The sequence below is a fragment of the Hermetia illucens genome, chromosome 1 (assembly GCF_905115235.1).
Source record: "Hermetia illucens chromosome 1, iHerIll2.2.curated.20191125, whole genome shotgun sequence".
Taxonomy (NCBI): domain Eukaryota; kingdom Metazoa; phylum Arthropoda; class Insecta; order Diptera; family Stratiomyidae; genus Hermetia; species Hermetia illucens.
The window spans coordinates 37,847,126-37,919,214 of NC_051849.1; the positions used below are offsets into that span (position 1 = coordinate 37,847,126).

At 43.3% G+C, this 72,089-nt stretch overlaps 4 protein-coding genes across 4 annotated transcripts in view; 3 read left to right on the forward strand and 1 right to left on the reverse strand.

Moving 5' to 3' along the window:
* The first annotated feature begins 18,684 nt into the window (after positions 1–18,684).
* LOC119647120 (flocculation protein FLO11-like) lies at positions 18,685–28,125 on the forward strand. Its single transcript, XM_038047906.1, has 6 exons — positions 18,685–18,741; positions 19,198–19,287; positions 19,362–19,475; positions 19,930–20,078; positions 25,061–27,845; positions 27,892–28,125. The coding sequence occupies exons 1-6, from the start codon at positions 18,685–18,687 to the stop codon at positions 28,123–28,125; spliced, it is 3,429 nt and encodes a 1,142-aa protein (XP_037903834.1).
* Positions 28,126–39,201: 11,076 nt separating this feature from the next.
* On the reverse strand, positions 39,202–51,416 carry LOC119661587 (farnesyl pyrophosphate synthase 2-like). The gene is made up of 8 exons (XM_038070989.1): positions 51,163–51,416; positions 47,011–47,087; positions 45,824–45,894; positions 45,627–45,767; positions 42,848–43,051; positions 42,624–42,781; positions 39,484–39,710; positions 39,202–39,418 (listed from the first exon to the last, which is right to left on the reverse strand). The coding sequence occupies exons 1-8, from the start codon at positions 51,246–51,248 to the stop codon at positions 39,234–39,236; spliced, it is 1,149 nt and encodes a 382-aa protein (XP_037926917.1). The 5' UTR covers positions 51,249–51,416; the 3' UTR covers positions 39,202–39,233.
* A 393-nt stretch (positions 51,417–51,809) lies between these two features.
* LOC119646174 (farnesyl pyrophosphate synthase-like) lies at positions 51,810–59,063 on the forward strand. The gene is made up of 8 exons (XM_038046554.1): positions 51,810–52,028; positions 52,137–52,213; positions 52,271–52,341; positions 57,438–57,578; positions 57,699–57,902; positions 58,344–58,501; positions 58,560–58,786; positions 58,855–59,063. The coding sequence occupies exons 1-8, from the start codon at positions 51,886–51,888 to the stop codon at positions 59,043–59,045; spliced, it is 1,212 nt and encodes a 403-aa protein (XP_037902482.1). The 5' UTR covers positions 51,810–51,885; the 3' UTR covers positions 59,046–59,063.
* Positions 59,064–66,842: 7,779 nt separating this feature from the next.
* LOC119655999 (CWF19-like protein 1 homolog) overlaps positions 66,843–72,089 on the forward strand; it is a 7,647-nt gene continuing 2,400 nt past the window's right edge. The window contains exons 1-5 of the mRNA XM_038062241.1: positions 66,843–66,924; positions 66,987–67,150; positions 67,311–67,409; positions 67,463–67,680; positions 67,737–67,837. Of these exons, the coding sequence (XP_037918169.1) occupies positions 66,905–66,924; positions 66,987–67,150; positions 67,311–67,409; positions 67,463–67,680; positions 67,737–67,837 (602 nt within the window). The 5' untranslated portion in view covers positions 66,843–66,904. The remainder of the gene's footprint in view (positions 66,925–66,986; positions 67,151–67,310; positions 67,410–67,462; positions 67,681–67,736; positions 67,838–72,089) is intronic.

Here is a 72,089-nt window from a genome sequence, read left to right on the forward strand (position 1 = left end):
CACGGCAGACTCGCCTTCATCCTTCCCTGTCTGCAGCTTTTCGTTAAGAAAGAGCTCCCAGCGGTCACCCCGTGGAGGTGGAGATAGGGTTTGATAGTAGAGCTGTTGGTGTTGGTTCAGCAGGCGATTCCCAGGTTTTATGCTCCATCGTGTGTACCGATCCACGTCACTACCCGTTGACAACCACGATAAGGATGCATAAGCAAACATCGACCTAATGATAGCAAAGTATATCCGCATTACCTGCCCGAATCCCCATGTGGAGGCAAAACTCCGGTTGCACAGCCCACAGACTGTGAGAACTCGTTTCATCTTCATCTCTACAAGAAGTTCCAAAAAAGCTTAATATCTAAAATGACTATCAGATATTTGACTTCTGCGGAGAATTGAAGAGTTGTATCCTTCATCTCTGAGACATGTTTGTTCCAAAGGAACTTCTTGTCTAAAATAACTCCCAGATATTTCACTTCATCGGAGAGTTGAAGGGTTGTACCCCTCATCTCTGGATGGCAAAGACCATCTAGTTTTCTCCCATTTGTAAATAATACCATCGTGGTTTTATTCGGATTAACTGGAAGTCCATGCCGAGGCACCAACTATCAATCAAATCAGCAGCACGTTGTATATTTCTACACACCGTTCCGAGATCCGGGTCAACATCAAGCACAGTCATGTGATCAGCATGAGCTTAAGCGTGCATTATGAGTGAGTGAGTTGATCAGCATAAGTGGAGATAGCACACCTCTTTAGGGACAGTCTTTCATTGCTTCGGTTGTTAAGTAGCGATCAACATCCACTTCAGCATACAGCAATCTCTCCGTTAGCATAGCATTCATCCAATTAATTAAAGTATCATCAACACCATGCACTCTGGCGGCATCATAAAGGTTTTGGAAAAGCGCACAGTCAAATGCCCATTCAATGTCCACCCCATCGCGTACTCACCCTTCAGAGTTGCGCTCTCTATCTTTGAAACCAAAGAATGAAAAACATACTTTCCACGCTGGTAAGCATGTGGTTCTCTTTTTTGGTGGGTGCAACCCAAGTACCTTCCCACGAATGTAAAGCTCAACCAGTCTCTCCAAACTTTTCAGCAAGAATGCTGTCAAGCTGATCTGTCTGAAGTTTTTTGGGTTAGAATAGTCAGTCATCTTTCCCAGGCTTCGGTATGAAGACTACCATCACCTTCTCTTCACCAAGAGGAACGCACGTTGCCCAAAGCACAGATGCCATGCATGCCAGGTACTTTCAAGTGTTCAAAGGACAGTACAGCAGTTGTTTCGGTTCACAATGCAACACTTACGTGTTAAAGAGGTTGAAGGAACCGCCAACCCCCCCTCCCTTCCAATTCTCTCACCGCTTCTCCCGGATGGTGTGCTTCCAAGATGGTCTGCACTGATTCCAGTTTGGAGTTCATGGGAGTACCATCGGGTTCTCTAAGAAAGTCCAACTTGGCCAACTCGTCTCTTTCAAAGACTCTACACAGCCTTGAAGTGTCTCCTCCGCCTTCTAGTTCCTCACAGTATTTACGCTGTTAGTTCCCGAAATTTAATCAGTCTTATTGCTTTTACAAAGACGGTCGAGAAGGCGCCTGTTTGATTTCCTGAGTTGTTGCAGTTCCACCAAAGAACGACCTCTTCATAGCACTCTAAAGTGTACAATTCAGAGTTTTCGATTCATCTTCAAGCACCAATGGAGCCCTTAGTCGCCTAAGAAGCTGCACTTTATTGCCAAAAAGTTCACTGAACTTTATCTAATCCGTTTTCCCTCTGAATATTACAGACTGAAATGTCTGTCCCCCAATTAGATGGAAGGTATCAGTGGCCATTCCGGGAAGCCCAATTAGTGCTGTGGTGCGTCGTTTTGATGCCACAAACTCCTAAGACCGTGACTCCGGTTTTGAACGCAGAGAGGCAGAGTCCAGCCTGCTCAGATTTTCAAAGCCAGCCCAGCACTCCTACCCCGCAGCTAGAAATCTCTCTGAAGTCACGAAAGGATGGTTTAACCAGTGTCCGTAGCCTGACTCTAGCTAGAGCTGGGCAATCGCAAAGAAAGTGTCGAGGCTTTTCACCTCTTTTCTGCAGCTTCGGCAATGCGAATTTTAGGGTATGCCGAGCCTGGTGGCATGATGGAGAGCATCTGCACACGCGCTTCTTTGAATCGTATTGTGCTTCGTTCTATTGTACTTTTTATTCAAAGCCTGCCACCATACATCTCAACAAAGCACGGCACAACCCTTTCCGGCTGCTTTTGTAGCGTGACTGGTATTATGCCATCTGCACCGAGAGATTTAGATGCGGAGAAGCTATTCATAGCCCAGTCGTTCTTATCCTCGGTAATCATCGATTTGATAGTCTCGCACGGCTAGGATGGCTGCAAAACCTCCAAGCAAGACTCTGACTCTAAGTGCTCCTCGCTGACGGGCGAACCAGCAGCTCCAAGGTTTCACTAGAAGATTCTGTCCAGTAGCGTTCCGACTTTCTAAGAAACGATGGGCTCCTGCGTTCCTTCGACAGAATCTTACTGAGCCTCGCGGATTCGCTGGTGATTTCGATGTTCTGACAATAGGCCTACCAAGGCTGCTTCTTGATTACATCACCTATAGTGGATCCTCCTGGGGTCTAAGCTGAAAAGTATCCGACTATGGTCTGAGAAAGATCCATGGTCCGACAATCTCCAGTTCTCCACTTTAAGAATTCCATTTCCATTTTCGGTTAGTAGGGCATCCCTTGTACTGTATAATAAACTATAATATTTGCTTTTGAGCCCTTTGATGATTCGGTAGCCTCCGACCCAAGGCAGGGGAAATCAAGCAGATTAGTCGAAGCGCACTACGAGTGCTGCAGATCTACTTGCATGGGGAGTTCGTCAGTCCCCGTCGGACCATCAATCCTCATGGTCTAGTCGACGGCATCGATTAGATCCAGGTCGTCGACCGGTTTTGCAGAACGGAGCACTTTCACCTTTGCCTTCCGGACTTCGAACCGCATTTTATAGTCTACCTTTTCCTATGCCCCCAAGCAGTCCTGTTTTATACGGAGCAGAAGAGGTTTGCTGTTCGTCTGGGGTTCCTCTTCCTTGATAACCACCCAGTTGCCCATGGGAATCCTACGGTTTTGAATGCGCAAGAATTACATGAGTTTGTCGTTATCCATGCGGGTCTCCTGGACTCTCGTCGTATGGGATAACTTTGAGATTTACGCCCTCCCCAGGCGTTTCTGATCTTAGCGACGCACTAACCGAGAAAGTCCCTAGAGAATCGGTCTTCCCAATTTTTAACATGGAACTTACGCTGTGTTTTTGCTCGACCTTGTCTTCAGATCGATTAGATTTGAGAGCTGTGGGCTTCGCTTTCTGCTTCTCTGCAAGTCATTTGCTGTTATACTTCTCAACAAGCGCCTGGTATTTAACAATGTCATTTTCATCCCCCTCGTCACAATCTTGCGCAGAATATGGATAGCCTTCTGGTACTGACTCCTGAACAAGACTCCAGTGGACCTTCGCTTCTTAGCTTCCAGTGACCGTCGTTCTTGTCGGTCTTTGATTTTCAGGATGCCCCTGATGTCGACAGTTTCGGGTTAGGAGTTCTATGGCTTCCAAGCTGGAAACTGCTAGTCCACCGCGACGACTTTTTCGTGTTCTCAGACCTCAACACTAATCGCTGGAAGAAAATTTAGCCCCGAGGAAGAGGCAATCGCCGAACCTGAGGCGGTGGAAGTTCACTACTCCACTGCTCCCACCAAAGAGTCCCAACGCCAGACTTTATCCTACTATGACGATCCTCACCGCTGGTCATCACAAAATTTGAGCTACTTTTCGCATATGTACGTAACTGTTTCTGCGTCCTTGAATGGTTAATGCTCAAAGCCTATTTCACCCCAATGAAGAAGGATATGAAAATAACATGGAATGAAAATTTAAAAACACTCAAATGTGCACCTTCTTTAATTTCGCATGAGAATTTATAGATAAAATGTTAAAACAATAAAATAGATATTCTTGGCAAAGACCATGTTAATTGAATGCTTGATAATTACTCAATTTAGAGAGGTTTGCATCCATCATCTCATCCAATCGTTAATTTTATATTGTAGTTAAAATTTGCACCTGGTGTTGGAAGCAGTTACCTGAATAATGAACTCGTAAAAAGTATCTGAACGCAGTTCACGATAAAATCACCTAGGCCGAGAGTAAAACATTAACCACACATGCCACGGAGGTAAAACACGCTTAATGGCTATAATAAAGAGATACACGTAATCATATTATGTGCAAAGGTAATATATAGAGCCATAGGAATTCGCGTGTATATACAAACGTATATGACCGGGAAATTACTCATCTGTGAATATTAATAACGCTGATCAGCGTTTAACGAAAACCGTTCAGAGTTGATGTTATGGATAAGTTGCTGAATGACGGCCGTTGCTTCTTCTCTTTGTTATTATGAGACCAATCTTGTGTTTTAGATGCATGTGCGTTTTAACCCATTCGTGAGGATGTATCCAGCACTCCATTCATCACCCTCGCGTTTAGTCCTTGGAGAACACAAGACTATCTTCCAAAGTTCAAGTCAGATTTATCGAAATACCTACATGGCGGTTGTCCCTCACTTTAATAATCAGATATAATTCCTGTGTCTTAGTTCTGTGATTAATAACAGCTAATCTGAGGGTTAGTAGTCATCTGACTTACAAACGATCTTTCCTTCCTAGTCATAATTCGAGAATGATGTGCAACTCGCACATTCATCATTTTTCGCGGCTCTTGGCGAAATGTTACTTTGCTCGCGAAACTGTTATTTAATTTCTGTTATGACGCGAACGTCAGCGCGTGCTAAGGAAAATTGATAGCCAGGGAAACGGTTACAAATAAATCTTAGCAGGTTACACATGATACCCACTGTTTTCCGTCTAAAACATGTTTTCTTCACACCTTTGGGAAAATCCTGGAAAGCTCGGATAGTGTTCTGAAGTTAAGTCACTACTTACTTGAAATGCCCTATCCAGATCTCAAAGAGTCCTGAAAACCCCTATACAAGGAATCAAGAAATCTTGGAATAAAATCTTAAATCTTTCCACCCCGAAGTTTCTGCACTATTTTTACTTCCCGCATTGTTTTTCCGTCTGCTGTCCTGATGTTATAGCACTTACCACCCTAAGCAATTAAGACCCATTTTTGCGCCTGATGAATCGAATTCGATGTAACCTTTATCAGATTTCCCAGAACCTTACTTCGGCTCTCCATTTTCTTCAAGATCGCCAGAGTAGAAATGTCTAAACGACCCCTATCAGGAAAGCCTCGATCAAATCGCTCATGTTAATATTTTAGACATTGAGTCGTTCTTCTATCTGGAAAATGGGAGCACTAGGCTCTGTGTACACCATGGGGATTATCAGCCCTCCCCAAGATTTTCCGAGAAGCTATCACTTTCCCCCTAACTTGAATGATTCCGACAACTACACACTCTTTTATCAAAATATAAGGGGTCTAAGGACGAAGCTGTCGGATTTCAAACTGTCTACATTAGCATTCCAACATCATGTCATCTGCATTTCTGAAACCTGGCTGGATGACATGATTTTAGATTCTCAGCTCCTCGAAGGATACTCTGTCTTTCGTTGTGACAGAAACTGCGCTGTGCTTGGTAATACAACTGGCGGAGGAACTCTAATAGCTTTTAAGTCCCTTCTCCGTACCGAAATAATTTTTTCATCCTCCTCCTCCTTCTCCTACGATTCTGTCACCATACGTGTCTTTCCGCCAAACGTATGCCCCTTCATCATATCGTGTGTATATTTTCCCTGCCTAAGCCCACCTTCTCTGTACGAGGATTTCTTGGACAGATTATCAGAGGTCCTAATAGTTTTGCTTCCTTTCATCCTCTGTGGCGACTTTAATCTTCCTATGCTCTCCTGGCCCATTACTCCTGGCCTTCCCTCCCTCCCTAATAACTCCATCCACCCTTCGCTTCCTCTATCCACTTTCATGTACACTTGCAGTTTAACCTTTTTAGAAGCCACTTAGATCGCACTCTTCACCTTGTCCTCTCTAACCTTTCTGTGCGTTGCCTTTCCCAATCCCTTCATGCTCTGTCTTACGTTGCCCCCGACGCCCATCATTCTGCTCTCGAGTTCGATGTTCAAATATTCCGACCCCACTCTCCTGTCGCTCGCAAGCCTATCAAGTTCAACTTTCGTAAGGCGAACTTCGAAGGTCTTAACTCAACCCAGCCGTCAATCAACTGGGTCCCACTCCTCTCTCCATTTGCGTGTGACCAAGCACTCAAAACTTTCTATACCATTTTATCTGATCTTCTTCCCTGTTACGTTCCCTCCTTTCCTAAGTGATTACGCTCTTACCCCGTCTGGTTCACCATTGAAGTTCACAGAAAACTACATCAAAAACACACTGCGAGGAAGAAGTTCCTGTCTTCTAGAAATGATGCTGACTTAGTTTTTTTCAAATCTCTACGTTCCTCGGTCAAATCCTCAATACGTAAGTCCAGAAACAAATATTTGACCAGTGTCGGAGACTCACTAAAGCGCGGAAACCTGAAACCTTTCTGGTCCCACATTCGCAACTCCCGCTGCCTGCCCAGTAATCCCCTCCGTCCATTAAATTCTCTGGTTTCTCAGCTAACTCCCCCCAACTATCTTGTGATTTGCTCCGCCGCTACTTTTCGTCAGTCTATGTTCCCCTCCTTCCTCCGAATCCCTCCCGATAGTGGTTGTAACCTGACCCACAGTAGATCTACTATAGGCAGTACCCTTACAAAAATGACCCCACTTGCAAATGTGCTTGCAGAAGCTTATCTGTGCACATCAGAGACGCTAAACAAGGAAAAGGCATAATCTTCATCAAATCGTATTGGTAAGAGAGAGATCGGTAAGCTTCTGCTATTCTGATACTACGGTGTGGTCACCCATATAGCAAAAAGTTGTTTCACGTATTCACTTATACATTAGCAAAAACTTGCCAATCTCACCAATACATTGGCAAGTCCGGGCGGTATGTCAAACACTGCTGATCGGGTTTTTGGTACATCTCGCTCATGGTCAAGGGCAAAACAATTTGAAATCGTGTGTACTCGCACTGATTTCCCCCCTTGAGGGGCAAGGGGAAGTGAGGTAGCTGTCTAGTATCTAACTGTGACCTGACCCATATCGCCTACCATTCCCCTTCTTACTCCTCCCCTTGTCGAGTACCTCATTGACAAATTTGATGCCAATGTCGGACTTGGCTACGATGGTCTTCCAAACCTCTTTTTGCTCAAAACTGATAAGTCCATCTCTCTTCCCCTATCTCTAATTTTCAACAAAAAACCCCAAAGAGAATCATTTTCCCGGCTGTCGAAAAAGGCTCTCATCGTTCCCATACACAAAAGTGGCGATCGTAAGCTTGCCGAGAATTACCGTCCCATTTCCCTCCTCTCCTTCTGTTCCAAAATCCTGAAAAGATATGTCAGCGACTGATTGTCCGCCCACTTTGGCCCACACATAGTGAAAAAGCAACACGGTTTCGTTAAACATACGTTCACTGCCTCCAACCTGCTTGACTTTACCAACTGTTCTATCCAAACTCTCGTCTCTAAAAGTTCCCATACCACTTGTTTTATGGCTTGCCTCTTACCTTTCCAACCGATCCTGCTGCGTCTCTTTTGACGGCTGTACTTCCCGCTCCTTCTCCCCTCCTCTGGCGTCTCATCGGGATTTATTCTGGGTCCTTGGTTATTTTTATTTTTTATTAACGACCTTCTTCCCTCCTTACTTGTACCTGTTTGCTCTATGCAGACGACCTTAAGCTGTTTTCTGCTATATCGTCGGCTATGGACTGTGTTTCCTTCCAATCTAACCTGGACACTCTGGCTCGCTCTTCTTTCTTCAACTCTCTTAACGGGCGTTCCTTACCCTGTTTAAATTTCACTCAAGACCTCGGACCCACTTTCGACAATAAGCTCCGCTTTGACACCCATTGCGTGGATGCCATCAACCGAGCAGCAAAATTGTCAGGCTTTATACTTCGCTCCTCCTCTGATTTTAACTCCATCCAACCCTCCTTAACTCTCTCCAATTCCCTAGTGAGGAATTCGCTCGAGTATTGCTCCGTGATCTGGACCCCTTCTCGTAACTGTGATTGAAAATGTGCATCGTAAATTCACCCGTTCTTTCTTCTTTTGGAAAAGCTTCCCTCGTGTGGACTACTGCTCTCGCCACTGCTTTCTGAACCTTCCCTTCCCTTAATGTGAGACCTATTAACTGTCACTTCTGTTTTCTGATCACGGGCATCTGGACGGTATGCCCACGAAGTTCTCCATTTGTTATTGCCTTAGGCCAGAATACCCCGATGACAAGACACAAACATGAATTGATGAAAGCTTGGAGATTTTAAATAGCAGTGGAAATCATTTTCCACGCACTACCTCCACGCAATAGTAAAGTCGAATCCCGGTAATTGGTATCCCAATTATTCCTATTTCTGGCTTATCCAAAGAGATTAGCCGATAATTGGTAATCACGATAATTCGTACCAAATCATCAGTCCCCTGACAATGCGAATTATCGGGATTCTACTGAATAGAAAGAATATTGGAAACTTGATGCTGACTCGTATTCCTAGAATTTGGACAAAAAATCGAAACCAAAATTAGTACACTCATGTGTACCTTCAGGGAAATGAGCAGCTAGTAATCTGTAGGCGTCAAGTCAGGGGAATGCGGAGGCGGTTCAAAACATCCCATCCCAACAAGTTCAGGAGTTTCCCCGTAACGTTGGGCGTGAAAGATCCGGAATTGTCATACCGCAGGCAGATTCCCTTTAGCAGCGTGCGCCTGCGTTTATTCTGAATCATCCCTTTCAATTTTTTTCAGGATCTCCCAGTTTCTTTCGTGATCCCAAAAAACAGTTGCCAATTTTTTTTTTGCTGAAATTAGGGTCTTAAATTTTTTGGTGATGGGCGAAATCCTTTGTTTTCAAACATTGGAAATCTCAACTCGAATTTTCCCTTCACAACAAGTTAGCGGATTAGATTAGATTAGATCAACAGTTTTCGAAACCGTGACCCTGGATCAATTTTCAACATACTAACCACAAATTAGTCTTAACGCGGGAGTGTTCCTAACATGTCAAAAAACCATTCTCTAGGGCCGCGAGGGCCTTGGCGTACTTACTTTCTGGACGTGCCACCGATAACAAGACGGAATAATATCAATGATTGAATGCAGCCTTATCCGGCTCCAATTTGTATTTCGAACTCCTCTGAAATTTTATTTCGATGCATCATGTGAGATTTGGCGCCATCATATGTCGCTCTAATAATAGCTGTTAGATTCTCTGGAATGTGCCTCCTGCGTAGAGCACTTCTAATACACTCCCTATTCACGCTATCGAAAGCTATCTCAAAATCGATGAGGAGCAGGTACAACGAAGATTTAAACTCCTTGCACTCGTACAAAATGAACCCTAGGGTTGATGTGGTCAATGCAGGAGGATCCTGCGCTCTCTGTTAATCAAACTTTCGAGGTGTCCTTTGAAGTGTTTCAGGATAACTTTGGCTATTATCTTTCCAATGACAGAGAGTTGCAAACCACCACCACTCCAATTATGACACTCAAAACAGGTCCCCTTCTTTGGAATCTTGATGATCATCCCCCTCTTCCACTCTTTGGGAAAGGTCCGGGATTCCAAAGATTTCCGTACGAGTGCAAGCAACAGATCTGCAATAACTGCAGGTGAAGCGATAAATAACTCTGTGGAGAGACCGTCTAGCCCAGCGACTTTACTCCGTTCAAGTGCATTGTTGGCCGAAATAATTTCTCTTTTGCTTGAAAGGACAGTCCGTATCCGCATATTACGGTGACTAGCAATTTCATCCACAAGAGCAGTAACTACACCGGATGGGATACGGTTAAGAACCGTAGTGAAGTGGTCCTTCCATTTCTTCTATTATTCTTCATCGCGGATGGAAAGTTGACCATTAACATCCCTCACCAGTACGGTTTGTTGTTATTAGTTGTTTGGTTTTTGGTGCTGACGTTGCCACCATATACTTTGTCTTACCTTCATTGATGTGCAGCCTAAGATCTCGTGCCGCCTGCTCGATCTGGATGAAGATAGAGTGTACATCTCGGGTTGATCTTCCCATGATGTCGATATCGTTAGCGTAGGCCAGTAGTTAGGTGGACTTGAAGAGGATGGTGGCTCTCGCATTTACGTCGGCATCGCGAATCACCTTCTCTAGGGCCAGGTTGAAGAGGACGCATAACCGGGCATCCCCTTGTCGTGGACCGTTGTTCAAATCGAGTGGTCTTGAGAGTGATCCTGGTGCTTTTATCTGGCCTCGCACGTTGGTCAGGGTCAGCCTAGTCAGTCTTATCAATTGCGTCAGGATACCGAATTTAAAGTGTAAAGTTGTACCCTGGCTATGCTATCATAGGTGGCTTTAAAGTCGATGAAAAGATGGTACAACTGATGTCCATATTCCAACGGTTTTTCCATTGCTTGCCGTAGAGACAAAATCTGATCTGTTGCTGATTTACCTGGAGGGAAACCTCTTTGGTATGGGCCAATGACATTCTGGGCGTGCGGGGGTTTCCGATCCAGCAAGTTAGCGGAAAATATCTTATAGGTGGTACTCAGCAATGTGATACCTCTATAATTGATGCATGGTGCGATTTGTCCCTTTTTATGTATGAGACAGATAATGCCCCTTTGCCAGTCGTCAGGCATTGATTCGCTGTCCCACACCTTGAGCACAAGTTGATGAACCACTTGGTGTAGTTGGTCACCTCCATATCTAACTAATTCGGCTGTAATTCCATCGGCTTCTGGTAACTTATGATTTTTAAGCCGATGCACTGCACGAACTGTTTCTTCTATACTTGGTGGTAGCAGTATTCGTCCGTCGTCTTCATTTGGTGGAACCTCCAACTCGCCGATGTTTTGGTTGTTCAGTAGTTCATCAAACTACTTAACCCATTGTTCCAATATACCCATTCTGTCGAAAATCAGATTCCCCTCTTTGTCTCGGCAGGATGAGCATCGAGGTGTGTAAGGCTTCATCCTGCTGACTTGTTGGTATAACTTGCACGACTGGTGCGATTGGTCCCTGTACTTTTCGAGTTCACTGACCTGTTAGTTCTCCCAGGCTTCCTTTTCCCGTCTGTGAAATCGCTTCTCCCCTCGACGGAGTTCGTGATAAGTCTCCGCGCGTGCCCGCATTCTTTGAGAATGCAACATTACTCGATATGCAGCAGTCTTCCGTTCCGTTCCAAGCTTAAATTCAGCGTCAAACCAGTCGTTCCGACTCTTTTTGTCGCTGGGGCCAAGTAAGTTTGTGGCCGTATTTATGACAACGTTCTTCAGGTTATTGTGAGGATCATTTGTTGATGATTCATCTCCAGGACCTCTGTTGATTGCGGTTATCTGGGTGGTATTGTTATTCGAGCCCCGAGCACCATCCCAACCAGATAGTGATCCGAGTCTATATTGGCCCCTTATATATTCTGACATTCATCAAGACTGAGAGGTGGCGGCATTCGATCAGCACGTGGTCAATTCGGTTGAAAGTGGTCCCGTCTGGAGAGGCACACATTTATTTGTGGACCACTTTCCGTGCAAACCAGGTACTTCCAACAACCATTTCGTATGACACTGCTAATTGTATAATCAGCAGTCCGTTATCATTCGTATTTTGATGTAATCTACGGGAGCCCACGTATCGCCTGAATACGGGCTCCGTCCCTACTTGGCTGTTAAAATCCCCAATTATGATTTTGATATCACACCTGCGACAGGCTTCGAGGGTTCGTTCTACTGCCTCGTAGAAGGTATCCTTCTCTGACTCTGCAATCCCCTCTGAAGGAGAGTGAACGTTAATGAGGCTTATATTTCTAAATTTGCCTCGCAAGCGCAGAGTGCATAATCGTTCGCTTATATTTTCAAAACCGATAGAAGCAGGTTTCATTTTTTGGTTTACTAAGAAACATACTCCGAGCACATGGTTTACTAGATGGCCACTATATTATATGGTGTAGCGACTCTTCTCCAGGAAACCCATCCCTGTCCTACGCATCTCTTGCAACGCTGTTACATCACCCCTATATTGGGACAGAGTATCGGCTAGCTGCTTGGCAGTTCCATCTCTGTGCAGGTATGATAAAATGCGCAAATCGTTATTCCGTTGTCGTTGCCGGGTTCGTCGTTATCAATCCAGTCAGAGGCTCCTGTTGTGGCTTCGTAACAAGTTGTTTTCCGTGTACAGCTCTCAGCCCTACCCAACTCCCAACCTGGAAGACCAGTTGGTACAATTTAATCCTTGTCCGCCTGTAGGTTCTCGTTAAGGAAGAGCTCGCAGCGGTCGCCAAGTGGAGGTGCAGATTGGGTTTGGTGGTGGTGTTGGTTCAGCAGGCGTTTCCCAGGTCTTATGCTCCATCGTGGGTACCAATCCACGTTTCACCCTGGAGCTGTACTATCCTTTGACCACCGTTTCTTGGAACATTGCGTTGCGTTATAATAGGTACATTCAATGGAGGTGGACGTACACTTTCCCCATTTAATATTGGCTTGCACTATTAGGATTTTTAAATAAAATTTGGAATCGTTCAAATGTAAATTAATTCTTGCGGTTAGGGGAAAGCGACCAGTTGTTAGATTTTTTGTAAAATAAATAAAATGATTCATTTTAAAAGATAGGAATTGGTAAATTGAGATGAATAAATTGGGAAAAATAAGGGATGTTAAGACGAGAGAAAACGAAGGAATATTAACCTCCACCAGAACCTTTTCATTCCCTATGGGGGGGGGGGGGGGGGGTTGACAATTCAACCTTTACGAATAATTGCTCATCTATAACAATTGTTAAATTTTAATGATCAGAATCCCATTTTCCTCAAAAACGATTATCACGCAAAAAAAAGTCTGTAGGGATCCTGAATTTAAGGTAACGGATCAATTGAACAGTAAGTATCTGAGCCGTTGAAGAAGCAACGCGGGGCTAAAAAACAGAACAAATGCTTAATCGCTACTAATTTTTTATCATGAATTGATCCCTTCAATGCCCAAAAAGTCATAACTCTAACGCCTCCGTATTTACCTCATCACCTAACAAATAGTTACGTATCTATCTGCATACGCTGCATTTTATTGATGGCACCAGCAGAGATATCTTAAAACGTGACTGCCTCGACAGACAAATGATTGAGTTGGTGTTTCCCCAGCAGCATCGGAAGGCTCACTAATAGGTCATCGGGTTCATTTTGAATTGGAATATCTAATTTTTTACCTTTATTCTTTGTTCTTTTTCCATCATTCGATGTAAACGTTTTACCGTGTGTGTTACACAACCGAATGGTCCTCTCTACAGTTAGAATTACTGAATCTTAATGTTTTTTCAGTAACCTTTGTGAAGATGTTACACGCTAAGCTCAGATCGGATATTGTTAACTTTTCCTTAAAATGATTAATTGTTGAAATACACACAAAATTGGGGTTTTCCGTTGGGCGTTGGGCGATGTTGAGTAATCAATTATTTTGTATGTCAATTTTGCTGAGGTAAGGAACAATGATACATGAACACCTATCAACGGAAATCACATATGAGTTAATGAGAATATAAATGAAACTCGTATAAGAATACACAGAACAATTCCGTGTTTCTACTTGGAGTACATACCCGAACATAGATGTACACTCATAAGTAGCTACTTATGTATCTTCACATGTGCACACATTATTTCTCATGTTGATCGATGGTTATTGAAATATGATATTTGTTGCTTTTGTTTAAAAATCAACAAACAATTAATTGTTACTAAAGACAGTGATGTACGGAAAACTGACTTCTATTTCAAAAGATCAAAGCAGCAGATCAAAGATAGATCAATAGATCAAAACATTAGTAAGATTCCACTTGATAGCAAATTGAAAGAATTTAAAGATAAATTGATTTTCGTATGAAATTAGAGGTCATATTATGCAATGAAAAGATATTTTACAAGAAAACGCGCATATGTATTATAACTCTTCCTAAAATTTGATCCCTAAATACCACAACCACATCTGCCAGACACTTCTATTTCTTTTTGACAATGTATCCCAGGTTTTTGCATGGAGTTCATAATTCTTTTGAATAATCTCAGCATGCCTTTATAGAGCGACCCTCATTTTGGTAAATAACGACGGCTCTTAGTCAGCATTTCATATTTGAAAAAATGGTGGTAGGAACGTAGAAGGATGCCTCTGGGATGGATTCGATATCACAGTAAAACTAAGGTTTCATAAATTACTGTTTGGTCAGCACTGGCCAAAGAGAGTAAACCGGAAGTCTCCTCTTCTCACCTAAAGGTCGTTATGGTCGTACCACCGCTTTCTTCAGTTCTAGAGAAGCTAGCAGCTCTAAACTGACCCTGTCAAACCCGTACCATCATTGGTTTCGTTGATTTCCATACCGTTATTCTATAAGCCTGCCTTCCGGAAGTCGTCTGCATTTTCTGTCCATGTATTCCACGTAGTCAGCCCATCGTAACTCCTGGAATAATATCAAAATGGAGACGGCCGAATCATTCTGTTTAATAAGGTGGCTCCCAAATCACCACCAAGAAATTCACGCGGCTGCATTGGCTTGTTTACTACAACCAGAATGAGTCCTGAAACTTTACCTTAATTGGCCTTGTACTATACTATATGGCGTCATGTTCGCTTTCAGTCACTTCAAAGTCGAACATTGGTGTTGAATTATAGTATTGAGAAGTACCTCAAAGTAATCAACCGAATTATTCCTCATTTTCTACATGTCATCTCAAGTTTCTGTCATCTCCTTAGACCGTTTAGTCCCTGGCTTTTTTCTTCTGCATATTTTATCAGTTGTTTTCCTATAGTCAACGTATTTCTCGACTGGCCCTTGGGCGTTTCTTACATTGTCCATGTACAGCTTTTTTGTGCCCATGACAACCTGACATTCGCTTCAATAGGCTTAACTGCGTTTCTTACTACATTCTACAAGTGCTTCCACCTCACATTCATGCACCGGTTCGTTGGTTCTAAGTTATCGAATATGTTTGAATATCAAATCTTGATCTTAGGCAATACCATTCCGACCCTTCATAAGACATCAATGGCGTATTAAGTACTGTATCTCACGGAGGACGTTGAGATAAAATCTGGACCCGAGGTGAAAATTATCCAAACCTGGGGTGAAAATTATCCAAACTTGGGGTGAAAATTAGGAGGAGCGTCCCAGGGCGAAACGTGGACTGGTATCCATGATGGAGCATAAAACCTGGCAAACGCCAGCTAAACAAGCATCAACAGTTCTACTACCAAACCCTATCTCCACCCCCACGTGGTGACCGCTGGGAACTCTTTCTTAACGAAAAGCTGCAGACGGAGAAGGATGAAGGCGAGTCTCCCGCGCCTAAAAACGGGACAAATTCCACCAACTGGTCCTCCACGTTGAGATTTTAGTAGGGCTGACAACCCTACACGGAAACAACTCTTTACGAAACCTTACGAAGATCAACTCGGCAATGGAATAAAGATTTGCGCGTTGTCTCATGGAACGTGCCCTCCCTGTTCAGAGCCGATACCCTGTCCCAATATAGGGCTGATTTAACAGCGCTGCAAGAGATGCGTTGAACAGGGGCCGGTTTCCCGGAGAAGAGTCGCTACACATATATTATAAAGGACATCCAGTAAACCATATGCTCGGAGTTGGTTTCTTGGTCAACCAGAAAATGAAACCTGTTGTTTTCGGCTTTGAAAATATAAGCGCATGACTATGCATTCCGCGCTTTCGAGGTAAATTTAGAAATATAAGCCTAACACAGGTTCACACTCCTAGTGATGAGACTGCAGGGTTGGAGAAGGATACCTTCTACGAGGCAATAGAACGAACCCTCGAAGCCTGTCCCAGATATGATATCAAAATTACACTTGAGGATTTTAACAGCCAACTAGGGATGGAGCCCGTATTCAAACGATACGATGGCTCCCATAGCTTACATCAAAATACAATTAATAACGGAGTGTGAATTACCTGGTTTGCGCGGAAAGCGGTCCACAAACAAATGTGTGCCTCTCCAGATAGGACCACTTTCAACCAAATTGACCACGTGTTATATAGGAGGGCCAATATAGACACGGTTCACTATCTCGCTGGCATGGCGCTCCGAGTTCGAATAACAACACCAAACAGAATCCCCTCTGACAATCAGGTGTGAGTTAACACTGAAGCCATCCACAACACAACCCTCCGCAACATCTATAAGAGGGAAATGGGTACCGCAATAGCTGCAGTCAACGGAGATCCTGGAGATCATCAAATGATCCTCACAATCACCTGAAGAACATTATCATAAATACGGTCACAAAGATATTTGACCCCAGCCGCAAAAAACGCCGGAACGGCTGGTTTGACGATGCATGTAAACTAGCAACGGAACGGAAGAATGCTGCATACCGAGTAATGTTGCATTCTCAAAAGACGCGGGCACGCACGGAGATTCATCGGGAACTCCGGCGAGCGGAGAAGCGACTTCCCAGACGGAAAAAGGAAGCCTGGGAGAACCAACAGACCTGTGAACTAGAAAAATAAAGGGAGCAACCGCACCAGGGCGGAAGTTTTACCAACAAGTCAGCAGCATGAAGCCTTACACACCTCGATGCTCGTCCTGCCGAGACTAAGAGGGAAATTTAATTTCCGAAAGAATGGGCACATTGGAGCGATGGGTTGATGACTTTGATGAACTACTGAACAACCAGAACGTCTGCGAGTTGGAGGTTTAAAAATCAAATTGTCGCCAGGAGCCAATGGAATTACAGCCGAATTGGTTAAATATGATGGCGAGTCATCAGCTGATGCTCCATATGTGGGACAGCGAATCAATGCATGACGACTGACATTGAGGCATCATCTGTTTCATACATAAAAAGGGAGATATCACACAGTGCAACAATTATAGACGCGTTGCTGAGTACCATATATAAGATATTCTCCTCTAGCTTGCTAGGCCGGATAGCCCCATACGCCCAGAACATCATTGGCTCATTCCAAAGAGGCTTCACTCCAGGCAAATCAGAAACAGATCAGATTTTCTCTCTGCAGCAAGCGATGGAAAAACTATTAGAATAAAAGCCGCCAATGATAGCATGGCCAGGGTAAAACTGTACACAACCATGAGAGAATTCGGTATGCCAACGAAATTGATAAAACTAACTAGGTTGACCCTGACTAATGTGCGAGGCAAATAAAAGCAGCAGGATCACTCTCAAGACCATTCGACATCAACAACGGTCTAAGGGGATGCCTCTTAACCGGGCTCTGGAGATAGTGATCCGTGATGCAGAGGTAAAGCTTTTACTGTACAAGACAATGATCTTGTCATTCCTTATGTATTCCTCGAAGACCTGGGTTGTTAACAAGAAAAATTGCGAACTCTTGGCAGCGTTCAGGAGCAGAATCCTCCGAAGAATGTTTGGCCCCCTACATGAGGATCGACAATTTCGTAGCCTACATAACAACGAAATCTATGCGCGATACCACGATTGTCAGGTTGTGGATAAAATCTGGCTTAATTGGTTACGGTGGGCGAATCACTTAATCCGATGAAGATGATCCAGGTGGGAAAGTTTATAATGGCAATACCTATGGTGGGAAAAGAAGACGAGGCAGACCCTGCCTGAGATGGAGCGATGGCGTAGGTCAGGACGCCAGACAATTTTTAGGAAGTTCGAATCGGTGGAATTCACCCCAAAACCAGGATGTCTGGAGTTCCTAATTAAGGCAGGCCTAGACAGGATACCGGTTGTTGCCCCGTTGATGATGATGATGATGAAGTTTTTGCAAATATATCCAAATCCATTTGTCGAGTAGCGCAGGAGATACTCTCCCAGCGGGTGTTGAAAATCAATGTCAATTTATGTAGCTATTGTGTACGAACAATACGAAAATCTACATAGCGGAGTATGAATAGCAGACAAAAGCAGCAGGCACCGATATGGAGCTGTGGAAGTCGATTCGAAAAAACATCCATCCAGAGGACTAATTTACACATACCAAGATAGGAGGTATAATTATCTACAACTATTACGCAATATAGACCCTTACATTAGAGGAATTTACGTGGAGAAACTATCCTTCGATGCAAGTCGCTACAATCCCAAACTAATAGCGAGTGACTTTAGCGCATGAGCAGAAGAATGGAGAAGCAAAGAAACCTATGTAAAAGAAAAAATACTGCTGGAGACATTCTCGCGCTTGAATGTGATACTTGCGAAAACTGGAATCCCAAATACCACCCTGAAAGTGGCAGCCAGAACAGCACCAGGTATGCTGCCCAAGTTTTCACGGCATACCTTAGAGAAGGAGAATTCCCTGAGCAGTTGATTCGGCAAAAGCTGATACTCCAAACCCAGATAAACAATTGGGTGGCCCCTCCTCATATAGACCGATGTGTTTGTTCAATACCAGTGGCAAACTATTATATTTGAACGAGTAATATACAACAAACTGCTCGCTATTGCGAATAAGGAACGAGACCTTTCTGACGAGCAATATGGATTTCGTAAAGCGATATTAACCGTCGAAGCAATCAGAGTGGTGACTCCCCTCGGACTAGGACTACAATACAAGATGGCTAATGCTGCGCGGTGGTGGCTCTCGATGTAAAAATGCGTTCAACATTGCAAAATGGACGAAAATCGTAGAGGACCTAACCAAAATATGTTACAGGCTCCAAAATACAATGTACGTACTGTTGCTGAATTTGTCCTTGGTAGAAGATTGTATTGCGGCTCGGACGATGGACTGAAATTATTTCCGAAAACCTGCGGGGTGCCACAGGGTTCTGACCTAAGTTCATTACTGTGGTTAATTTTATGCGATGTAGTGTTGGAGCTACACTTTCCTAACAGCGTAAGAACCGTTGGCTTTGCGAATGATATCGGAATTACAATGAATACCAAGATACCAAGATCTACGCAGTTTCCACTAAAAATAGATCACCACCACGTTAGCAGGCAAGACGCTTCTTCAAGCTTTGAATCTGTTTCTATTACGTCAAACTTATTTGTAAATAGTTGTATTTACGCCCTAGACGTATGGGTCAAATATTCATGTGGTCTTACTAAGGATAATAAAAAGTTTTTTATATATGCAATCCAAAATATTACAATATTATTAAATTTTTGAAATGATTCGCAGGGAGCCTGCCCTGATGGCATGTACTATGAGCAATCAACGAGTCGGTGCCGGAAAATACCCTGTGGTGGTTCGGTCGTTTTCACAGATTTAGTAAGTATCCTTTAATAATATCTAATTCCTCAGAAATATCACAGCTTTACCTTAATCCTGATACACCCTTTCAGACCAGAAGATGTACCAACAATTTCCGAGGAGTAAAAGCTCACCCGAAATACAAGCAATACTACTACATATGCAAACCACGTTCAGTTGTTTTCATCAAATGCCCGGAGGATCAAGTAATTGTTTTATATAAATTCAGAATATTTATCTGCTTAATCAAATAATATAAAGATTTTTAACTCTACGATTAGCCACTGTGCATACCCAGTGAATCGCAAGAAAACGGAAAAGAAACTTGAAGATAAGTTGCCTGATTGCAAAACCAATGGTAAGGGAATGTTTCAACCACTCCTGAATACATTTGGAAATGGTTACGCAAGTTTATTTCACTTCTCAAAGGTCGCTTCCCTGTAGCTTCCAACTGTTCAATTTTCTACCTCTGTGAGTCAAATGGAAAAAAGCTTGTGAGGAAGCTGCTGCAATGTCCAAAGAACACGGTGTACAGCCCAAACACACAACGATGCTCTTGCACCCACAAATGTATCCCCACAGAGGTATAGTTCCTATCATACAAAATTGCTTTTCTTAAAGGAGCCTATGATACTCCATTCACGTTTGATCCGGTTCTAGATCAATCCAGACGACTATTTTGATGATTACGATGAGGAAACGTTCCCACCCTGCAAGCGTCCAGGACGTTTCAGATCGCCAACAGATTGCTCTTTGTACTATACATGCAGTGCGAAGACATATGGGAAGTTCTATCAAACGAGGTATAGGTGAGTACTACATATATTATTTTCTGTTAAGTGGCAAAGTTCCTAAAATTATGCACGACCCCATTAAGGTACTTTCACTTTAGGTCCTTTGCAACTGTATGATTTACAAACGAGTTTCTGGAGCAGATTCCAAGTCAGCTTGGTCTAGTATTGTACGTAGAACTACCAGGGCCAGGGCCTTCTCATAGAAGTCCTCGACCCAATTGGCAGTTGTTTTTCACAAGCCAAATTTTTCAGTAACATATCGTTCGCCACAGACAGAAATGGGGGTCCAGACTAAAAGTTGGATGTGCATATAAGAACCTCCCAACCATGCTCCTGGAACTTCTGGACTATTACGAACGATACATGTTGCTTGTTGTTGTCCTAACCCAACACTCTCCTATTGACTATAGTTGGCCGCTTCTTGGCAATTGCTCCTTTGAGACGGCCCAATTGCTGATAATACAAGCGCAAATTAGAAATTCGCTTAGGGAAGTAGATGCCAGTCCCAGGAAACATACTACTAAACTTTCATGGCCGTCAATCCTGGCTTGGTCACCATTTGCAGCAGCTTACCACTATAGCCCTTGTCTTTTAACGATTTGGTATCAATTGGACTTATTAGAATAGGCAATGTTCAAAGGGCTATCCTAGTTGGTCGAAGTTGACTATGAGGGGAGAGATTGACCAAAAACTTAAAAATTGCCAAAATTGACCGCGAAGCTCAACTGAAGTATCTCGCACTCTAGCGTGGCTAGGGAATGTGACAAGGAGGCACTTTTGGACACTTCAGTATTTCACGTAACTAATGCATAGGGCCGCCCAGGAACCGTGGAAAACAAGAAACCAGAGAACAGACTCACGATGTATCACATCCTCAATCTATGCTTACCCTGACTGAAATCTTCAAGAGGCACACCATTGCTTGGTATTGTACTGTAAAGGGCTGATCCTGAAATGGATTCCTGCGGTATTTCCGAAGTAAACGACAGGAAATAAGTCCATTAGACTTCAAATTTTGGAAGTGCCCGAATTGTGCGTTCAAGTAATCCATTAGATTTCAAAAAGTCGCGTGTTCCCCTCCCCCCCCCCCCTCAATAAACATGTATTCAAAAATGGCACCACAACCATTCGGGAATCCTCAACCTAGCCCTACCTGCGGAGGTGACATCAGCCAAAGAAATCCTTCAGGAGTAGATTTAACTCGGTTTACGATGGGTCTGACATACGTTAAGCTGAGAGACGCATAATTTAACTTGGAGTTAACAGCAAAAACTAGTCCAAGGTTTGGGGATTATCGGAATCGTAGGTTTGGGTGAAAAAGAGCTTCAGACATTTATTGACCTTCTTCCAATCACTCAAACAGATACCATGACCCTTGGAAAGTCTTGGACACAATCAAATTGGTTCCAGAACCTCTTCAAATCCAGATTCAACCTACATGTTGCGTGGATCAATTCCCAGAAAGTCGGAACGTTTTATTGTCGCCCAACAGGAAAGACTAGATTGATATCCAAAAAAATTCAAAGCGTAATCCCCAAAGAAAATAAGGCTCCGCGCGAATCATGAAGAGGAAAAATATCTGCTCTGAAGCTCGTAGCACCCCAGTCGATTGCCCTCCAAGTACCTAGTAACATTGCTGCTCTTAACTTCGACTCCGACACGTTCTAGACTGCAAGAAGTTCTTAATTCTTCTTCCTGAGGTCTATGATCTCCTGGAAATCGGGAAACTGCAAAGTTTTTTAAAAATTCATAATGTATTGAACTCCCACTAATCCACGAGAGGAAAGTACACTCCGATCACAGCTACCGACTTGCCTTCATTATTTCAACATTTGACAGGTTGGAGCAGGCCTTCCGGCAAGGATTCAACTTTCTCCATTTGGTTGCATGAACACTTACAGCTTCACCGTTCAAAGCAGGCTTGACAGGGAATGGTCTGAGACGAAATGGTCCCAACGTTGTGGAGCTTGATCCTTGGTGAGCCAATCTGTCAGGTGTCCCATTACCTGTGATATTGGAATGCCCTGACACCCACATCAGAAATGTGTTCAGTCGGCCAAGTTTCAAAAGTAACTGACCCTAATTGGCTTGCTGCGGTCTTCCTATGTAGATTCGAATGGTACCAGACATGATGTTAATAAAATGATGAATATGTCATTTTTTCGAGAAGACCCACCAGTTACATAATTGCGTCTAACCCATCCGGTTAAGATTTTTAACTCTGAGACACCAAAAGAGTTGGCAATTTTTCGTCTATTTTTCTTTTTCCATAATTATGGCAGAGTATGTCCTCTCTATTGCAAATTGGCAAGCACTAAGCCAGGAATTTCTGCAGCTGGAATCCCATCCCTGATACTGTAGATATAGTGTAGCTGCCTTTCCTAACAACCCTAAGGAAAAGACTAGTTCAGCCTTCCTAGCGTTGAGTAGGAGTCTCTAACAGAGGCACCAACTGTGAATTCAATTGAACCAGCGGCAACCGTCTGTGTCCGCCAAATCGCTGATATTTATTGTGGCTAGGCCATCCGCTAATGCTAGAGTAAAGACCTTTGTATCCATTATCAACCAGATCAATCACATGCGAATGGGACTCAGCTGAAGGCATTTTGGATGCCCATGAATACCGCTAAGATATATCTCCTATCAGATATGATATTCTCAATTTTTACAGAAAGCCCATGGAGTCCTGTCTGCCTTGCTAGCTTGCCTGCAGTGAAGCGGTCGCCTAGAAATGTATACAGTTCAAAACCATGGTTTTTCATTTCTTCATCGCTTTCCGTATACCTCCCGCTCCGTAAACCTAGATTACTCAACTTTGTGTGTATCAAGTCTCCTTAATAACGATTTGCCTATTTGATGTCCTTCTTCAAAGCTTTCTGGGCCTCCTTGTATCAATTGCAACCACTTCCAATTTCAGAGCTTTTTGCCAAATCCGAGTTCCATGGGAGTGTTACATCCTTCTTTAGAATGCTGAGCGAACAGCTCTCTTCGAAAGCTTATCGTATACTTTCAACATTATCTGGAATATCTTCTACATCCTGGCAATGGATCTGAAGCGCCCCGCTCCTCCGCCCACCACCCTCCCAAGGATAGTAACTCTGCCGATCAGACCTAATTTGTACGTCGCGCAGCCTGTCTTCCGCGGATTCCGAAATGGGATTCTTGAACATTGATTCATGCCCATTTTGAAATCAATGCTTCTATAATCTGAAAGCATGATAGCATTCAATACTCGCCACTCCCCGACAAGAGGATACCACCGTGATATCGATGACTTCACACCTAAGTTGAGAGTCTGCAATCCGGTTCCTACGAGATGTTCTGATAATCTGGATCCTCTCATGTTGATATTAGAACTTCCCCAGTAGATGTAGTAGGCGTTAATATGCCTTTATTTAGCTTGTTAACCTTTTGTAGCTAATTTGACCGCCACCGTCACATAGATCGTTGACCAAGATAGCCTCATGGACTCTTGAAAACACCATGCAAAAAAATGGGCACTTCCTTAGCACTTCCCTTAGTGTTCAATTCACCATGACGTCGGAAGTTTAAGCTTCTATTTTGCCCACTCTGAATTGTATAGTTGCAGACTGCCTGTCTGCCCCCCCCCCCCCTCCCCATATCTTCTTAATAGGTTCAAAAACGCCGATAGTAAGGAAAGCTTTCCTCCTTCTTTGTTGCATAAGAGCTTCACATCTCATAACCTGACCGATTAGTGTCGTGGTACCGACGACATCCTTCGACCTCATTAATTTTGGATGTTATTGCCGGCCGAGCCCTTTTTGCTGTCTTATGGGTTCGCAAATTAGGATCATTAGAGAGCCGGTGGTGCTCCGGTTTGTCTTTAGCTGCAGATGCCCCAGGGGCGAGCGCTTACCGGTGATAAGATTTTGGCCTCAGCAGATGGTACTGCTGCTGGTAATTGCAGTTTTCCCAAAGTCGGTTTGCCTGGAACCAACCGCTTACCGGTAATAAGCCTTTGGTTTCAGCAGGTGGCTCCGACTGGAGTCCAGATTCAGGAGTGCTGATAGAAGTGCCCTGCTTCGACTAGCCCGTTAAGAACTGGATCCGATTAAATTGATAGTCTGGAGGTTGGATTGCTATGATCGAGATTTGATTTTATTTTTTGCTTTTATATTTAGTTATTTACTATTTTACGATAGACTGCCATGGCCTCTTGCTGGGGAAAGTAAGTCAATCTCGACAGAGCCATTTTATCCAAAACAAAGGTGGTTGCCTGATGCTTGAAGTTATTCATTGGCGGGCACATCTTAACTGTTGTCATCATCCAACTTTTCTTCGGCTTGGGGTATGATCACCGCTCAGTTTAACTTTTTCCTTTGGTTAACCGAACAATTTTCCTTACTAATCTCCCTAGTCACGACAAAGTATGCAATCATAGAAGAAGAGGAAATAGAAAAGTTAAGCCTTAAACCAAAAAAATATTATAGAAAGCTATCGGAGCCCCTAACGAAACCTTCCGAACGCCAACTTTCAACGTAGTGGTCAGAACTGCTAAAATTCCTAAGAAGATTTCATAATTACCATAGATCCTCATTGCCCTCAATGGTTGGTTAACAACTGCTCAACGGTGAAGGTAGTATAGTCGCTGCCATCATACATAATACGTTATCCATTCAAAGAAAACGGTCATTCCTTTCCCCAGCCACCTAACCCTGCGCATCAATTTTTTTTTTTCTGTTTTTCAAAGAGATCATACGCATGCTCTCGTATTCAAAACAGTTCAGGATAATCCTCGATTTATTCGTAGTTCAGCTAAAATTTTTAAAAATGCCATCCATTGCTGCTACCTTTAAGGTGCGTGGCTGTTAACACAGAAGAATCATTTACTGCTTAATTACCCTATGGTTAGCCTTAATCAAATTCACCTTAAAACTAAAATAATCTGAGTGAGCCCGATCATGCACTCCTAGCCTCTAGCTCTAAACTACTTCGTGCGAAAATTCTAAATAGTTTTCTTTCTTCCATCCCTATAGATGCCCCGCTGGAACTTTATACGACATCGAAAAGGAGAAATGTTGTAACAGGAACCAAGTCAAATGCGAATATATTACAATAGAAGACCTCATTGAAGAATATATTCGAACCCATAAAAATAATACAACTGAAGAGAATAACGAATCCATTGAATATACAGATTTTCCACAGGCGACAACCGTAACATACGAAAGGGAAAATCCCACAACACCGGTAGCTGTTCCAACTACTGAAAGGAAGGAACAAGAGACAACCACAACACCGGAACCTACTACAACAATCAAAGAGAAGGATGCCTACTATATAACGTCCAGTCCATACTACCCAAGTGTTGACGAAGACTCCACTATCAGTACTCGTGGAATTCCTGAAACTACAACTGAAACTCAAACTATATTGAATTCGAAAACAACAGAAGTTAGCGTAACTGAACCTACTACTTACCTTCCTTTCTCCACGATTAACATTCCGTCAGAAACAGAATCAAGTGAAATTGGAGAATATTCAGACTGGACAACTACTAATGCAATATTCCCAGCCACTACTACAGAAACACAAACCACATCAGACTCAAAAACCACAGAAACTGAAACAACCGATTCTTTACTCTTTTCCACAACGACTGAGCTCCCACTTCAGACCGATTCAACAGAAACTGCAAAAGACCTAGAAACAACCACTTCAGATGAAATGTCCCGAACAACTGTTACTATTGCAGAAACAACATCAAAAATGCCGGCAACTCCAGAACCTGACAGCGAAGAAGATTTACCTTTATCATCGGATGCTCCTTTCCAAATATCGAATAAAACCACAACATCAACAGGTTGGTCAGATGACTCCCCTCAAAATCCAACATTTGCCGATTCCGAGTCATCAGAGGACAGCAGCGAAAAACCGTCAACTTCGGAATCTGATTCAATTGAAAGTGAAGAAAGCAGTGAAGAAGAGCCAGAAACTATCGAGACAACAGATGCAACTACGAACGTTCACCAAGATTCATCAACAACGCCTCCTTCAACGTTGCCTCCAGAATCGACAGAGGCTTCAACAACTCAGGATTATACACCTCACCGGTCATCGACAGAAAGTGCAACAATTTTCGAAGAACCATCAGAAGCAACATTATCCTCACCAGGATCTTCAGAAGTTCCTACAGAAGCGACTACATATTCAATGGGAGATTCGTCTACCAAAACTTCGTCAACAGACGCTACGCTTCCCCAAATGAATGAAACTACAATTTCACCGGACGAATATTCTGCTGCAACTTATAGCACACCTCAACCCTCGGCAGAAACCCAGGAACCCGAAATGGAAACTACCCCAATATTCAAAGAGACTGGGGAGACAACAATCCTCTCCTCAGAATCGACGGAGCTGCCTGTTGAATCGACAACCAATCCCATAGAGAATTCATCAACGCAAGAAGCAACGAAATTTACCACACTACCTCAAACAAGTGAATCCACAACAATAGCCAACGAGCATTCTTCCTCAGAAACTACTCCCGTGTTCAACGAAACTTTGGAAACAACAACATTCAGTCCATCGCAATCTCCTGACCACTTCGCAGAATCTACCCCACAATCAACAGACAGTTCATCAACGGTAACCTTACCGACGGAAACTATACCTGAAATAGACGAAACCTCAACCCCAGACGACGAGTATCGTTCTTCAACTATTGACATCCATCAACCATCAACAGGAACTCAGGAACCTACAATGGAAACCAGCCCAATGTTCGAAGCAACTTCGGAAACAACTTTGAAGGTTTCGAAATCTTCGCCACAACCCACGGAATCCACAATGTATCCGGTGGACAGTTCATCAATGGAAACTTCATCGACGGAAACAATACTTCCTCAAATTGGCAAGGACACTACTCCAGCCGGAGAGTATCCTTCTTCAACGTATAGCACCTATCAATCATCAACGGAAGCTCGACAGCCGTCAGTGGAAACTACACCAATATTTGAAAGTACTGTAGCAACGACATTGAAGTCAACAGAATCCTCAGAAGATACCATATATCCGGAGAACAGTTCATCAACAGAAACTTTATCCTCAGAAACTATGCTTCCCCATATTAGCGAATCTACTACTCCTGTCGAAGAAACTACCCCAATATTTGAAGATACTTTAGAAACGACGTTACTCCCATCACAACCAACAGAAATAGCCACGGAATCTACCACGTATCCGGTGCAAAGTCCGTCCACTGAAACATCAGAAAATATACCTTCTCATATGGAGGAGACCACAACTCCGGCCAGCGAATATCCGTCTTCAACTCATAGCACTTATCAGTCATCAACGGAACGTGAACAGTCATCGACGGAAATTACTCCAACATTCGAAGAAACTTCGGAGACAACGTTACCTCCTTCAGCATCCTCCGAACTACCCCCGAAATCTACTACATACCCAACGGAGAGCTTATCTACCGAAACTTCATCCAGTAATACATTCCCGGAAACAGACGAGAACACAACCCCAGAAACGGAATATTCGTCTTCAACTGATAGCAAAGGGGAATCCTCAGGGGAAACTACCCCAGCGTCCACAATAACGCTGGAAACGACGTTAACGCCCTCACAACATCCAGAAATAACTACGGAATCTACAACATATCCAATGGAAACTTCTTCGACGGAGTCATTGCCGACAGACACTGAGGTTCCTCAAATAGGCGGAAGCACAACTCCAGCCGAAGCAGAAGATAACACTACATCAACTAGCGTGGAATATGCATCAACCACAGAATTTACCTCAGCTAAAGTCTATGGTACCACAATTAATGACAATGAAAAGTTCACTACTGAAGTGGGGCCTGAATCATCTACAGTGTATGATTCAAGTACTGCTCTCAACGTTGAACCTTCGACTACTGACTCGGACACCATTGACTCCACCGCCACTGAATCGCCCACCGCTGAACCTTCCACCGTTAAATTTGCAACCCCTGAATCTACCACAAATGAATTTACTACTTCTGAATACTCAACTGCTGGAATTGCCGAGAACGAACTTACCACCGAAATTGCCACTACTAGGCTAACCACTACTGAATCTGCAACCACCGTCGCGACTGCAAAACCTTGTAACAATTCATCCTTAGATTTCACCGGTGACAAAAGCGTGGAAACTCTGTCAATCCGCATAAGCAAACCGCTAAAGTTGCTGGTCCACTTTGCACCGAAATTCAACTGCAATGATTGTTTTAAAAGTGAGTATTTTTCTAATCTGTACTAAAGACGTCAAATCAGCATCATCATGCTTCCTTCTCTTTATACCTTCTTCCCAGACCGGAACTAAGGGCATCTGGTCGCATTATTCCGGCCTTACTTTTTTCTAAAGCTTTGCTTATTAAGTAAAATATTACCTTAGATAAAAACGTCCTTTTGACAGTAAATCCTTCAAGCAAAACAAATCCTTACCCAGTAGTCACCCCCGATTTATCAATTTGACAGTTTTCAAAACATACATGATGCCCAACCTTACTTCTGAAACGGAAGTCGACCTAAACCTACAAGGACAAAAGCTGCAGTTTATATATTTCAACATAATACTGGCCTCTTTAATGAGTTAAGGTGGTCTCTAACAAGTGATAGAATCCTTTTAATCCACTTATATTGGTGGCAAAAACAGGGTACGTCACTTAGGGCATTTGAATTGTTGTCATGCTTTTCATTTCGGAAGCCATAGATTACTTTTCTAAAAGGGCGTTCTTAGAATGAAGCGTTGCAAGCTTCGTGACATAACTCGCTCAGAGATCTTTAAGTATGGCCATAAAGACTAATGAGAGACCATAAAGATTAGAGCCGGGAAAACTACAAAATCTAAGAACAATCAGTTATTGTCAAATACAAAAACGTCCACTAGTTTCAGTCTCTGGATAGAAATGAAGGCTCTAGTACTCGTATACCCCATCAAAGACTGTCACACAACGAACCTTCTTTGTCATACCTACTGTACACAAATTCCCCCTTCATAAAGTAGAGTATAACAACCAGAAGCCATCTTCGATGATCTTTACCAAACTACACACCATCACGTTGTCCAGTACCTCTTGTCCCCCCCTCCTCCCTGCTTCGGCAGTAACAAAAATTTGTATTTTTTTCACAGAGTTGCAATGATTTTATGCTTCTAAGGGTTCTTCCAAAAAACATCTTAAGCCATCTTTTGCTGAATCTGTATGCTCAGCAGATGGTCATACAAGACATTCTAGAATTGTAGACCTAGCATAGATCTTTGTGGTACTCCATCGGTCACTACATGCTAGTTTATGCAAATCTTTGTGACGCAAAAAGCTTCGTATTTTCGAAATCGTACACAGTATTTTGCTCAATAATTCTTAGGGACAATAAGCCAATAAGCCAACATACCATTGGTGTACCCCATTATGCAAAATTTATTGTAATGTTAAGGTAGTAATTTGTTATCCCATCAGCTGTGTAACTTACCTCCTGTGTACCTTGTAATAGGGATCTGCACGCAAAGCACTCCACGAGTTTCCCCAAGCTGTCAGTGACTAGATAGGGCGTATGATGTGGGCTGCCGATTGCTGGGTACTTTATTTGAATGACCTTTTTTCGCCCTAGCCTAGCAGATTTCTCCTAGAAAGCGACCAGTTTCCATTTTCCATATGGTAATTACATCGAGATCCCTCCATCCCATAGCCATTTCGTTAACCAACTTCTTTTTCCTGTCTCAGGATGGAAAAAAGGTATTTCTGGTTTTCAAAATTTCGTTGCGTCAATGACCCCTTGAATATTCGAGTTACCGCTTAAGTTCCAAATATCCTCCGCCATGATAATTGCATCGAGATCCCTCCATCTCATAGCCATGTCGTCAACCAGCTTCCTTCCATTGGCTTCTTTTCCAAGAAACTTTTTATACTCTCTAAGTTGTTAACCGTCATTCTTCCTGTCTCTTTTTGAACACTAGGACTCTTCTTTTTGGATTCTCTTACGCTTGACCCACATAACTTATGATTTCGAACTACTACTACTAATCATCTCTCGTGGTCTGCTTCCTTGAAGTTAATAACTATATCCAATAAAAGGTCAATTCTTCCTTCGTCAATGCATCCTACTAATCGTCTATTGTGCTCTAGGTATTACTTCCCCATTACTACGTAACTAGTGGAATAATCCACTACGTACTGTTGCAAGTGTTTCAAAAACCAGACCCTACTCACTCTCTCCCTAAAGCTAAGAACATTAGAATCCTGAGAGTTGACTGATACCTTAGGCTGCTGTAACCAGATATCCATGAACCCAGCCTATTTTCTTAACGATTTCGCCATCTCTTCACACCCGTCTGTATGACCACCGACATTTTTTAGAACTCTCTAACTACTGTACTATTTCCATTGGTAAGCGTATGACCCCATCTTGACATTTTTATGGTTGACCTATGTCCACTTTAAGATTTGCCTACAAAAAAATTGATTCTATTCCAAGAAAAAGGGGATGTTCAAATGTGTGCTTAGATAAAACATTCATGTTCACCTAAATTGGAATAATTATATTTCTAGTCCTAACCATCACCTATTAGAGAATAATCATCTGTCCTTTATCCAGATACTTCAATTCTCAGAGCCACATACGTAAATGTTTATTTCTCGTTCCTCTCTATACACAATATTCATCATCATCATCATCAACGGCGCAACAACCGGTATACGGTCTAGGCCTGCCTTAATAAGGAACTCCAGACATCCCGATTTTGCGCCGAGGTCCACAAATTCGATATCCCTAAAAGCTCTCTGGCGTCCTGACCTACGCCATCGCTCCATCTCAGGCAGGGTCTGCCTCGTCTTCTTTTTCTACCATAGATATTGCCCTTATAGACTTTCCCACCTGGATCATCCTCATCCATACGGATTAAGTGACCCGCCCGCCGTAACCTATTCAGCCGGATTTTATCCCGAACTTGGCATCGTCGTCCATCCTCATCTAAGGGGCCAAAAATCCTTCGGAGTATTCTTCTCCCGAACGCGGCCAAGAGTTCGCAATATTGAATTATTAATACATGCCAATGATCGTATGCGTTCTTAGCCATATCTTCAGATAAGATTCTCAGAGTTTAGGATATAGAAGCTCGACCAGCATCTCCCTCCTTCTAGAATACTGTAACGCGCCTCTGAATTTTGCGGTAATTCTCGGCTGCAATTTTTGATAAATGCCTCATCTAGTCTCTGTGAAACTAAGAGATCTTCCTCTTCTTTTTAATTTTTCTATAATATTTAGAGGATCTTTCTCCCTATCACTTATCGGAACAGATAGGTTCTAATTGATCTACCCACCAGATTAAGTCAGTCAAACCCGTCATGAAAAATTTTTGTATTGACCGCCTCTAAGGAAGCTGAGGAAGAATCGAGAACGTAGTTACTCACTAATCAGAAAAAGATGACCGAATCTGTGTTCCAATTCTACCAAAATATCGTAGACCCTTCCCATTTTAACTTTATATAATATTTAGGTAATTGTCACAATCTTCATGTTACCCCACCAATTGTTGAAATAATTCTTGATCGCAGGAAGGAGCCCTGCAACAAGGCTGAAGACTTTTTCAGCTTCCCTGTTCTGATCCTGCTAAAACCATCCCGTACGAAGGTAATATAATTTTCAAAAATTTATTCGTTTCACTAACTCACACTTCGATACAGATAGAAGATAGGAAGCGCTATGTTAGGAATCAACATTCCCAATAAACGCGCAATTGTTATTAGTGGGGGCTCAGTTTCGCTTCACATTAATGAAGGCAAGGCGAAGTAGATGGTGGCAATGTTTCAGCACCCCTAGGACTTCCTGAGACGGCGGTACTCCTTTTCTACTGTTCTGCGTTAAGTCTATTGGCGCAACAGACTAGTCGGCCAGTGGATTCCATTGCATTGTCGCCCCTTCTAGATGTGTGACCTATCCACTACCACTTCCACCTTCTGATCACAGTGCGCACGAGTGCCAGGCCTGTGCAGCGACCATGTACAAAGCGGACTCAGATAGTAGATCGCAGACAGTTCGCGGAGGTGGAGCCTTCGAGTAGCAATAGTGCTACTCCCATATAGCAGCACAGGAAGAACATTAGCACGGAACAGTCTCAACTTGATCTTGGTATTAAGATAACGAAAACGAAAGCGGATCTAGCGCAGGGGAGGGGTGGGTTTACGGAGAAATACCATAGCCAATTGAACTCCTCTATGTCTTCAAGCCAGTATGAAGAACCGTATCGATAACAAGAAGGAATGATATCTGTGCAAGATGCGGTAAAAAAGTAGTATAGGTCCCAAGGCGAAACATATATTGGTATCCACGATGGAGTATAAAACCTGGGAAACGCTTATTGAACCAACATCAACAGCTCTACTACCCTTGTAGGTGGTACAAGTACTGATCGCTGGGAGTTCCTACTTAATGAAAAACTGTGGATGGAGAAGGATGAAGGCGAGTCTCCCCCGCTTAAAAACGAGACAAATTGTACCAACTGCTCCTCCAGGTTAAGCATTGGGTAGGGCTAACAGCCCTATACAGAAAACCGATGTTACGAAGCCACGGAAGGAGCCTCGGACAGGATGGACTTTAAAACGACGATCCCGAGTACGAAAGTGGAATAACGATTTGCACAATTTCTCATGGAATGTACGGTCCCTCAGCAGCTAGCCGATACCTTTCCCAATATAAGGCTGATGTAACATCGTTACAAAAGATGCGCTGGACAGAACCGGTTTCCTAGAGAGTAGCTTTCTTAGACAACCAAGAAATGAAAACTGCTATCATCGACTTTGAAAATATAAACGACCCGCTATTCACTCTGCGCTTACGAGGCAAATTTAGAAATATAAGCCTAATTAACGTTCACGCCCCTACAGCAAAGACTGCAGAGTCGGAGAAGGATACCTTCTACGAGGCAGTCGAACGGACCCTCGAAACTCGTTCCAGGTATGATATCAAAATCATACTTGGAGTTTTCAACAGTCAAGTAGGAACGGAACCCGTATTCAGGCAATACGTTAGCTCCCATAGCTTGCATAGGGATACCAAGGATATACAACGAAATAGTCGTTGGAAGTACCTGGTTTGCGCGGAAAGCGATCCACTGCTGTTTGAAAGTCGCCATTTCTCAGCCATGATGAATGTCAGATCATATAGAGGGGTCCATATAGACTCGGATCAATATCTCGTTGTCATAGTGCTCCGGGCTTTGACAATCAGGTGAGAGCGCTTACTGAAGCCATCCACAACACAACTGTCCGCAACACATATAAGGTGAAATGGATATCGCAACAACCGCAGCTAACAGATGTCCTGGAGATGAAACATCAACAAATGATCTTCAGAACCACCTGAAGAGCGTTATCATTAATACGGCCACAAACATACTTGGCCGCAAGAAAAGTCGGACCGGCTGGTTCGACGATGAATGAATGCTAGCAAAAGTACAGGGAACAACCGAACCAGGCGCACAAGTTTTACCAACAATTCAACAAGATGAAGCCTTATACACCTCGATGCTCATCCTACCGAGACAAAGATGGAAAACCGATTTCCGACAGAATGGGCTTGGGTTGAGTATTTTGATGAACTGCTCAACAACCAGAACATCGACCAGTTGAAGGTGCCGCCAATTGAAGGTGACAGACAAATGCTGCCACCACCGAGCATGGAAGGAAGTCGCCACGAGCCGATGGAATTACAGCCGAATTGGTTAAATATGGAGGCGACCAACGACACCAAGCGGTTGATCAACTGATGCTCAAAGTGTGGGACAGCGACGACTGGCAACGAGGCATTATCTGTCTCATACATAAAAAGGGAGATATCACACAATGCAATTGTAGAGGTATCAGTTTGCTGAGTACCATCGATAAGATAATCTCCGCTATCTCGCTAGGCCGGATAGCCCCATACGCCCAGAACATCATTGGCCCATACTAAAGAGGCTTCACTCCAGGCAAATCAGTAACAGATCAGCTTTTCTCTCTGCGGCAAGCGATGGAAAAACTATTGGAATACGGACATCAATTACATCATCTTTTCATCGACTTTTAAGTGGCCTATGATAACATAGTCAGGGTAAAACTGTACACTGCCATGAGAGAATTCGGTATCCCGACGAAATTGATAAGACTGACTAGGCTGATCCTGACCAATGTGCAAGGCGGTCACTCAGAGTCTAAGACAGGGGGATGCCAAGTCCACCGAACTACTGGCCTACGCTGACGATATCGACATTATGAGAAGAACAACCTGAGATCCAGATCGAGCAGGTGGCAATCGGCGCCAGATCTTGGGTTGCAGTAAATGGTGGCAACGTCAGCGCCAAAAACCAAGGAACCAACAACATCGAATCGCACTGGTCAAACGAAAACAATAAAGATAGGAGACTACAGCTTCGAAACCGTTGAAAAGTTCTCCTACCTAGTGTCGAATTCGAGCACGGTTGATGACTACCAGCAAAGCCTATTTCAGCTTACAAAAACTGTTTCACTCGAAACGTCTCATGTATTCCTCGGTGACCTGGGTTCTCAGCAAAAAAAACTACGAACTCTTGGCTGCGTCCGAGAGAAGAATCCTCCGAAAAATTTTTGGCCCCTTATATGAGGATGGACGATCCCGTAGCCTACCATACCTACGATACCATGGCCGTCTGGTTATGGATGAAATCCAGCTCAATAGGTAGCGGTGGCGGGTCACTTAATCCGTATGGATGAGGATGATCCAGCCCTGAAAGTCAGCTTTTAGAGATATCGAATAAGTGAACCTCGGCGCAAATCCTGGGAGAGAGTCTGGAGTTCCTTATTAAGGCAGACCTAGACCGGATACCGGCTGTTGCACCGTTGATGATGATAAAGATGCAACCCTGCCCGACTCTAATTTCGACCTCAAATTCCTCTGAAATTTTGCCTCAGTAAAGCACGTGCTTTTGCTCCCTTCATTCCTATGAACCTGACGAGAGAGTCCATCATATTGCAGGCATTTCGACGACCAAGCCCTATTCACTCATTGTCTAAAGTCATGCGTATAGAAATTCTGAGCCTCTGAATGTTCTTCTTGGATCCATTATCCCTCTCATACCAAAGAAATAAGAAAATATGATAGTTGGGAATACCAACAATCGCTAAAAAGTCCAAAAGACCCGCTTGGCCTTCACCAACTAGAGGCAATCTTGTAAATTACTCGCTCCAATATTTCCCCCACAGTTTCTAGTAAACGCGTGATTCAATTAAGGGATAGCTCACCTTAAGGTACACTAACTTCAGGCACCAGAATTGGCTTTTGTCGCATTCATAATGAGAAAAGGATCCTTAAAGATCCACTATGCTTTGCGCCTAGCTAACTTAAGGTTTTTCTCAGCTTCACTGTAGACTTACCTATTCATTCACTGCCTAACTACCCCTCTCTAGGATACTTATCTAACATCAGTCGATAACCAGGCAATAAAAGGTTGGCTAATTTGTTGCTCCACCAGTAGTTGTATTTTGTATTGGAATATGTTCATCTCTTTGCCATTGATGCTTCACATGCTTTCGTACATTATGTGTATAACTCTCTCTCTCTCTCTCTCTCCCTCTCTCTCTGTATTATGTGTACAACTCTCTCCGTGGAGGTGAATGATTGTTTATCCTGATTTAGTCATACTTCCATTGCTTTCCCAACGTCATTCTCGATTTGGTTTTGGGCGTGCTGGTCTCCTACCCTCTCACTCCTTCTATAGCTCAAAGAGGATTCACCTGATAGTCGCTATAAATGTAACTCTCATTAGAATGGCAGGTTATATTACGTCCCAATGCAGCCTTGAGAAAGGTCAGTCCGACATCTAAGCCAGACTTCCCTTAGTGAAAATCGTTAAAACAAGGTCTTTTTTTAAATATTTTCAATCATATGTTAGTTTATTGGTGCCTTTTTGGAGGTTTGGTTCTTAATTTTTCTTTTATTTTTCCAGACGGGACATCAACAATAACCAAAGATGAAAATAAAGAAGGCACGAAAGTAATACACCTTAACTTTTAGGAATAAGACCATAATTAAATGAGGCTTCAAATTTAATCCTCTTAATTTAAAAACCATATACTAATAAATTAAGTCTGTACTATTATAATTTTATGGAAAATATTTAATAGATAGATATCTGTAATAAATAAAATAATATATATATGTTTCCGAATCGTGCGTTTAATTCCAAGAATTTGCATCCTCTGTACAAGAGAAATTATTCGTGGACTTATATGCCTTGGGGACACGCAAATCAAGCTACTCCGGTAAAGGTGAGACGGCATCTGATGAGTTGCTTTTGCCCAGGGCAAAACCGCAAGTCGTCTATTTTTCAAAAGTTAGGTGATAGTTCAAAAAGATGGCTCCACGGACCAAACAAGTGGGGGGAAGTTGCTGTACAATTGGTCCCGTCCGCCATCAGGTAGATAGCAGGACTCTCTCACTCCTAAAACATATAAGATAACGTAGATGCTGTAAAACGGTAGAAATGCTCAGTAAATTTCAACAGAGTTGCCAGTCATTGCTACCTCGTGTGCGAGATATAAGAGGTGGTGTTTGAAAAGGCGCTACTTTTCAGTAGGTTTCCACTAGACCAAATGACTCGACTGCTCTATAACCCAGGTCGAAATTCTCAAGACACTCCGGGTAATGTGGTTCACAATGGAGTCACCTCTGAGAACTTGCTCATGACGTAGCCAATGTCTGGCCCCACTGATTGCAAGTTCGATGTAAGCTGATGTTGTCATTGGAAATCTCTTACAGGACGCTTGACAACTCAACATAATTGAGTGAATCCAAAAGGACCTGGGCTCCTTCAACCCCTCCCCATAAAGGAAACGTACCTATACAATAAAATGCTACGCACCCGCTTGGATGATACGGAAAATTTGTGTCCAAGCAAATACACGATTTGCGAAGCAAAAGGATCTCAGTTAAAAACTGGCCCAAAACAAGCAGCATAGTGCTACATCGATAAAGGATGGTCTGCAATTTGTTGCGAAATGGCGAATCTTTTCGCTGAACGAACTAACGAAACCTTGAACCATAGGGGGTTCATTAGTTCGTTCAGCGAAACGATTCGTGGCTAGGTGCCCTGGAGTAATAAACTTTTGAAAAATGATTTTTATTATGCAGTCAGAGGCAAGTAATATGGAGTAGCTACGTAAGACAACAAATATCATCCATGTGAGAAATGGTTGTTGCACTAGACCGCATTTCTTTAATTGACTTAATTTCCGTTTCCTTGGTGGTGCATATGAACAAATGGCAATTGTAGAACAGACGGGTATAATCAATATGCACAGGATCCCTGCTTTTAGGAGAATCCAAGATATACACAGCGCATTTTAACGAATAGGGGCCCAATTCTTACGTCCAAGCATATTCTCTCAATATCTTTATCTTTGCTTCATCATCATCATCAACGGCGCAACAACCGGTATCCGGTCTAGACCTGCCTTAATAAGGAACTCCAGACATCCCGGTTTTACGCCGAGGTCCACCAATTCGATATTCCTAAAAGCTGTCTGGCGTCCTGGCCTACGCCATCGCTCCATCTTAGGTAGGGTCTGCCTCGTCTTTTTTCTCTACCATAGATATTGCCCTTATAAACTTTCTGAGTGGAATCGTCCTCATCCATACGGATTAAGTGACCCGCCCACCGTAACCTATTGAGCCGGATTTTATCCACAACCAGACGGTCATGATATCGCTCATAGTCATTGTGTAGGTTACGGAATCGTCCATCCTCATGTAGGGGGCCAAAAATTCTTCGGAGGATTCTTTTCTCCAACGCGGCCAAGAGTTCGCAATTTTTCTTGCTAAGAACCCAAGTTTTCGAGGAATACATGAGGACTGACAAGATCATAGTCTAGTACAGTAAGAGCTTTGACCCTATGGTGAGATGTTACGAGCGGAACAGATTTTGTAAGCTGAAATAGGCTCTGTTGGCTGACAACAACCGTGTGCGGATTTCATCATCGTAGCTGTTGTCGGTTGTGATTTTCGACCCTAGATAGAAGAAATTGTCATCGGTTTCAAAGTTGTATTCTCCGATCCTTATTCTTCCTGTCTGACCAGTGCGGTTTGATGGTGTTGGTTGGTTCGTCTTCGGTGCTGACGTCAGTCACTTTTTCAGCCAGTTACTTTTTTTCATAAACTTGGGTGTTGAACCCAAAAAGGAGGAGTTTGTGGACCACAAGAGAGGAAGTAAGTTGCTTCCCAAGTGGTCCGGTCCGCCATCAAGTGGATACGAACTCAGGACTCCCAGCATCCTCAACAAAAAAATAACCGTATCTTATGAGACTCTTCCTGTGACCGTCATCCGAATTTGATTTGCAGTATATACAGCGATAGCAGAAGTGATTATTCAACAGGATACAACCTACTGGAAATTCTTATGTTAAACAATACAGTTCGAATCTTGCTGTGAAACATTCTCTCTATGGCCATCCTTCATTTGGGCACATTAGATAAAGATCAATGTGGGCCAACTTTTTAACCCCCCGCAGGCATCTTGCAGATTTTCAATTTTGAAACTTAATCCGAATAATACAGATTTGTTGATGACCGACCCCAATAAAACATCCACTATTACTGTTTGTGGTAGCGACCTGCCGTTGTGAAATTGCTTCACGCATCAGCGCAACTTGGATAAACTTCTCAAATTCAAAATATACTGCAGTGTGGTCCACCCCGTGGTACTTTATGGTTCTGAGTGCTAGTCGGTTATAAAAGACAATAAACGGCGCCTCGCGATTGTGGAAATAAAGATGGTGCGTTGGTCTAGGGGAGAACACGCCGTGATCATATCCGAAATGAGGGCACCTGTGATCAATATGGGGTTGCACCAATCGCGGAAAAATTGCTAGGAAACGTTTTCGATGGTATAGTCATGCAATTTGAACTAACGAAAACTCACTTGCTGAAATTGGTCTGAGCATCAAAAACTAGCCAAACGGCCAACCGAAGCAACGATAGCTGTAAGCTACACGACGATTTGAAAACCTTTCGACTCCACCCAAACCAGACCATAATTCAGCAAAATAGGGCAACCCAGCAAAAGCAACCGACACCGCCTCTGTACGGGACAAATGCTGAAGAAAAAAATCGCAAAATTAAAAATGAAACTAAAAAAACAAAATCAACAAAACTTGGCCAGAAATGTATTCTACCATATTTTCTTATGATAAATAGTGTCCCATATCATCTGTAACAAAGGTTTCAAATTGTAAAAAGTCGAACCTTGGATCATATTATTGATTCTTTCATAAGATTCTTTCTCATACTCAAGGAAATCCTTATCAATGCCCAACTCTTTATATAAAGAGATAACTTTGGCAACTTTGCTCGGATCTAGAAATAAATAAATTTATTTTGAAATATTTTTCTAGTTTATCTCATCAAAATTCAGGATTTACCTTTTTGTCCATAGCAGCTTTGCATTATTTCCTTTTGTTTTTCATTTACTTTATTTAAGGCAGTTATGGCCATCCAAGAAACTTTGTTTTCTTGAATATCCGTTCCTTCCTTGCCGGTCTCAGTGAGTTCACCAAAGCAGTCTAAGTAGTCATTCCTTGCTTGGAAAAAAAGCCCAATTGCAACTAGAACTTTTTTGGCATCCTCGTATATACCCGGATGTTTGTAACTGTTATTGGATAAATTTAAGATGTTTTCACTGAGAACCTTTGACAATTGCTAGATGAACATTTTAAATAGAACACGTCAGAAACCAGTGATTCAGGCATGAAATGTTTCTTTCGTACCTATTTCGAAGCGCGGCTACCTCCATTCTTTACGTTTTACGTTCCTAACAAACGAATTTATTATTTCAGGCTATTAACTTTACTGTAAGACTGACATTTTAAATGTAATACTATAGGGGTCAAGCAGTGCACTGCAGGATAGACTGACACGGAACATAGCTCCCTGAGGCCAACCTATCTCTCTCTGAGGATGAGCTGTGTGGGCGTTGTGTGGCTTTTCAGAGGCGAAGCCTCTCGTCTACCAAGACTGTTAGTGAATGGTGATAACCACACCCTGTACGAGGTGACCCTACTATTAACAAAACGCTACGAATCTAAACTAACCTCCCCCAATCCAAGGTGTTATGCGAACCGTGCCCATTGGATAGTTTGCAGTCGGGGGTAACTGACTGTATTCGAACGGCGCCTCACTGATACCTGGTCGCCTCCGTGAGTAAGTTAAATCTTTCCGTGCTATGGGGGCTATGGCCCGACGGACCTCCTAACCCCCATACTTGTGGGAGTCAAATGAGTAGAAGCAATAAAGTAAAAAAAAAGAAAACCAATAAAGCGGGGCCCCGTGTCGCACACAAACTGGTTAATTATGCGGAAGCACATCTCCAAAATACTGAGAGCCAGGTGTTTACACCCAAGAAGGGAGAAGTTGGGACATCAAACAGTGGATCCAAGGTTAACATTGGTATACTGTGTGAACAACAACCAACAAACGCCCCTGCTCAAAAACCAGGGACCAGAAAAAGCACGTCTGCGATAAATATATCAGATGTCAGCGAGTAAACAGGTCTCAGTGGCGCAGGTGCTAAATGTTGCATGAACGGAATGCTCCCAAAAAATCGAAACCTAAACCCAAGGGGGGAGAAAACCCGGGCAAGTCAGGAGTGAAGGCAGGACTCAGGGAGCCCGCCATTAGCTATATTAGTACGGTCAGCGGCATTCGACTGGTCATACTGCCAAAAATGTTTCCCGAGCAAATACTCACTCGTGAGAAGCAGGAAACCATTGAAGACTTTGTCGTCAGGCAGATGTGTAAGGGATGGACTTCGAAACTTGTGTTCACCGGGATACGCTTTCGACCAGGTCTTATACTGGTGGACTGCGCGACGGAAGACACTACAAAGTGGATTAGAACCATAGTTCCTAAATTACCAGGCTGGGAAGCAGCATAACTGTCAACATGTGCTGGGGATGATAAACCAGGAGCTCACATGGTGACAGTTTTTCTCCCAAAAGCCGCGACATTAGAAACGGAAGATCTTATGGGTCCCCTAATCGCTCAGAATGAGGATCTCCATACCCGACTATGGAAAGTCTTCAGAAGCAAGGGTAAACTCCTCACGATCGGGGTAGATGATCGATCCCTGGAGCAATCAAACGTCTCAGTTGCCATATCAACTATCGATTTGGCGACATACCCGTGCGTGTGCACAGGATGGGCTGAGGAAAGACACCTCGGAGGAGACACCGAGTGACAAGCATACCAAGGTCCCCAAAGAAGTCTCGAAAGCCATAGAAGCGGAAAGGACTGGATCAACCAGGGAAGAAGACCTTCTGCCCAGTGAAGGGCAGAAATTGGACAACCTAGACTTCTAGGGCTCAGGGTGGGCAGTAACGCGCAGGAAAGCGCCATGTCGGTGGAGGAGGACGACACTCCGACAGTGGAGAAGAGCTAACACAATCGCGAAGCCAATGGCCAGCACTAAGATAGCCCAGATAAATCCCCACCATGCGAAAGCTTCATCTGCGGTAATTGCAAGGGCAAGTTCCAAGGAGAACATTGGAAAAGTGCTTCTTAAGCGTAATTTAAAATACATATGTCTCTCAGAGTTCCTAACCGGGGACCTCGAGGGTATCCAAGTCTTATTGGAAGTTGGGAAGAGCACTCGAGAGGCAGTCGTGGCATCGGTATACTTCCCAGTACCTTCTTGAATTTATTCTTAGCAATAAGTTAGAAATATATAAATTAGTAAACACTCCAACATTTATGACCAGCACTAGACAGGAGGTACTAGACATAACTCTAGGAAATATTTTAATGAACGGGATGGTCAGGAATTGGAGGATGTCGGATGAACCCTCTATGTCTGATCGCAGGATAATCAGATTCGACACTGAGGGTAACTCCGAAATAAAAAGAATAATAAGGAATCCCAGGAGAACAGATTGGGAATCCTATGCAAAGCACTTGAGCAACAGCATTGCCCACCTTCAAGGGGGCGGTGACATCAGGAGCAAACTGGAACTAGAAACAGTGGTGGAAAACCTCAACCCAGTCGTCATTGACGCTTATGAAGCCACCTGTCCGGCTAAGATATTCAAGTCATCAAGGGATGTACCATGGTGGAATAGGAACCTGCTCAGAATGAGAACAAAGGTGCGAAAACTCTTCAAACAGGCAAAACAAACCAGGGACTGGCAGAGGTACAAAAATGCTCTGCCTGCGTATAGAAAGGTCTTTCGTTTTTTAGGCACGCGTGCTCTTCTATTAGTTCTAACACGGTAAATATTTAGAAGTTCAGTCTAAAATTTCTGTAGTGTACTCCCAACATATTTTACTTTCAAAATATATATTAAAGAAAAATCGATTTCCGGAAACCGCCGCATAAAAGAACCCCCTTAAATAGGTACAATCGCATTTTCCATCATTACTGCGGAGTCTTTTTGCTGCGGAACAGCTCAATTATCCCCAGAAGCAGAAAGAGAATTTCGTTGGTGCAATACCCTCCGTTATTCATATCCACTCAAGACCGAATACTACATCTACTGTTAATCAAAATGTTATATCAAACTTAACTTACCCACACATTTCCAAAGCAAAGGCAACAGGTAGATAAAAAGCCGAATGGCAGGTTTTATATTGAACTATCCCTTGGAATCGCTCCATCGTTTGATTTATAACGTTCTCTCTTGTGATAAGGGTGTCTAGTGTTTGGCCGAGGGATGTAACAAATAAAGCCTGAGTAAAATAAAATTCGAATATCAGATAGGACCAAAAAAGGACCTATTCAGGAATAAGCCGTACCTCTGAGAACATCTGAAATATACGAGGATAGTAGTTCTTATGACCAATGTATCTGCGGAGAGCTACAAAAGTCCCGTTTTCCAGCATTAACATATCATTGATTGATTGCATTTTCACATCTGATAAGGTATGCCAACAAGGCATATTGCGTCGAATTTCGCTTCCATCAATAATGTCGTCAACCATAAAGAGTGCAGCCTCAAACTACGTAAGTAAGGGTAAATAAATGAACAAATAGCTTATTTATTATTATCTCTATTTTCCAAATAATTAATGTTTTATTGAAAATTACAGTTGTAACCAAAAGGTGACCAGCATTCGGTAATTTACTATGGACCAGTCACCAATTACTAAACCTTTTAAGCAAGTCACAAAAAAACAAAAGACTCAAGCCAGAAACCCCAACAAATCTTTAGAACTTTTAAATAGTAAATCAGTTTTGAAACCAAGCAATGTCTTTTCTAGAACCTCCTCTTCTTCTTCTTTCTTTTTTTTTTCTTCAGCCTTTTTCCCATTCACAAGCGGGGTCGGCTCATCGTGATCGGTTTCGCCATTCGGCTCTATCGAATGCCTGATCTGGGTGCAATCTCGAAGCTCTTAAATCCCCATCCCGCGTATCAAGCCACCATTGTTCCGGACGGCCTCTTGGTCGTCTACCATCGACTTTAATGTTCGGACTAATCTTGGTAAGTGAATTCTCGTTAATGCGAATTGCATGACCATACCATGGAAGGCGCCTTCCTCGGACTTTCTCCACGATTGGTGCATCCCCATAACGATCGCGGATATCCTCATTTCGGATGTGATCAAAACGTGTCACGCCATTAGTCCAACGTAACATCTTCATCTCCATTACAGCAAGACGTCGTTCATTGTCTTTTATAGTCGGCCAACACTCAAAACCATAGAGAGCGACTGGACGGACAATATTGCGGTAAGGTTTAAATTTGAGAGGTTCATTGATACGTCGATCTCAAAGGGCACCAGTTGTGGAACGCCACTTCATTCAGGTTGCGTAATGCGTGAAGCAATTTCATAACGCAGCTCTCCATTGGCTGATAGCGTTGACCCGAGGTATTTAAATCCCTCAGTTCTGGAAAGATCACCGCCGCTGACAGTGATTGTGCCTGTTTCATGAGGATCCGCCGTCAAAAATTCAGTTTTGTTTAAATTCAATCTGAGACCGTGTTGCATGAGGTGAGTGTGTAGGGCGCTGGACGTTGGATATCCCATGTGACGGTATCCATAACAAGAACAAAGAGGAGTGGTGAGAGGGCGCTTTCTTGATGAACACCAACAGAGACACGAAGCGGTTTTGATACACCCGCCATACTTCGAACTTTACTTTTCGAATCGTGGTAGAGCAATTGAAATCAGCGCACGAGTTCTTCTGGCACTAAATGTTGTCGTAAAACATACCAGATGAGTTCGTCTGGCACAAGGTAAAATGTTCCACAGTTTTTGACAAATCCGGCTTGATTCACGGTTAGGTAGACTACGGTTGCGGTTTTATTGTCCAAAAATGGTCTCACAGGTCAAGGTCTACATCCGTAATTGCAAAACGTGCCAGACGTCAAAAGCTCCAAACCAAACGCTCCAGCCTCTAATGGGAAAGTGGTCCTCTCCAATCGGGTGTTTCAACGCTTGTATATCAATCTGATCAGCCCGTACCCCAGATCCCGCGCCGGAAACATTGGAACAATAGTCGTTCTCGATTCTCTCTCGAAGTTTTTATTCATGGAGCCGATTAAACGGTTTACTGCGAACGTGCTGACTTGATACAGAGAAGAGAATCTTTCATATCCCTGAATCGATAATGTCTGATAATGGAGTACAATTCAAATCCGCGGCTTTCAACGAGCATGGAAGTCTATTCTCAAGACAAACTTGCTATTCTGAGAGCAGAAGTCCAGAGAGAGGCGCATCCTCCAAGTAAGAGAGACACAGGAGAGGAATAAAAACTTGCTATCCCGAGCTCGTGATTTTCAGATCAGAGATATCGTATATAAGCGGCTCTTCAACTTAAGCGGTGCAGCGAAGCGGTAGAATGCTAAACTAGATCGGAAGTTCGTGAAAGCGAAGGTCGTCAGTAGATTTGGAGCGGTTCAATATGAATTGGAAGACATGGACGGACGTAATCTGGTCGTCGCTCACGCGAAGGATCTCAAAGTCTAACCCACAGTCTGGATCTTTAGCTGCCTTTCCTCGTACAGAACAAAAATACTCAGCGCTTACCAGCAGTGATTGCTTCACTGGTCTTCAGCTGTCTTTCCTCGAGCGGGTCTCAGAAACCCAACTGCAATTACCTTAAATTTTGCCGCAAATTGTACATTATTAGATTGCATTTGGGCGAATTTATCATGACAGCATTCCCCTCTGTCTGCCGCATTCGTCATCACTACTGCATATGATGCTGGGATCATACCGCTCAAAGGAGAGATACCTAAGCCCGCCATCCACTTAATGGCGGACCGGACCAGTAGAAAAGCAACATACTTTTTCGGTTGTATAACTCTGATCCTTGGGCAAGCACCCAAGTTGCAAAACATATGACTTGCGGTTTCAGACGCTGCCTCACCTCTGCCTTGGGAGCAGCATGACAGAAGTGCTTACAAGTTGGCATTTACTTGGAACTTAGGAATCCTTCGTTTCTCAAACAAAATTTTAGTTTAGCCTCAGTCGGCTTAGGCTTGAATTTTACAAGAGGTCTAGCAGCGTCTGACGAGTCGCCTTTGTCTTAGACGAACCGCAAGTCATACATAACTTAAGTTTTACTTACGAGTTCTGAGACCCATCCGATCTTTCGAGCCAGCTCTATATTTTCTACGGTGAGTTGACTATCATCAGCAAGGATTTTGTATGCAATCACCGTCATTTGGCCTCTGTTGAGTTTACCGCCATTCACGTTATACTGCAATGACTGAAAAATTTAAATATTATTGAAAACAAAAATACTAGGGGAATATTATGTCTCACCCTCTCAAACCAACTGGGAGCAAACGTAGTGTCATATTTTCGGACATCTTCCAAGAGGTCGCTTGCAAATTCTGAAAAAGAAATAAATATTAAAGAAGAGTATGTGCATTATCCAGACTAATGTATTATCCGATTTTAGTTAATAGAATTCCCAATCACTGCCATATGCAGGCGAGTATCTTTCGCAGATTTCCACCCGCTTTAATAAGGAAAAGACAGACAGCGAAGCCACTGGACTATTTTAATAAGGTTTTGTTTTACACAAAATCTTTAAAAAATACAATTGTGCACCGGAAACCGAGAAATTGAACGACCATTATTTTAAACAGCATTAATGAACTCTCCGCTTTGTTTTCAGAAATCTTCTCTTTCTTCAAACTTTGTCCAGTTCCCAAGCGGGGTCGGCTCGTCGTGATCGGTTTTACCATTTCGCTCTATCGAATGCCTGATCTGGGTACAATCTCGAGGCTTTTAGATCCACATCCAGCGTATCAAGCCACCGTTGTTTCTGCCGGCCTTTTGGTCGTTTACCATCGGCTTCGATGTTCAAACCAATTTTGGCAAGTGAATTCTCGTTAACACGAATTACATGACCATACCATCGAAAACGCCTTTCTCGTAGATCCTCCACGATCGATCCAACCACATAACGATCGCGGATATCCTCATTTCGGATGTGATCGAACCGTGTCACGCCACTAATCCAACGCAACATCTTCGTCTCCATTACCGCAAGACGCCGTCCATTGTTTTTATAGTTGGCCAACACTCAGAACCATAGAGAGCGACAGGACGGACGACATTGCGGTAGATTTTAGATTTGAGACGTTTGTTGATACGTCGATCACAAGGAACACCAGTTGTGGAACGCCACTTCATCCAGGGTGCGTTAATGCGTGAAGCTGGATGATGGAAAATAATTTCTATTGAGCAATCAACTTCTAAATACACTTTTGAAAAATAGCTTCCGCATTAGCATTTGAAATTTAATTCAGAATCAAACGCGCTGAAAAACGCGCTCTTGGTGTGTGACATCACGATGAACTCCGTATTTTTTCTCGCTTTGTTAAAACCCAAACTTTGAAAAATTTTAATTAATAAGTGAGTGCTTCGAAAAATATATTTTCAGCCGAAAAACAGGCTATAGTTAACTTAGGTAAAAAATAAATAGTTAAATTATTACTTACGTTTGAACATAGATTTAAATTGGATGGCGTCATTTTTATCGTACTTTCGACTAACTTCTGTCTGGCTTGAGTAATATCTGAAATAAATATAAGTTAATAATGAGAACTATTCCTTTTTTATGCCAGCTACCACTAGAATGAACTTAGGGGGGGTTTGCAGTAAAGGAATCTGTATATAGATTGATCGACGCCTTCGATGACTGAAAACCTTGGTTTTGCTTACGTTTATCTTCAGTCCAACTCTACTTGTCTGTCTTTCCAAATCCAGAGCCATTTGACCAAGTTCCATGGATCGATGAAAAAACAACAGATGTCATCATGTTTAAGGAAAAATATTACGGTCCATTGAAGTCCTTCACATTCTCCGGATAAGACCGCATGAAGAACATTACCGATAATAAGATGAAATAAAATCGGTGGCAAGATGCAACCCTGGCGGACACCGCTTTGGACCTCAAAATCCTCCAAGGTGTTTCCTCGGTGCAGAAAGTGACATTTCGCGCCATTATATGTCACTCTGATAATAGCTATTAGTCTCTTCGGAAAGCCCCTCCTGCTTAGAGCACACCAGATACACTCCCTGCTCACCCCGTCAAAAGTTTTCTCAAAATCGATGAAGAGCAGGTGAAGCGTAGATCTAAACGCACTATTCCAAAATTATCCGCAGATTCTTCATGTCATCAATGCAGGAAGTTTCGAAGCGGAAACCAGCCTGCTCTCAATAGATCAAGCTTTCGAGATGTTCTTTAATGCGTTCCAAGATTGTTTTAACATTTTTCTTCGCGATGGCAGCAAACACGCAGCGACTCCTCCAATAGTCACACTCAGAAAGGTTGTCCTTCTTTGGAATCTTAGCTATCATCCCTTTCTTCCACTCTCCAGGAAAGGTCATGGTTTTCCAAGATTTCTGTACGAGTGCAAACATGCAGTAACTCCAGGTGCAGCGATAACAATCCTGCTAGGAGACCGCCAAGCTTTCATTTAAGCGCACTGAGGACCGAAATGATTTTTCTTCTTCTAAGAAAGAAGAGAAGCACCACCGGCGGCGATACAGTGAAGAACCGTGGTGAAGCGTTCTTTCCACCACTTCAGTTGCTGGTTATCATGGATGAGAAGTCGAGCATTAACATACTCCACAGAACCATCGAAAGATTTGCGACCACATGTAAGTTCTTTCATAATGATTTCAACACTTCTGAAATCATTGCATTCTCCGGCGTTTCCCTAACCAGCGCAATAGCAAATTCTCGGGATTTCGCTTACCATCGGAGTTCGAGCATGTCACACCCACCATCATTTACAGCGGTCAATAGAGAATTCAATCCCTTCCTTTTATCGATCGGCTTCCGCAGTCAACCAGACCTAAGGGTTACTGAATATATCTGCTGTCCGATCAGCAAGATAGCTCTCTACTATCGGGCGACAGCTGAATCATCCAGCCCGTTGATGTTGAACACGGACGATCACAGCATACCAACCCTGCCAAAAGTGGCGAAAGCAACACCTAAACGACCGTAAGTGACTATCAGATGGTGATACCTTTTGCGGCCGATGTCAGCACCTCTCTTGTTATGCACATCCAGTAGACAGAAATCTCCGTTGGTGCATACCACTGTACACTTGTGATGCTCCTTAACCTGGACCGGAATCTTGCAGTCAGCAGTTTGTCAAAAATCAGCTCCCAAGTAAAGAGAGCGCACCTTGTCCAGCTTAAATCGCTGGAATTCTCGCTCGAGTTGGAAAAAAGCGAGCATTCTCGATAGCCAAAGGTTGTAGCCGTAAGGTCAGTCCCCATTCGAGGCGTTGTTGATCTTTTGGTAGCAGAAAATTATCAAAATTTGCAGGTTGCTAACCCATAAAGTTGTTGCCCGGTGAGTTGGGACTTAAGAATACACTCAAAGTCTTCCCTGCTTGTCGTAAGAGGCGATTAAAAGGGATAGAAATATGTGGACTAGCAACCTGCATATTTTGGAACTGACCTTACGCCGAAGACCTTTCATTATCGAAAACAGACTATGATTGGTTTCAGGAATATGCGCACGCTGCTCAACAACGGTAGCGAAAGTCCTCAAAATTATCACTTTCTCCAACTTGAGCGGGAAGTAAGATAGTAGGACTGTGGAGAGTACTCCTCTCCCTCTTGCGGCAATGTGCCTTTGCGCTCTAGAAAGCCAAGTAGTAGCAGACGTGAGTTCGGTGTCGGGTTGCTTCTGACCGCTAGTGTATGGCGCGCTCTTTTGACCTGGGTACCGGTTCCAGACAAACTTCTAACTGTAAGATTTCAGTCCAAGTTAAGAAGCATCAGCGGAGGCTTCCGATGTAGTGGAGAGATATACTTCCTACGAGCAATTATACACGGTCCAGGGGAAGCTTCTTAAAGGCAACATTTGATGGTGATGGGTGATTTGAATGCTATGGTGGAATCTGACCATAACTTGGGGTCTTGGTGACCGTAACAGCATAATATCAAGGGTTTCAACTGATCAACACCATACCGACCGACCACTTCGTGATCAGCAGTAGATTCAAGAGTTGTCTCCTGGATGCGTGTAACAAGAGTGGCACGGACATCGGCCTCGAAAGAGATCACCATCTGATGATCACTTACGTAAACTTGCGTGTTGCGTTCGCAACTTCTTCCAGGATTGAGGAGCTGCGACTCAATAAGTTCAACATTGACCGCTTTTATTATCCAGCTATCGCTCCACAGTGAGAGAGACACCGCATCACGAAAGAGCTTACATGTGCTCGCAAATCTTTCAATGGTCCTGTCAAACACTTTAACAGTCGGCTTCTCATCCATGATGTTGAACAACTGAAGAGGTGGAAAGAACACTTCAACCGTATTACATCCGATGAAGTTCCTCCTCTTGTGAATGAAATGGTTATTCACCCTAGCATGCGGATAGGGACTGTTCCTCCAAGCAGAAGGAAATCAAATCAATGCAGTCAAACGAAGTCAAGCCGCTGGACTTGACAGTCTCCCCGTATTTATCGCTACACCTGCAGTTACTGCATATCTGCTGCTTCCACTAGTACGGAAATCTTGGGACCTTTCCCAAAGAGTGGAAGAAGGGGATGATTGTTAAAATTTCAAAAAAGGGCACATGTTTTGAATGTGACAGTTGGAGGGGTATCTGCATGCTCTCTGTCATCGCAAAGATAATATCTAAAATAATCCTGGAACGCATCAATGAACATCTCGGAAGCTTGATCGGCCGAGAGGCATTTTGGAACAGTGTGCGGAATTTAGATCTTCGCTGCACCTACACTTCATCAATTTCGAGAAACGTTTCGATAACGTGAACAGGGAGTGCATCTGGAGTGCTCTACGTAAAATGGGCATTCCGGAGAAACTAACAGTTACTCGACTGAGAACGGCATATGATGGCGCAAAATGTTACGTGTTGCACCGAGGTAAAATCTGGAGGATTTTGAGGTCCAAAGCGGTGTCCGCCAGGGTTGCATCCTGTCATCAATATTATTTCTTCTTGTTGTCGGTGGTGCTGCCCTGTACAGAGAACGTGGAGGAAATCGATGGACGATGACATCTTTCCTCAAATACCTCAGCTAGACGAAGCTGAAGCGCATTTCAAGTAACCGCGAGCGGTTACGGGGTGAAGGGCAACGATATATTCCACAAATTTGAGCTCAGGCAGTCAAGAATTTTTGTGAAAAAGTCCGAAGGCACCCCTTAAGAAGAGGAATATCAAAACCTAAGCGAAGACTGTGCGGTCACTCTTCATCGGATATGTTCTCAGATTCTCAAAAGTATCTAAACATCGCAAGCAGCAAGCTTTCAAAATACTTGTTTCAGGTGATAATATAGTGGGCCTAACTATATAATAATAATCGTTGGCGCAACAATCCATGTTGGATCAGGGCCTTGAAGTGTGTTAGAGCACTTCATTCAAGACCGTAACGGTACACTAGGAGGCAATGTGGTCCGCATTGCATTGGGCCTAACTGCTGAACATTTATTAGGCATTCCAGGATATTTACAAAAATAGTTCATGCTTCTAGTTACATCTGTATATTAGAGTGAAATAGAATTAAATGAACTAAATGAAAAATAAATAAAATAAACTTTGAATAAATAAGATGAAAATATTTCAAACTTGATCTATGATAATTCTTTAAGGAATTTCGTACCTATATTTTAGGGTTCGTTCTATAAAAGGACGGTTTGCAAATTTTGTCATCAACCTCTTCACTAAATTTAAATTCATGATCACCATGGTTAAGAAAAAGATAGTCACTTACTAAAACTAAACTATAGTTTATCACCGGTTCACTTTTATCATTAAACTAAAAGTGTTGAATATCTTTTAGTGTATATTTATACAAAGCAAGTGAATGAATCATTTGGAAACCGTGCAACCATTTATCACAATTTTTAAACGATTACAAAGGAAAATACTTTTTATCATATTCCAATACGAACAAGTTGATATTCACAGCACTTCTGATAAAATCTATCTAATAAGAGAAAGACCTATAAAATCGTATATAGATTGAGAGGTCGAAAGGTGAGAAAAATCTTAAAACTTTAGAAAGTATTTCTACTTTGAACGAGACCTTGGAAAAGTTATGAACTTAAATATTATTTCTATTATTATATATCAGCAGGGAAATCTTTTTCATAACATTAAAATCTTTTCAATAAACCATAAAAATCTTTTGAAATTATATATTATGATATTATTATTGCCTCACAATTAGCGGCTTATAGAGAAAATATTAATAACACCTGTGCAAACTTTCGAAAATTTCGCAACTTGTTCACTCTGTGCGAAGGCAATGTGCAGTGCAGAACATTTTTTTATCATCGTATATTAAAATAAATACCCCATTTTTGCATAAACTTTTGGAAAAATGCATTGCGTAAATTCTTTGGTAAAAGTAAAAGAAATTACTCTGCGTCATTTTTTCCGAGCAGTGACAACACTCCAGGCGGATAAAAATCAACGATATGATAATAGGCGCAGATACTACTATCATAATTTCTCTAATATTAGGTAACGTACAGCAAATATCCAACTCTTATTGTGATCTCTACCAAATTTCTCAATTTTTTAAAATCAAATTTATGATGCTTAGTGAACAGTTAATTACTATTTTTGCAGAAACTATCAACAAGTAGCTGCGATAAAACCAGCAATCACAGCCAATGATAGGAAAAGCTTCATGGACATGTTCCCTAGTTAGTGAGACCTTCGCTTTTTTATTTTACACTGTCTAATAATCGTTTATCGTACAGCAATTGTGGAAGACCTGAAGGAGATTGCGGCCAAATACAATAAATCCCCTGCCCCGGAATGGTTCGAACGGGTAATATCATACTTTTTATATCACTATAGTAAAATCTATTTTCCTTATGGTCGTGGTTAATGCCGGGTTTTACCTAAACATATGCACTAACTAGGCAGGGCACTAGACTTGGGAGATCTTGCCCATTTTCAAGCATTGTCGAAGCTAAGTCAGCAAAAGAGTTCACTAAACACTGTGTAGCCGAAACATTAGCGATTTTTTGAAACACCAAAGTATTTCGAGTCCTCTCATGTGAAAACAATATTTATTTTTAATTGAATGGTTCTCTTTTATGGACTTACTTAACGTAAAACTATGACATGTCTATGTTCCTTGTTTTAAAGGGTTTTAGGAAATGGTTTCGTCATTCAATTCAAATGGATACCCAACATACATAAGATCGGTTACCCACGAGTCATGTGAACCGGTCTGCTTCGACTTCTTCGATAGATTAAGGGTAAGAGCCAATGTGGTACTGCCTGACCGTTGCCTGCTTCCCCTGGAACTACCGTAAAGCATTACATGGAAAATCGGACTTAGCTCTAAAAATATCTCTGGTGACCCATTGGCCGCACTCTTTTCTCGCCACTGCTACTTTTTCCGGTCTTCATTCAATATTCTGTACTACCTAGGAAACTAGCAGTTCCCCGGTTAGATTTCTAGCCCTTTTCTTCATCCAACATACAACATCGCAGTTGAAACATTCGCACGAACCTACGCAAATATCAGTGGTATCTTCTATTTTCCGCAGATAATCGTTGGATTATAATTAATTTATTTTGAAGACAGTGCTTCATATAAACTTTCGTATTGTCGCGCATTTACAAGTTTCCTTCCAGGTGTACTCTTTCATACCCTACCTACTGTTCTTTGGTGACATGGTCAAATAATTCGCTACCTTATATTGCGGAATGATTTTTGTCTGGTCACTGATGAGTTTAACGGCGTACGAATCATTCCATTATATGACGGTCTCTCTCCGAAAGTGAATCCGACACACTATTCTGGTCCACCCAAGATAGGTAGGTAGGTTTCAGTGGCCGCTCCGAAGAGTCCAATTAGCGCTGTGGTGCGCCGTTTTGATGCCACAAACTCCTGGGACCCTGACTGCTGTTATGAGAGCAGGGGGCAGAGTCCAGCAGGCTGGGATCTTCTGAACCAGCGCAAAGCATTCACGAAGGAAAGCAGCTAGGAATCTCTCTGAGGTCCCCAAAGAATGGTTTAACCAGTGTCCGTAGCCGGACCTAGCTAGAGTATGTGGCAGAGAAAGTGCATGGGGATTTCCCTTCCTCCGCAGCTTCGGCAATACAAATTGTAGGGTATGCCGAACCTGGCGGTATGGTCCCTGATTGGCCAGTGCCCCGTGCAGACCGCCATAATGTTGAATGCATTTGCACCCATCTGGCACAGGAGTCTCCTGATCGGGCTATGTTATAAGCGGACCAAATCCTCCTTGACTTTGCAGAGCTCGTAAGCCTTAGCCATCTAAGGCCCGCGGCTGCTAAATAGTGCGAGTAGACTTCGCCCTTGACAGCCGCCAGCGAAACACCGACTGTACCAGCCGAAGGGCTGCAAGAGCAGAACCCCGCCTAGCGAATCTGCGAGCGCGCTCATTCCCCTCTATGTTCCTACAACCGGGAACCCAGAGTAGGGTGACCTTGAGCGTGCCGCGCGGACGGTTCAGTGCGTCTCGGCACTGCCCCCTCAGCTTGGAGGATGTCATCGCTGAATACAAGGTTTTGATGACCTCTTGGCTGTCGGTCAAAATGCCTATTTTACGCTTAGGGCTCGGATCATACTCCAGCCATCGACAGGCTTCCAATATCGCCAGGACTCCCGTTTAGAATACACCTTGCAATACGCCGCCGGTCTTCCATTCTGCCCTATTTGGAAAGTCTACAGCAAAGTTTCTCGTGAAATTCAGCTTAAGTGTGGCATAGTCCTTGGGGAGTGCCCAGATTTCCCGAGGTACTTCATCTAGGATCTTACTGTGGTCGTAGGACTTCACTGTCCAGCATCCGCACTTACGTAGCTGCACACGCGGTTCTGCGAATTCTATAAAGTTTCATCCTATTATATTTTTTGCTCAAAGCAGGTCTTGGTGGTGAATAGCATCAGTTCCGTTTTGGTTGAGTTTATGCAGAGTCCGGTTGGCCCAAAGGTACACCTTTTGCAACGCTCTGTCTATGATGTCGCACATAATGGACGAAAACATCCGTGACATTAACACCAAGTAAAATTTCGTCCATTACTATTAGCCAGAGCACCGGAAAGATAACACCACCCTGGGGCATGCCTCTGTTCACAGCTCTGATCAAGTGGTTGCCTCGCAGATCCGACTGGATTATATCCATGATAAGTAGTACTTACTACTATAATCCAATGCGTAAGATACCCCTCAAGGCGTCCTTGATGGCGTTGGTACTAACATTGTTCAAAGCTCCCTCTATATCCAAGAAGAGCATCCAGCTAGGGCATACTGATTGTACTGCACTGACCGCTCAACCGTGCCAATTACCTCGTGGAGAGTGGTTTCTGTGTATTTTCCGTTGAGGCAGGCTTGCTGAGACTAAGAGAAAGGCGTTCTCTCCATAATCGTCCTTAAGTGGATGTCTAGGACGCGCTCTAGGGTTTTCAACACGAAAGAGGTGGGGCTGATTGGTCGAAAATCCTTCTCGGACTCATGGTGCGCCTGCTCGCTTTCGATATGAAAACCACTCGTGCGCGTCTCCAGGACTGTGGTACGTATCCTAAAGAAATGCTACTCCGGTAAATTTCAACAAACCACGGCACAACCCTTTCCTGTTGCCTCTGTAACATGACTGGCCGATGTTATCCTCAGTAATTACTGATTTGATAGTCTTGCACGGCTAGGATGGCCGCAAACCCTCCAAGCAAGGCTCTGACTCACAGTCCTCCTCGCTGGCGGGAAAGTGCGTCTGAACCAGCAGCTCCAAGGTTTCACCAGAAGATTCCTTCCAGGAGCCTTCCGACTTTTTAAGAAAGGATGCGCTTTTATGTTCCTTGGACAGCATTTTGCTGAGTCTTGCGAATTTGCTGGTGCTTTCGATGTTCCTACAATAGTCCAATAGTCATTCCACCACGGTGGCAGTATCTTCTTGCTATGCTTAATAAGCGGTATCGAATGCCTTTCCAGAGCCCCGACTTTTGACTCCAGTCCGACTGTCGCGCCAATATTACCAATTTGCGTATCAGAAAGTTTGTTCTTAATTACTTGACCAAACTTTCTCCAGTCGATCCTCCAGGGGTCCCTGCAAGATTTGGAGATCTCTAGACTGAAAAGTATCTAACTGTGATCTGAGAAGGATCTCTGGTCAAACACTCTCCAGTCCTCCATCCTAAGAGTCCCATTGTCGGTTATTAGGGTGCTATCAAGGACCTGCTCCCAACCGTCAGAGTTCTCCGAGCTGGGAAAATGGAAGGTTGGTGTACTGGCCGATAGGTTTGAAGTAATATTAAAATCAAAGAATAACTCACCAATCTCGTTGATTTCCAAGCTACCCAAAAGCGTATGCCTTGCATTGGCATCGCAACATATCAACAGGTTGGCCTTCTTTGTTGCTATGGTGTTCGTCAAATGTTTTTGCTAAGAACACAGGTGTCCGAGGAATATATGAGGACTGGCAAAATCATTGTCTTGTATAATACTTTGACCCTATGGTGAGACGTTAAATTGGCTAAAATTGGCTCTGCTGGGAGCCAACAACCGTGCGCGCATTTCATCTTCATAGCTATTATCGGTTGTAATTTTCGGTTGTAGTCTCCTATCTTTACTGTTTTCGTTTGACCAATGCGATTCGATGTTGTTCATTCTTCGATTTTTGGTGCTGACATTGCCACCATGTCTTGCTTTCATTAATGTGCAGTCAGAAATCTTGCGACGATTGCCGCCTGCTCGATTTAGATGAAGGTCGGCTCGAATTGTTCTCCCCATAATATCAATATCGTCAGATTAGGCCAGTAGCCCGAGGCTCCTTTTGTGGCTTCGTAACATATTGTTTTCCGTGTAGGGTCATCAGCTCTAGCCAACCCCCAACCTGGAGGACCAGTTGGTGCAATTTGTTCCGTTTTTAAGCGCCTTCATCCTATTCCGCCTGCAACTCTTCGTTAAGAAAGAGCCCCCAGTGATCACCACGTGAATCTGGAGATAGGGTTTGGCAGTAGAGATATTGATGTTGGTTCAGTAGGCGTTTCCCAGGTTTTATGCTCCATCATGAGTAGCAATCCACGTTTCGCCCAGAGACTATACTATCATACCTTTTAACCACCCCTTTGACTCCCAGTCTTATTATCAGAACGAAAAATGAAGGCACAAAATGCCTCGTATAACAAGTTTCAACGGAATTCGAAGCTGAAAGCGGAGTTCGCCAGGCTTGCATTTTGTCACCGATATTATTTCTACTTGTTGTCGTTCTATTTGTCGTGTGGAGGAATTTAATGGGCCATATCATCTTTCCTCAAACATTTCGACTACGCTGACAACATCTGCTTTCTCTTTCACCGAGTCATGAACTTTGGTCCAAACAAAACGAAGGTTCTCAATCTGAAGGTATATCCCACTGTTCCTACCCGCATTAACGGGGAGAAAATTTGTCCATTTTCATATCATTGCTTCCGCTCAATGTGGCACGGAACTTTATGTTACTCAACACATTAATAGCGCTCGATCCGTTCTCGCTGTTCTGCCTAAAACCCCAGCATCCAAACATGGACATTAATTTCAAGCTAATATTGTTCGTGCCAATGTTCTCCTTTCTCTGTTCTATTATATGAGAGCAACCCCTGGATAGTAACCGCCATTTTTACTCAAAGGCTCCAAGCCCTAGTTAACACCTGTCTCCGCCATGCCGTGGGTGTTTTCTGGTAATCTCGAACGAAAGGTTACGCTGGCGTATGGAAACACATGGCGCAGAACAGTAGAAGTGGAGTGTAGGCTGCTCGAGAAAACCCTGAAGGGAGCTGTAGCAAAGGTGGCACGTGGGTGTGGCTACATAAATAATTAATAAGCATTATTTTTAAATATTATAATTAGATGCATGTGTCTATCTATCTATCTAAGATATGCAGTTTTTTATCTAGTTTGAAACTCATTTCAGTCTATCAGATACAATGTATCCCATGGCAAGAACAACAGAGGATTGCTAACAATTTTAGCATTTAAGGAGCTCGCAACTGAATCTCAACTAACTCCGGAAAATATGAGGAGAGCGCAATGTCTTGGATGGTGTACAGAATTGGTAAAAGATTTAAACTTCGCCTCAAAATAAATCTTTTTCATTTGTGAATATATACAGTCATATACTTAATAAATTATGGAATTGATTCTTTTAATTCGAATTACTATATACTATTCAAAGCTAGTTGGTTCTCTATTGGCCCTTGATGACATGGTGGACAGCAGCGAGACGCGCCGGAAGCAGCCTTGTTGGTATAAACTGGAGGATGTTGGATTACAAGCAATCAACGATTGCCTCATGATCGAAAATGCGGTTTATTTTCTAGTGGATAAATATTTTAGCGACACTGACTATCATATGAAACTTCTGGAGTTATACAGAGAAGTAAGTTATATTTTAGGACTTTCGAAACATTGAAGAACTTTGGCAACTCATCAAGTAATACCCAAAATCTCGGAAACTACCTTCCATTCTTGTTTAAACCAAGTGGAAAAAATAGAGAGCATTTCTGGTCTTGGATAAATATTTCAGAAATACAGTATCTCTACTACTGCCTTCATCAATGTGCTCTCTACAAAATCTTCTTCTGAGATTCTAACGAAGGGAAGTAGTTGATTCCCGCAATAACGTATTTCTGAAATATCTAACAAAGATTTTATCCAAGGATTCATATTCATTTGTTGAACCCTAGCTAATAAGCCGGTAAGTGAACTTATTTCAAAAGCCGAAATTTAAAATTCCGTGGTTAACCATTGTTAATGCCACGTTGACAATCGCCGCTGATTAAAATATCATTCTCACCATTTGCTTCTTACTTCAATTAAGGCAACTTTCGCGACTTCCATTGGTCAAGTACTGGACTACCAAGCCTCACGAGAGAACGTTACCACCTTTACCATGGACAAATATAAGGCCATATGCAGGACTAAGTCCTCGTATGGAACCTTCTCGCTTCCTGTCTTCATGGCCATGTTTATGTGCGGGTGAGTCCAAAATCGTTGAATCTAAAAAAGAATTATAAATATCTCGGATCTTTCATAGGATTACAGACCCCCAAGCCTACAAAGAAACCGATGATATCCTTTTCGAAATTTGTTATTATTTTCAAACTCAAAATGACTTCGAAGATTGTTATGGAGACCCAAAAGCAACAGGACGAGTTGGAACTGATATTGAGGATAACAGATGCACGTGGATGTCAGTGATAGCGGTCGAAAAAGCTAACGAGGAGCAGAAGAGAATTTTACAGGAGTCATACGGGCAAAGGGGTGAGATTATTCAAGAACTCTTCTTATTATTGAAAGACCAAGTGATTGTAACGATTTTGTTTGTTTAGATCCCGAAAAAGCGGCTAAAGTCCGACAGGTTTACAACGAATTGGGCATGGTTAACTTATTTGCCACTTATGAAGAGGACAGTTACAACTATATCAAAAATATGATTAATATTAAGTCAAGATCTCTCAAACCTGATATGTTCCTAAGAATTTGGGAGCAATTCTACCGTAAAATTGCTGTAAAACAATAAATTATAGTAGACACATAATATAGTAAACGTTCTTCATTTTGGTGATTTCAGCATCAAAAATTGTAACTCTTCTCCCTATTTTCACAACATGTAGGATATATCTCTGAACCGTTCTGAAAAAGCAAACTTCTTTAAGGGCACATAAAGGATAAAGGAGAAGTAGATCTACGTATATATAAATACTGAAATATCGTGCCAGAAGAAAATGCTCTGCCTTTACACTTTTAGCCTCCCTTTTAGCCTGTAGTAGTTTTGTACTACACTAAAGGTGTGCAAACGTAATTATGGAAGCTAACGTGTTAACTGTCCAAATGGTAAGAAGTCACAGACTTCAAATTCACACGCAATCATGAGCAATCAGATCGCCGACGAGGCGTGGATTTTGGAGGCCTCACCAAATTCATGTGTCTCTACGGAAAAATCTGTAGAAGACATACTTTTCGACTCAATGGGAAGCGGCCAGAAAGGAAAGTACGGCAACTCTCAACTTGGGAGAAACTGAAAATTCGACTACAGTCAGCCCGTCCCTGGTACTACAGCCCAAGTTCACCCATAAACGGAAGAGCAAGGCTCGGTAGAAGAAAACATCCGCCACTGGGAGACTACACCCTGAATACTGCCTGTCAGAACTTTCTTCTTCATCCTTACCAGGAAAAGCGGATGGAAGGAAAGCTGGTGACGTGAACGGTACCGGTTTGACCGGTATGTGGAAATGGAGTCAAGCGGACCGGACACCGTGAACCTGGGGAGACTCGGTTTGGAGACTCCCCCCCAAACCGGTGGCAAAAGAAGGTGAAGCACCTCGGGAAACACTTTATTGTACTCCACGTCATGGTCTACATTCTCCAAAGAAGGCAAAATGTCAGAGGGACAATTTACCATACTCCGAGAATGCCTGTTGGAAAAATGCTGGAACATGGAGGGAAGCCAAGATTTAACAATCAAGGTTGTCGCGTGGGCTCCTCCATTTGCACCCATAAGGCTGGATTAAAATGACTCCAGCACCATTCCGGGTCTCGAAGGAAGGCAGGGGACATCATCCACATGGTGGGTGAACAGAATACGGACGCGGACTTCTGTCACTGGAAGGTAAAATTCACTAATGCCAAGAAGGACAAACCTACAAAGGAGAAGAGTTTCAACTTGTTATTCGAACTGGACCAAAAGAGACTGAATGTGCTCAGGGACAATCCTCAAATGGTGCTCAACTTTTTCCTCGGTACCATATATTGAAATTCACTCGTATCAGGAAACTGTAAAGCATCATATCCATTTCGAGAGCGAAGAACTATGATGGTCTTCGACTCACACAAGATAGAGGAAATTGCAGCATCTTCCGTGTGCTTTCCCACAATGGAGCTGACCATGGTGGTTAATGCATACAGTGGACCGAGAAGAAGTGAAGTAATTGACCTAACAATCTGTACTTCAAAGATATGATATTAGAGTTGATTACAGACTGGCGGGTGCTAGACGAAGTCTCACTGTCAGATCACCGATACCTACAATTCAATCTGACTATTGCGGGCGAACTGTCTCTAATACAAAGACGAAATCCTAGGAAAACAGATTGGACAAAATTCAGTGAACTTCTTGGCAATAAGGTGCAGTTCCTCATTGAAAACTCTGAATTGCACACTTTTATAGCGCTATGAACAGGCTTGTCCTATTTGCCGACGCCGAATCGGTAGTACGACTCTATGATGGAATCGGGAACCTCAAAATCTCAGGAAGTCAGCCAAGCATGTTTATAATAGCAGTAAGAATAAAGACTGGTTAAACATCCAGAACTCACAAGGTGAATATAAAAGACTAATTAAGTATTCGAAACGAGACTTCTGCAGAGCGTATTATGAGAAACTGGAAGGCGAAAGAGGGACTGTCTAGAAACTCCTTAAAAGAAGTGAGCCGAACAAGTTGGACTCTCTTAAAAACTTGATACTTTCATGAATTTCATACCTGATCACCTTGAAAATCGTTCAGGAATACAGAAACCATTTGAACTCTACCTCCAGATTCAATACGGTGAGACTGCTTATTATACAAAATGATACGAATTCCTCCTGTAATGAAGAAGTGGAATCCGCGCAGCATCTTCTGCGTAAATGCCCCGCCTACGGATGCATCAGATATAAGACCTTTGGTGCTGATGTGCTCCAGTGGCAAGGGTAGCATCAAATCCACTAACGGAAATTCTGCGTTTCACTGACGGGGAATCGGCTACAATGAGCAACCACGGTCTGAGTGTTCAAAGGCTGTAGCATCTCCCCCACCACAAACGCGCACACACATACACTTTTATCGGAAATGAATAGACACAAAACCAGGTTTTAGTATATTTCAACATATAAACAGGCTGACGAGTAAGCACAAGTCTAGAAACTTCGTTCTTACTAATTCTTACTAAGAACAAGGAACCAGTCTGCAATGATGATTGAAAGGCGCAAGTCTCCGCGGAATCATTTGAGACTCAGTATTTACACAAAAAGTGCCGGTCAAAAAGCCTCATGTACATTGCCTTGAATATAGCCGACATTTGGAGCAGTTCCACCAGTCAGCGCAACTGAAGTCGAGGAGGCAATAAAACAAATGAAATCGGGGAAAGCAACAGCACCTGACGACATCGCATCTGAGCTCTGGAAAGCGCAGAGCTGGGACCCAACACTGTGGCTCAGTGAATTCTTTAACCGGGTTATTCAGGAAGGAAGAACACCATCTGACTGGCAAGAAAGTACCACTGTTCCAATATGGAAAAAGAAAGGTAGCCCAGCAGAATGTTCAAATTACCGTTCGATCCGATTACTTTCCCATACCATGAAGATTTTTGAACGCATTCTTGACAACCGTATTCGCGAAATCGTTGAAATAACCGTGAATCAAGCCGGATTTGTCAAGAACTGCGGAACTACTGACGCAATACACGCTGCGCGGTTACTCATGGAAAAACACCGTGAGAAGCATCGCCCTCTTTACATTGCCTTTCTGGATCTAGAGAAAGCGTTTGACCGTGTACCACACGAACTCATCTGGTATGCTTTACGACAACACTTCGTGCCAGAAGAACTCGTGCGCTGGGTTCAATTGCTCTACCACGATCCGAAAAGTAAAGTTCGAAGTATGGCGGGTGTATCAAAACCGCTTCGTGTCTCTGTTGGTGTTCATCAAGGAAGTGCCCTCTCACCACTCCTCTTTGTCCTTGTTATGGACAACGTCACACGGGATATCCAACGTCCAGCGCCCTACACACTGCTTTATGCAGATGATATTTTCCTAGCATCTGATAGCAAAAATGATCTCGAGCAACTTGTTCAAAAATGAAATGATCGCCTCATGCAACACGGTATCAGATTGAATTTAAACAAAACTGAATTTTTGAGGACCGATCCCCATGAAACAGGCACAATTACTGTCAGCGGCAGTGATCTGCCCAGAACTGAGCTATTTAAATACCTCGGGTCAACGCTATCAGCCAATGGAGAGCTGCGTTATGAAATTGCTTCACGCATTAACGCAAACTGGATGAAGTGGCGTTCCACAACTGGTGTCCTTTGTGATCGACGTATCAACGAACGTCTCAAATCTAAAATTTACCGCAATGTCGTCCGTCCAGTCGCTCTCTATGGTTCTGAGTGTTGGCCGACCATAAAAGACAATGAACGGCGTCTTGCGGTAATGGAGACGAAGATGCTACGTTGGACTAGTGGCGTCACACGTTTAGATCACATCCGAAATGACGATATCCGCGATCGTTATGGGGTTGCACCGATCGTGGAAAAGTTGCGAGAGAGGCGTCTTCGATGGTATGGTCACGCAATTCGTGCAAACGAGAATTCACTTGCAAAGATTGGTTTGAACATCGAAGTCGATGGTAAACGACCAAAAGGCAGACCTAAGCAACGGTGGCTTGATACGCTGGATGGGGATGTGAAAGCCTCGAGATTGCACCCAGATCAGGCATTCGATAGAGCCAAATGGCGAAGCCGATCACGACGAGCCGACCCCGCTTGTGAACGGGACAAAGACTGAAGAAAAAGAAAAAGAAGAAGAAGATAGTGTGCTATTCTTTGTGCTCCACGTATCCTCGCTCTGAAATATGGCCTCAATTATGGTCTCCGGAGATACATGAGATCATTTTGTTGACAGGTAATGGCGATAACACTCCCATCTTCTACAAAATAAAAGGGTGAGGCAAGCACCATCCATCGCATCCTTGCAGCAAATCCGCAACCGTGATTTCCCGATTGTGTACAGGTAAGACTGAAAATACCCGAGTTGCCTAAACACCTGGGGTAAGTAGCTCTCTCTTCACAAGCTACAGTCATTTTTTGCCCATCGTTTCTGAGGTATGTATATAGACTTCCACTTTGCGGCATAGGAAGCGATCGAAATAGCTCCTGCGGTATTTAAATGGTCTCTCGATGTACGCAAAAGATACCTTGGAATAGAAATAGCTTAAGAGCCTAAACATGTCACACCTCCTCTTGAAAGTGAAAATGTTTCTTACATCTAGTGTCACAAGGAGTACCACTTGTTAACAGTGGCGACTGTGTCCCTCAGCCAGTCTCACCGCGTGGACCATTTCATCGGTCGCATTAATTGTGGATCGTCTCGCTCTAAGACCATATTATTGTGGGAAGAAGTCTACCGCCACAAGTATTGCAACAGTCAGTCTTGCCTTGATAAGCTTTTCGCTGTGTCTAACCAACTTGAACACGAAACTCCATGGATCCCTATTACTGCCACTGAGTAACTCCCACCAGTCACTAGCGTGCTTTTTGGTGGTATTCCCCCTTTTCATTCCTTGGTGGAGTATAGGGCACTTACACAGTCTTAGATGCCAACAGGACTGAGAGTACGGTCCCGAGTTGTACAGCGCAATTCTACGCTTGAGCCAACAAGGAGCTGCGCTCGCGATATGAACACAACCATCATGAAACCGCCACAAGGGGGCCAACCGCAAATAATCGGCAGGAGAGCACATCCCGCAGCAATTCCGTTGAAACATCTGCTTAGAGCCACTTCAAATGAATTCCATTACACGCTCGGTCTGATGGCACTCCTACAGTACGTGGAGAAGACATTCGCCAACAGTTTGACTGGAATCAACGGCATGCGGAGAACCATAACAAAACCTTTCCAGCAGTTAACTATCGCTTTGCATACAACACAACGCATAAGACATCATCAAAACTAATGGTTGTCCACAACGGCCACAATAGTTATTCGCCCATCATACTGCAAATGAAGCAGCGTGGAAAATCTCTCTTTGTCGCCGAAAGGCAGCACGCACGTATGCATTAGGGCATCAGAACGTATCACTCCCAGCAAGACACTGGCTAAAATCGAAGATACCGTTCCCTACGTGAACGCCCATGTCGTCTAGACTGCGGATGTCACTCTCATCCAACAACCTTTTAGCCGCAAACGGTCCTAACCCCCCCCCCCCCCCTCCCAGATCTTTACCGCTGATCAACAAAGGTTCATCCCTTCTGATCGTGTAGGCTGTGGCACGCCAGACTGCATAACGTCAGGTCGAAATGGTGCGACATATAGGAAGGCATGCTAACAATACCATTTTCCGACAAGCGTAGAGCAGTTCCTGGCCCTGCACCGTCATCGCAAAATCATAAAACAAAGGGGACATCAAAGAAAAAGTCCCACATACATGGATCTAGTAGCTCTTCTGATCAAACCCCACTAGCACGGTCTCATCATCATCATCAACGGCGCAACAACTGGTATCCGGTCTAGGCCTGCCTTAACAAGGAACTTCAGACATCCCGGTTTTGCGCCGAGGTCCACCAATTCGATATCCCTAAAAGCTGTCTGACGTCCTGACCCACGCCATCGCTCCATCTTAAGCAGCGTCTGCCTCGTCTTCTTTTTCTACCATAGATATTGAACCCGATTAGTTGCGGATGCAAGTATATGCGCATCACCATTGTGACTCTCAAGTATATCATTATCTTCCGGTATTCCAGATTCACTCTGTTCAATTTGGCAAGTAGCGAACGACGTAAGTTGCCTTTCAGCAACATCGCGAGTTTTTTCTATTGAGACCGCGAAACCGAATCTAAGAGATGCGCATGTTTTTCAGTACCCCGCTGGTCGAACTCAATTCGCCTCCTAAAGCGTCGTCGGTGGACTTGGCAGTGCAAGTCGTACTGCCTGCTCGCCACCAGATAGGATGTTTCGACCACCAGTCGTTAGACCTTAACCACTTAAACCTTGCTAAGAGCCAGGGAAAGGAACTGTACGACCGAAGATTGCTCCTATCCTTCGCTGATGACTTTAGAAGCCCAACATCCATGGCAGTCTTCCAGAATGCAGGGAGATATAATAACAACAATCATATAAGCCCCCCCCCCCTCAATGAACGCGATTGCCAAGCAAAGCACAAAACCTATCACACTACGTCAGCATAGGCTCTCCGTTCACCTTGATTCAGGTAATTCCGTGACTTAAACGAGGGGACTAACATCACATTGGCGGCACCCCCTTTGAAATCTTTTCCTGAAACAACGAACTTCCATCAACTTACTACGAAGAGCATTCGTTCACTGCTTCGGTGCCCTCCGTTCGGGTGTCCTCAGCATGTCATTATTGACAGTGCACATCTACTCATTCAAGAATTCAACTTTCTCATCCACTGATAAAAGTACATACTCAAAAAGGGGAGAGAGGCCAGAAAACTCCTCCATCCGAGCAACATATTCCACCCAGTTACAACCAGGCGTATTCACATTCACACCCCTATTAAGCAACGTCGTGCAAGTGATAGACCTACAAAGCAGAACAACACAAAAACGAACGCAAACATCCAAAACAACCGGGATTCGAACCCGGGGTAACGAGATTGAAAGGTTGGCTCTGAATGTCGAGGTGCTACCGATATTTAGAGCGATGTCCCGTCCTGGCGACCATCAATGTCTGCCCCGAGAATCTGGTTGAAGCATGCCCATTCGAGGATGCTGGCATTAAAGTCTCTACCAAGTAGAACTCTCTCTTCTATGTTCCGAATCTCGTCCTTCAAGGCAGCGAGACATATGTAGATTCGTTTGACGTAAGGTAAAAGTTGAAAAAAGTCACTTTCGTTCAACGAGCCCAAACCTAGCCTCGATCATGTCCTCGCACTCGCAATTATTGGTATCTCTCACGATTCGCTCTTAGTTGCGATTGTTGAAGCAACAATCAAAAACTTTCTCTCCAAATACCCCAATAAGTTACTGACCCTTTCAGCTACGAACGCCGCAATCAAACAAGTGATTTGTCCTCTATAGTTTTCAGTGCTAGCCAAATATCAAAAACAATAAACGACACCTCGCAGTAATGGAGACGAAAGTGTTACGTTGGATTAGGGGTGGTATGATCACATCCAAAATGAGGACATCTACGATCGGAATTCGGTTGCAGTCATCATAAAAGATGGCAAGAGAAGCGTCTTCGATGGTATAGTCACGTAATTCAAGCTGGCAAGAACTCGCTGGCTAAGATTAGCCTAAACGTCGAAATCATTGAGAAACAACACAAATCTTAAAACCTAATGCGCTGTACGGCGACTTGGGAGCCTAAGAAAAGTAACAAATTCTATCTAGACGAGACGAACACTACTTGACTCTAACCGAACAAGGCGTGAGTAATGAGCTTTGAACAGAGCCATATTTATTATGAATCTGTTACAAAACCGTACTCCAGGTGCGAATTGTTGCTGCAACATTTTCTTTGCAACATTCAATGGGTATTGTATGGTTTGAACATCTACTAAGCACATACTTCTACGCCGACACGTACTGTCAATCTGACTTTAAAGTCGCATTTGTTTGTTTACAATTCGGCCGACGACCAGGCTCATTGCTGTGATGGATCAAAAGTGCAAAATGTAAGCCCTTTAAACGTAAATTGTGCGGAAGATTTTATCATTTTAGTTTATATAAATTTCAGACTCGTTGCCGGCGATGTGCGTGGCAATTTCAAGCAACTTTTCAGCCGTGTGGAGTCGATCAACAAAAAGGCGGGACCGTTCGACATGCTCTTCTGCGTTGGCGATTTCTACTCGAAAGACAATAATGACGAATTGATTGCGTACAGAAATGGATACAAAAACAGTGAGTGGTTTATATTTTTAATATGAAGCTCCCTTGCCAATTTGGTATTCCTCGAAAGCGCGGCAAATCCGATCAGATCGCCTAAAGTTTAATTTCTTATAGATTCCTTAATTTGCGGTTTATTAAAGCTTGATAACCTCTCTCCGTTTCTTTAACTCAGTTCCCGTGCCTACATACTTTCTCGGTCCAACAAATGCGGAAACAAATCGCCAGTACGACGACAATGAGAGCGAAATTTGCACCAACTTGACTTATTTGGGTGAGTTAACTCCTGCATTTGTACATCCTCTAACTAAATGGATCCTCCTTCAGGCAAAAGAGGACTGTACACATCATCATCGGGATTGAAAATCGCATATCTAAGTGGCATTGAGAGTACCGGAAAGGAAAGCCACGCATGGAACTTCACGAAGGAAGATGTTGTCGCCGTTCGGGACTCTTGCTTTGCAAGTAAAGTTTCCCTGAGTGACTACAGAGGCATTGATATATTGATAACCTCCCCTTGGCCTGAAGGAATATCGGAGGACAAGGTAACATGGCTCTGCAATTTAAGTAAGTTGCACTCTCTTCATATTTTCAATTTCAGAGCAACAGTTCCAAGCTAATCGCATTCCTCGCTAAAGAAATCAAGCCCAGATACCATTTCTGTGGGATGAACGACAAATATTTTGAACCACCACCATATCGGTAAGTGGATTTATCATTAGCCTCCGAATCTTCCTATTCTTTTGCCTCTATTTCGTTTTTTCTTGTATAAGGCGTATCTGGATTGAGTTCGCCACTTGTCAGTCGTAAAATTGATCCGGGGTGATTGTTGTTTTGGGCGACTTGGGCCATTTATATTCTACTTTAATGTTCAGGACGATTTCAACTAGCGAGCTATCACCAGCGCGGACGACATAACCGTCCATGAATCAACAAAACTGCCGCAGGGCGTCCGCTGTTGCGTCGATCTCAAAAGAAGACAGCTCCCTCGAGCTACTTGTTTAAAATGAAGGTGGGCAGCGTTTCGGTCCAGTCATTTTTATTCTCGTGGCGCATGGTGGTTGCTTTTAGCGAACGTTCGACTTTTTCTTCAGCCTTTGTCCCGTTCAAAAGTGAGGTCGGCTCCTGATGATCCATTCGTCATTTGACTCTATCAAATGCCTGATCTGGATGCAATCTCGAGGCTCTTAAATCCCCATGCAGCGTGACAAGCCACCGTTGTTTCAGACGGGCATTTGGTCGTTTACCATCGACTTCGATATTCAAACCAATTTTGGCAAGTGAATTCTCGTTAGTGCGAATTACGTGACCATAGCGTCCAAGATGCCTCTCTCGCATTTTTTCCACGATCGGTGCAACCCCATATCGATCGCGGATATCCTCATTTCGGATGTTATCAAAACGTGTCACGCCACTAGTTCAACGCAACATCTTCGTCTCCATTACAGCAAGACGCCGTTCATTGTCTTTTATAGTCGGCCAACACTCAGAACCATAGAGAGCGACTATTCCGTTTAATAGTGGATGGTGCGGTGATGTATGTCTAGAATCCAATAATCTGGTTGGCATTGAAGAATGGGCGTGTTAGATCTTCGGAAAGCCTTTGATGAATTGGCACTGGTAGGAACGATCTGATGATATCCAAAGGCGAGTCGCAAATACTTCCATTTCGATGGGCTTTTTAATACTAGTAGCAGTCGCTGTTGCAATTCTCGGTTGATAGACTCACAGTGGTCATGGGGGAGGACGAGTCAACGACTGCATTTTCACTTCTGCAACGTGACTGGTACTTGAGGTATACTGTATATGACTGAGTTGTCAAGTTTTTCTCGGTGAGGCTTTGTCTGATCAGTGCGAGGTTAAATATCAAAGGCTTGTGGTCTGTTTTAATAATGCGCGATGATCCTTCTAGGCAAAACCGAAAATATCTTATTCCCCGTCAGCTGGTGTTAACTTGCATTGGTAAAAGACGAGTGGCATTCAACGACGGTTTTGCAGTTGTTCCAGCACTATTCCGATATCTGCGTCCATTGTTAGCATCTTTTAGGTCTGGAGTTTAAAATAAACCAGTAGCGTGGCTTCGGCTAGATACTCTTTGTACTAGTTGACCGGTCATTTGTGAATTTGCCTTGAGTCGGTAACAAACTCATATAGCGGTGCCTGCGACATCGCTGTGTTTTTAATGAATCAACGATAGGTTACTCCTAAAAATCGACGGGTAGCTTTTATGTGAGCTGCAGTGCTACTTATGTACCATAGGAAGTGTAGAACTACGGTTTTGAGAAAAAAGATGGCCCAAAGGTATAACCATTTGGTATTGAAGCTATTTTGTTAGGTCATCAAGTTTGAAACGCACAGACGTGGTAAACTGGGAGTGTCTGCATAACGTTGTGTATATTCAATATGTCGCATTTTGAAGCAAATAAGGAACATTCTTAGAGCAATTGAACGTATTATTATCATAAGGGAAGTAGCATCCTAAAATAAGTATAGTGTCCCTTGCACTGGCTATAATTTACTTATTAACAATAATATGTCAAGCGAGCCTATGACCGTCTGAAATTATAATATATTCCCTGCTTCCAAGTGTTTCAACTTGACCTCTAGTATTAAGTATTCTCCCAGGTGCCTCGACCTACTTTGCACAAGTGCTGGACAATGTCCCAGTATGGAGGTTCCGTCACACTCCGTACAAAATCTGTTGGTTAGTGTTCGTAGATACCCCTAGCTTCCCCAGATAATAGTTTAGTCGGCAGTTGCCAGTAAGTATTCCCACTATAATCCGGAGGCTCTTCTTAGGAAGGTTTAAACACTGGGTTCGTATCCTCCCTTAAGCACCCTGGACTGCTCCATTGCTGGTAAGTTCGCTCAGTATAGTTCCCGCAGCAGTTTCTCTTCATTTTTTAATGTCATAACCACAAACCCGTTTCGGACTTCACAGAAGGGTTCTGGTCCATGCAGAGGCGTCTCTGCTTCCTTCCTGGCCAGTTCGTCTGCTGCCTCATTGCCTTCCAACCCGGCATGGCCTGGAACCCAGGGTATTCAGATCTTATGGTGCGAGCCGAGTGTGTTCAGTCTTTCAAGGCATTCCCATACCAAAAATAGGGACCAACGGTTTCGTCCAGGGCAGAGGCAACTCATCAGACGCTGCCTCACCTCTGCTCAGGGAGCAGCGTGACCGTAAGTGGCAACAGATGGAAAATGTTCCTTTATATATTCGCAAAAACACGCCAAGGGTGGGAATTATATCCAATTAAAACCGGCAATAGTTTGAGCCTAAGCTAGGCTAAAGCTAAATTATTGTTTAGGATAGTGAGGGATCCTAAATCCACATCCACTTGATGTTGGACCGGACCAAATGGAGAGCAACTTACTTTCACGTTTTCTGGTCCACGATCCCTCCATGGCACCCAAGAATTTAAAAATAGGGACCTATGGTTTCGTCCAGGGCAGCATCTGATAAGTTGCCTCTGCCCTAGACGAAACCGTTGGTCCCTATTTTTAAATGCTTGGATGCCAAGCCCCAAACGAGGGATCCGTGGACCAAAAAACGTGGAAGTAAGTTGCTCTCCATTTTGCCTGGTCCAACATCAAGTGGATGTGGACCTAGGATCCTTCACCATCCGCTTATAAATAATATCAATATTCCCTCGATTTAGGCAGTTCCCCATCTGACTAATACTCCCGGCCATTCTGAAGATCGCCCTCTTTGCCTGCATCTATATATGTAGATGGAGATGGCTCTCAGCTTCAAACTTATGCTTCCTAGTGAATATTACTATGGTGGTTTTGACTGGATTGATGCGCAACCTCGCCTTCCTGCACCAGGCACTAGCAACTCTTAATCCAGCTTGGATTCTATCACATATGGTATCGTCATATCTGCCCCTAAAGATTAAAACAATGTAGTAACCCTGGACTTGTATTCAAGTATTTGTTAACTAGTCCAGTAGTTCATCCACTACCATACTCAACATAAGCGGTGATAGTACCCCACCCTGTGAACAACCTTGAGTAGTTTTCATGACAGTAGAATTTGTGCTTGTCGGTATTTCTACTTGCTTACTCTCTACCCCATCCAGAAAGCCACTCCCTTGCGGATTAGGGCATCTTGTATCTCTGTGTGCGATGTGTTACCGAATGTGGTGGTATTTCCTTGGTTTCCATGGCATCCCGTAATACATCCGTTAGTTGATACAGGGGCACTTTCGGTTGGCCGTCCTGCCCGGTAAACATGTTGGCACTGATGTAGAGGATTACGCATTAGAAAGTTAGCTCTAATATAGTTGTCTATGACCTTCTGCTCCGTTTTGTATACGAACGTTGTAAGACAAATTTGTCTGAAAGATTTAATGTGAAAAGGATCCTTTTTACCCAATTTCGGAATGACCTCTTTTGTTCGCCTGGTATATATCCCAAGGCTAAGATAACTTCCAGGGCTCTCTGGAGTAGAGCGAAGAAGATGCCATCTAGGACCCCCAGAAATGTGAGAAGCAGATGCACCCTGTCCTCCTCATTCTCGGCGATTTTCTCATCTTCCTTCTTCAGACAGACAGAAAATATTACGCTGTCTTCGGTTAGAGCTTTGTATAGCCTGGTTGCTTTCTGTGGTTTGTTCGATCCCTTCACAGAATCTCCTGAAGCTGTTCCGTTTTGCTTTTCTGACCGCATTGCTATACCCAGTCAGCGCATTTTTGTACTTCGAACAGTCTCCGGTTCGTTTTGCCCGGTTGAAGAGTTTTCGGACCTCTGTTCCCATTTAGCTAGGTTCCTGTTTTACCAGAGTACATCCCTTGATGATTTAACTATCGTAGCCGAACAGCTGCCCTCATGTGCATCATGACTTTGTTGAGGTCTTCCACCACCGTTTCCAGTTCCAACTCGCTCCTGATAACACCGCCCCTTTGTAGGTGAGCCATGCTGTTGCTTAGGTCCGTTGGATAGGAGTCCCAAT

Excerpts from the sequence above, each read along its gene's own strand:
- LOC119661587 (XM_038070989.1), bottom strand. The coding sequence starts at position 51,248 with ATGGTGATCATGAATTTAAATTTAGTGAAGAGGTTGATGACAAAATTT. Across the intron at positions 45,768-45,823 it reads CTCCCAGTTGGTTTGAGAGG|TCATTGCAGTATAACGTGAA; the intron begins GTGAGACATAAT and ends TAAATTTTTCAG. Across the intron at positions 39,711-42,623 it reads TTTGCTTTGGAAATGTGTGG|TTACAAACATCCGGGTATAT; the intron begins GTAAGTTAAGTT and ends ATCCAATAACAG.
- LOC119647120 (XM_038047906.1), top strand. The coding sequence starts at position 18,685 with ATGGACGAAAATCGTAGAGGACCTAACCAAAATATGTTACAGGCTCCA. Across the intron at positions 19,288-19,361 it reads CGGTCGTTTTCACAGATTTA|ACCAGAAGATGTACCAACAA; the intron begins GTAAGTATCCTT and ends ACACCCTTTCAG. Across the intron at positions 19,476-19,929 it reads TCAAATGCCCGGAGGATCAA|ATCAATCCAGACGACTATTT; the intron begins GTAATTGTTTTA and ends ATCCGGTTCTAG.
- LOC119646174 (XM_038046554.1), top strand. The coding sequence starts at position 51,886 with ATGCATTGCGTAAATTCTTTGGTAAAAGTAAAAGAAATTACTCTGCGT. Across the intron at positions 57,579-57,698 it reads TTGGATGGTGTACAGAATTG|CTAGTTGGTTCTCTATTGGC; the intron begins GTAAAAGATTTA and ends TACTATTCAAAG. Across the intron at positions 58,787-58,854 it reads GGAGTCATACGGGCAAAGGG|ATCCCGAAAAAGCGGCTAAA; the intron begins GTGAGATTATTC and ends TTGTTTGTTTAG.